General features: G+C 40.7%; 3 protein-coding genes across 4 annotated transcripts in view; 2 read left to right on the top strand and 1 right to left on the bottom strand.

Moving 5' to 3' along the window:
• The first annotated feature begins 30,999 nt into the window (after window positions 1-30,999).
• On the top strand, window positions 31,000-48,444 carry LOC135480498 (beta-hexosaminidase subunit beta-like). 2 transcript variants are annotated; one of them, XM_064760344.1, is made up of 13 exons: window positions 31,000-31,237; window positions 31,459-31,732; window positions 34,294-34,362; window positions 37,689-37,732; window positions 40,067-40,177; window positions 41,013-41,114; window positions 41,849-41,987; window positions 42,725-42,923; window positions 43,818-43,980; window positions 44,873-45,050; window positions 45,384-45,474; window positions 47,350-47,454; window positions 47,958-48,444. In XM_064760344.1, the coding sequence occupies exons 1-13, from the start codon at window positions 31,133-31,135 to the stop codon at window positions 48,124-48,126; spliced, it is 1,749 nt and encodes a 582-aa protein (XP_064616414.1). In that variant the 5' UTR covers window positions 31,000-31,132; the 3' UTR covers window positions 48,127-48,444. The 2 variants fall into 2 exon arrangements, with proteins under 2 accessions (XP_064616414.1, XP_064616416.1); XM_064760346.1 differs by lacking the exon at window positions 40,067-40,177.
• Window positions 48,445-49,785: 1,341 nt separating this feature from the next.
• On the bottom strand, window positions 49,786-57,575 carry LOC135481032 (barH-like 1 homeobox protein). The gene is made up of 4 exons (XM_064760963.1): window positions 57,479-57,575; window positions 54,236-54,602; window positions 51,540-51,597; window positions 49,786-49,830 (listed from the first exon to the last, which is right to left on the bottom strand). Exons 1-4 carry the CDS (start codon window positions 57,573-57,575, stop codon window positions 49,786-49,788), a joined length of 567 nt encoding a protein of 188 aa, XP_064617033.1.
• Window positions 57,576-69,733: 12,158 nt separating this feature from the next.
• The window catches only part of LOC135480576 (cilia- and flagella-associated protein 77-like), a 23,538-nt gene continuing 21,182 nt past the window's right edge, over window positions 69,734-72,089 (top strand). The window contains exons 1-2 of the mRNA XM_064760443.1: window positions 69,734-69,914; window positions 71,094-71,193. Of these exons, the coding sequence (XP_064616513.1) occupies window positions 69,819-69,914; window positions 71,094-71,193 (196 nt within the window). The 5' untranslated portion in view covers window positions 69,734-69,818. The remainder of the gene's footprint in view (window positions 69,915-71,093; window positions 71,194-72,089) is intronic.

The raw sequence follows: 72,089 nt of genomic DNA on the forward strand, positions 1-72,089 counted from the left end.
AATCTGTTTTAATTTTAACAGAATGTCTGGCTATGTGAGTGATGCTAGAAACAATGTACTCTGTTATTATAACACAATATTCTGTCATATCCAAGATAATATCTTGTCAGTCTAACAGAATCTTCATGTTGAAGTAATTGAATATGTGTGTTATATTTACCTGAACAATCTGCTGCAGTAACAAACTATATTCTAGCATCACTCAGACAACAGATATTCTAGCTGTTAAAATTAACAGATTAATTATTTGAGTGTATATATAGGCAGTGCGCTTAGTTGACGAAGTGCAGCATGAGCCGAAATAAAGACAGCATTGTATCAAAATTAGACGAGAATCCTAGGCTTGTGATTGGTCAATCCGTCTTTGATTTCACCGGAAAAACATTCGCCGAAAAGACGAGCAATACAGCCTCGATCATTGGATATTTTTGCGGTATACCCACGGACGCACATGCCGGCCGATAGCAACGCTTGTCAACAATGTACTAGTCATAACTTTTCTTGCCTTCATTTTCAAAAGAGTTCTAAATATTTAGCAGCATATGGGGAAAAAAACTGTTCGTAACATCTTCGCCAGACAATTCAATTGGATACAGTCGCAAATCGGGTAAAAAATAAACATTTCACCTAAAGCAAGCATTTTCTCTCAGCTGAACTAAGGTCTGGAGGCCTTCGTGACCGACGGAGTTAGCACACCAACACGGGGCGATGACCGAGGAGCCTCTCACCAATGCGGTCGCTGTGAGTTCAAGTCCAGCTCATTCTGGCTTACTTTCCGGCTGTAAGCGGGAAGGTCTTCCAGCAACCTGTGGATGGTCGTGGGATTCCCCTGGGTTTTCCCCGGTTTCCTTCCACCATAATGCTCAACAAGAAATATTCTTGAGTACGGCTTCAAACACAAATCAAATAAATCAGCGAAGGCCCCGTCCTTGTCGATCTTCTTGTGATGGTGTGACGCCACACAGCGTCCCAGCGTTCAAGTGTTCAAACAGTTGTCCCTAATTTTCTTCATTGTGATAAACTCGTGCAGGTGAAAGGCAATTTTAGAGATTTTTCATCTTTGAGATAAAATATCATTCCGTTTTTCAATGCAACATGCTGATGTAACATTACTGAATGAGCCATTTAAACCTCACAGGATCAGTTCCTGCGATGAAGTAAGATTTTCCCATAAATCATTTTTAGTTTTCATGCCGCTAAGATCTTCACTAAGTGAAATATTGACTCATAACTTCTGCATGTATTTCAAACATTATATTTATATCTATTTTAGGGCACAACACTCAATCTCCGGCCTCTGAAGGAAGATGAGGCACAGTTTCCTTACTGTTGTGAGAGTTTATACTTGTTTGATTGGTGTTTTACGCCGAACTCAAGAATATTTCACTTATACGACGATGGCCATCATTATGGTGGGAGAATACCAGGCAAAGCACGAGGGAAACCCACGACCATCCGTAGGTTGCTGCAACACCTTCCCACATACGATCGGAGAAGCAGCCAGCATGAACTTGAACTCACAGCGAGCGCATTGGTAAGAAGCTCTTGGCTACCTCGACAACGGAAGAATTTTCCGTAGGAATTTATACCAATCTTTGCAAAAGGTGATGAAATCCTTAACTATCCTGTTAATTTCTAGATGGTCCTATTTTCGATTTTTACATGAAGACCCTCTGTCAGAAGTATAGTATTAAGTGTAGTATATGAACACCTGAGAGTGTCATCTGTGACAGAGGGTTAACATCCTAGTGCAACACAATTACCCAGGAGCTTCTCGCCAACTGAGTTCAAGTCCAGCTCATCCCGGCTTCCTCTCTAGTCGTAAGTGGGAAGGTCTGCCAACAGCATGCGGATGGTCGTCAGCTTTCCCGGTTTCCTCCCATCATAATGCTTGCCGCCCTCGTATAAGTGAAATATTCTTGAACACGGATTGAAAAACCAAGCAAATAACCCAATCAGCCAAATAAATCAACGTAAGCACGTCCTATAACACAATTAATAAACAAATCCCGTCCACATCTGGCCTACATAAATGTAGCCGTGTACAACGGTTTACGTGTTCGCCTGGCGGTTAAGATAACTGTCGTTCACTTGAGGTGAGGGTTTAATACCATCTTTGAGCAAACTGCGCGGCATCCAATATTCTTGTGGCCTGTTAATGTCGAGGGACGGTTGTTGGAAGTATGCACTCTGCGCTTCTCTGCATCCATGTTCTAGTAGAAGCAAAATGGCCTAAAGTTTTAGATACAAAAAAAAAACACAGCGTGGAGGGTTAAACCATAGCATCCACGACAGTTTGCTAGTTGACAAATGATCACACGTAACCGGTGAAATACGTCCTCTGGTCAGTTTACCTCAGTCAGGTTTGTATTCCAACTGTTCATCTTAAATAGTAGCGACAATTGAGTCCATAACCTTATCTCCTTGTACATCATTTTACAATTCGATAATATATTTTGTTATTTTGTCTACGTATATTTTTGTTATATGCCACTTTCCATTTCCAAATATTTGTGTTTTACTTACTTGCGTGTGTGCTTCCGATTCGCAATTATTGGAGATGAAACAAAAGATAATGAGCATATTCCCTCTATTGTGTAGATTTTGTTTGCATATCAAGAAGAGCTCCAAATTGTCGTGAACTAAAATAGTTAAAATATATTAAACAAAAAAGCGTAAGCGTAAGCTCATTTGTGGTGATTGCTAGACAAAGGACTCCACTACTCTGATGAAACTTCAAATACGCGGCATGCCGGATGAATTCCAAGCACAAAGAGGAGTTCCTTAAAATAAAAGAAGGCTAAAATATTAAATAACGCTTTTCAAACAGGCAACCTCTAAACTATGCGTAAAAATACTTTCATCTATTTTTTCAGATTTTTTAAAAGGCATTCAAATACTTGAAAACTATGGTGGGCTTTATGAGCCATACTGATGGTACCTAGGAACTCACCTACTTTTCCTGATGTTCACCAGCAGGAAGGAATTTTTGGGAACATTATTTCGGTAATCTTTCACTGATGGATAAAAAGAGCTATTCCAACAGTCAGTGATTAGAGTTGAAAAAGTCGTCATTGCATCGGAATGTATTCAAAGGGAGATAACTGTCTCGTAACTCGAACACTTGCTGAAATTGGGTTTTTTGTGAGACCAGCCTGCGTCGTTCATGTTTAATGCTTATTAAAGCTCTCTTTTGTAAAGAGTGTTTCGTGAGCGTGTTATAATTCTGTAAAACACACATGTATTTAACTGGACTATTAGAATTAAGTTTTCACAGCGGATAATCGTATTTTTTCTATATTCATATAAATTTTAAGAAAATTGCAAGTGTTCTAAAAATCCTTTCCTTATTCATTTACTTGATTTCTGTTACCGCCATGAACATGAGCCTTTCAGTTCATTGACCCAAATGATTGCTGAAACACGATGAACTGTCCAGATCGCTTCGTAATTTGGAGAAATGTTTAAATCCAGTGTTGGATTCTGTCTTTGGTGCCAAACTCGGTAATAGGTAAAACGTAAATAGGTAGTATCACGATCAGCGTCATCCCAAGTGCCATCGCCGCTATCACCTCTGGCATCATGTCTAGTGCCATTTTCTGGTGTTACGGCTGGCACCACGCAGGAAGTTTTCTGTCAGATGTCACGGTCAGACAGCAGTGTAGATAAGTAAGTATAGGGACCGATGGGGGTCAAGGAGATAACGGCGTTATGGGAACACCACACTGATGTTAACAACGACGGGGAAAACCCCTTTAACAAAACAGAAACGCAGGCCTCTTGCATAAGGGCAAAGAAATATTATTAGAAATTTAAAAAGAAAAATGCACGAGAAATGTTCTCCTTTTTTTCTTTTTGGTTTTTACTTTGAAATGGGAGCCAAATCACGCACGTATCGGGGTTTGAAAGTTACACACTGTAACCTGTGGATGGTCGTGGGTTTTCCCCGGGCGCTGCCCGGTTTCCTCCCATTATAATGATAGACGCCGTCGTATACGTGAAACATACGGCGTAAAACAGCAATCGAATAAATAGACAAATAAATAAATAAATAAATAAATAAATAAAGAAATAAATAAGACTGAGATGAAATTGTGGCAATGAATAATGAATGTTAGTCCTATTTACATAAGTGGATAATCTGAACAAAAAGCATGTGTAATTTCTCATTCTTGTTAAACACCCAGAATGTGATATCCTCATTAGATATCCTCAGGTAACCCGCTAAATAATACAATTACACAAGTGGAAGGTTAAAGGGATATACCCAACGAATTTATTTTCACAATAACTGTTCCTCGAACACAAAATTTCTGCTATGTTAGTCTGTAAACTGGATCAAACAAATATTATGTTAACTAATTCCATTAACAAAAAAAAAACAATAAAGTTGAACCCTCCGCCTATCTTGTCGACCACGAAGCCCTGGCCGGGTGACGTCATGTCAGCAAGACCTGTCGGGATTATGTTTTGAAAAGCCCCGCAAAGTATTGCGGAATCCATGCATTAGGTGTACCCACTTTGTGCTTTTCCAGAAGCCATCGTGTGGCTTAATCTATAATAACCACTACGTGCACACCTCTTAGTGGTTATTATAGACACCCTAAACACCACATAAGTAAAACAGTTTTACACCAGATATTTTGAAAGATAGGCTACTGGCGTTGTATTAGATCCTGGAAAAGTATGTACAGCGTAGGCACTGGGCGATACGATGACCAATTTTTGCTCACACAGTGGCCAACGTAGATGACGCAAACACTCTTCGGTCTGGTTTGTCTGACACGTATTGGACATGCATGGAATCATTGTAGTACCCCTTGGGGAATTTCTCACTGTTGATCTATTTTAAGAACCATGTTGTCCCAAGTCCAAGGTGATGTGTGAAGCGTGTTATAGTATACAATGGCAATTTCATGACAAAAACCGAAGGCAAACGCCAGTTACTCGGCGTGAGCGGATGTTGGACACGCATTTTAGGATATTGCTGTTTAAGTGTTGTACTAAGACAGCTGTTTGCACCTCAAATGTTTGCAATTACCCCGAAAGTTGCTTTCAATTTTAATTCTAACTGGTCTCGCTGTAAGCGCTTAAATCGTAGCATCGTACATGGCCATAGCACCACGATTTAAAGAGTCATGTGAGAGGGGAAAATTACAGTGACGTTTATTGCAAATTATTTGACGGTTATAGCTTCATTGGCCGACAGAAAATAGTATTCTCCCAAATATTATGATAAAACAAACCATTTATGTTGTATAGACCAACAGCCTGAAAATGGTCTATAAAACATTACTTTTTACTGTGTTGCCACGTACTCACAGTTTCTTATCCACTGGGTCTCCTTGGTAACAGACAGCAAATACCATTGTTTTAGAGTCTAAAGATGCGAATGCTGTTCTGTATGTAGCCGAGACAGACAACACAGACGAAGCCGCAGAGGGACTATAATTACAAATGCCAGTTGTGAGAAAAGCCCAAGTATCAGGTCATATATCAAGATAAGCACACTCCGTGTACTGTCATCTGCAAACATTTAGAATACTCCTATCCTGGCTTAACTGGGAGATTACAGAACAAGGCCTATTCAGACATTACCATGACGCCGGAAAGACCTTTAGCAAAGAACAAATCCACGCTCACTCCACAACCTGGTTAGTCGGTACAGTGTCTAGCTTCAAGACGATGAGGGTGATACGTGACAGAACCGATACTACGTGTAGCTCCCAGACTATGAGGGTGATTCTTGACAGAACCTTACTTCAACCTCAAATCTTTGTATAACTAAATAGGAGAAGTGACTAATAACTTCTAACTACCGTTTTTCCACCGCCTATTTACAGCATGTCGCTTATATACCCTGTGAGCTCTCTGGCCCATATACACCATGTCCTCTACAGCCTACATACACTATGTCCTCTTCCGCCTATATACACTGTCCCCTTCACCCTGTATAACTTGTGACCTCTACCGCTTATACACCGTGTCCTCTACAGCCAATTTACGCAGTGTCCTCTACCGTCTATATACACTGTGTCCTCTACAGCATATATAACCTGTGACCTCTATCGCCCATATACACCGTATCCTCTACAGCTTATATGCACTGTGTCCTCTGCCGCCTATATACTCTGCACCCTGTGTCCTCTGCCGCCTATATACACTGTACCCTGTGTCCTCTACAGCCTATATACACTCTATCCTCTACAACCTATATACACTCTATCCTCTACAGCCTGTATACCCAGCGTCCTCTACAACCTATATACTCGGTGTCCTCTACCGCCTATGTACAGCATGTCCTCTACAGCCTATATACATTGTGTCCTCTACCTTGTATGTACCCAGTATCCTCTACATCGTATAAACGCTATGTCCTCTACAGCCTACGATTTATTCATTTATTTAGTTATTTATTTATTTATTTATTTGATTAGTGTTTTACGCGGTACTCAAGAATATTTCACTTATTCGACGGCGGCCAGCGTTATGGTGGGTGGAAACCGGGCAAAGCCCGGAGAAAACCCACCACCATCCGCAGGTTGCTGTCAGACCTTCCCACGTACGGCCGGAGAGGAAGTCAGCAATATACACTGTGTCCGTTACTGTCTCTATACCGCCTATATACACTGTACCCTGTGTCCTCTACTGACCCGTCCTCTCCATACCGCCTATATACACTGTACCCCGTGTCCTCTACTGCCCTGTCCTCTCCATACCGCCTATATACACTGTACCCCGTGTCCTTTACTGCCGTGTCCTCTCTATACCGCCTATATACACTGTACCCCGTGTCCTCTACTGCCGTGTCCTCTCTATACCGCCGATATACACTGTACCCCGTGTCCTTTACTGCCATGTTCTCTCTATACCGCCGATATACACTGTACCCCGTGTCCTTTACTGCCGTGTCCTCTCTATACCGCCTATATACACTGTACCCCGTGTCCTCTACTGACCCGTCCTCTCTATACCACCTATATACACTGTACCGCGTGCCCTCTACTGCCCTGCCCTCTCCATACCGCCTATATACACTGTACCCCGTGTACTTTACTTCCGTGTCCTCTCCATACCGCCTATATACACTGTACCCCGTGTCCTTTACTGCCGTGTCCTCTCTATACCGCCTATATACACTGTACCCCCGTGTCCTCTACTGACCCGTCCTCTCTATACCGCCTATATACACTGTACCCCGTGTCCTCTACTGCCCTGTCCTCTCCATACCGCCTATATACACTGTACCCCGTGTCCTTTACAGCCGTGTCCTCTCTATACCGCCTATATACACTGTACCCCGTGTCCTCTACTGACCCGTCCTCTCTATACCGCCTATATACACTGTACCCCGTGTCCTCTACTGCCGTGTCCTCTCCATACCGCCTATATACACTGTACCCCGTGTCCTTTACTGCCCTGTCCTCTCCATACCGCCTATATACACTGTACCCCGTGTCCTTTACTGCCGTGTCCTCTCTATACCGCCTATATACACTGTACCCCGTGTCCTTTACTGCCGTGTCCTCTCTATACCGCCTATATACACTGTACCCCGTGTCCTGTAATGCCGTGTCCTCTCTATCCCGCCTATATACAGTGTGGCCATGGTGATCCTCCATCACCATGTAATCTAAGGTTCGAATCCAGCTCACAATGCTTCAAGACCGATTTTATGTCGACAGTTTTGCCAGCTGTACTTTTTTTCATCCATCTCAGTGTCGCCGTGTTATCGAAATATGCTTTATTCAGTTACTGATTTTTAATTTTACTTAAGATTAAATTTAAAGAACTTAAATGTTAGATTACACTGCAGCGTAGATGTCATAAGATTTGTTTTCCCCGTTTTCTTGCTCCACACATGTCATTGTAGAAATGAGTACGACATGAAAGGCCAGTGAATTAAAATAAATCAAGAAATCAGTCTTTCTTCAGACATTTGCTTTATGTTGGAATGCTCGTGGCCGCAATCGTCATTTGTTCCAGGCTCGTACGGATTTGCGTTAAAACTTGGTTCTACCATTGTTTTCCCGAATTATTAATTTACAAACATCCGATTTCCCTGCAAATATTAACTTTATTCAGCGCCTTTATGTGCAGTATATATACGTGGAATAATTGAGACAACAAATTTACGGCAGTTACATTGAAACATAGGATTGGTCAATGCTCTCCTTAACGTTGAAAGCCAAGTCGACTGATACACGCTGGGTTATAGAGCCCTTAAACTGTGCCGTAAAATCGATGCGAGTAACAACTAGAAATGACAAACACAGACAGATACCGAAATGTGGCCAATTGCATTTTGATGTGAAACTAATACCGCTGATGTCCTCCTTCAGGAATTCATGTCAACTAATACCTAAAGGGCAAATAACAAGCCCATCCTATCTGACAATCTCTTGTCCATGAACATTCATGAGCCGACCAATTCAATATTTCGACGATATCAGTCTCTTAGCTGTATTGGATAGTACGTGAAAATCGAATTTAGCTGGGACTGATAACTACTTAACAGTCCACAGGCTGTTAGCTAAACGCCAAACTATTATGCAGATTTGCAGAACGGCTCTTGTCCTAACGGTCGGCACAGTCACTGGTAAAACTCTGGAAACATCGTTCTCGCGGAGTCCTCAGCTCGTTCTTCGGTAACTAATTTCTCTTCTGTCATCATATTTTGGCATTGGTTGTATGGCCTGCCGACGGCACACTAATAGAGTTGGCTTTGTTTCTGGTTTATGCTCTCGTTGACGACTATTGTATTCTACCAGCCAGGCGCATTTGTGGACATAAGCATCGGATGACCGAAGTAGTCATGGACTAACTAAAGTGCTGGCTATGGTTTGTAATGAACTATGGAAACATTTCAAAGACATTGCTTGGAAACCACTTTATTTGGATAGACGAGATTGTGTTTATTGCTCTCTTAATTTGATGCGGGGAAAGCGCTGTTGCAAATGGTGGAATGTTTCTTTAAGGTTTATGCCCCTGGTGAGGGCTTGCCATTAAATCGCTACTAACGGTGGACGAAGTTTCTCGTAGCCTGTGTTCTGTTCCTAGCGCTGCGAGTTCTGGAGATAATGAACTTAAAGTGAAGGTCAGCGTGTTTTTCTGTTACGGGTTTTGGCATCCGAAGTCAGTGTCTGTCGTGTGGAATACGAAATATACACTGAAGAGGAATGTTACGATGAAGCGGCTTTATGTTCAGCTCTTGTCGGCGTTTGCCCTACGAGAACTGAAGCTTACCGGGTAAACCTGATTAGCAAGATGTCACTTCGCCTGACACAAAAGAGACAAATGAGTTTTGACTAGGTGGGTGTTCTAACCGTGTAGAATGGACTTTGGTGGCTTCGTTGATGGACAAACGGGTTTTCTGCTTCCCATAGATATTCTCCACTCAGCTGTCACAACTCATTCGATCATTCGCTACAGAGACGCGCACAGATATAACATGGAGTTGGACGATTTATGAACCTTGCCTTATTTTGTGGGGTTTTCTGACCTAAATGTAAATTAGTGTAAAGCACCACAGGATTTTTTGCGAGACTCTTTTCTCCGTAAAGAAAGCATACTGTACTGCTACCGTATCCTTCCTCTAACAATCTTTACTTAAGGCGAAGTGCTTTCCAGAATTCATAATTCCATATTTATTTACTCAACCGAACTGTTGTAGAATCATTGTAATGTAGATGGTGGACATGTAACGTTTCAGAGGCTTTGGATTGATCTAAAGCCGTGTCTTGCTGGAAAGACGTTGGAAACCATTGTGAAATTGTATACATTTGAAACTTAGTGTTTATCGCTAACCCTGCATGAGTGAAACTTTGGACCTGTATGAAATGTTATATGCATGTGAAACGTTTGGACGTTTAAATTCGACAGAAAATCAACCATTATTTGAACAGTAGCAGACATGGATAGCAAGTACTTTTGGGTTTTATTGGCCTGGGTTTTCCTGTATTTGTTGGCCGGCGGGGCGGTATTCCAGAAGCTAGAGGAACAGAACGAGGAAGATGTCCAGTTGGCCGTATCTGACAAAATTGACCGGTTCTTAGGTAAGTACTTGTACAAAGTCTAACGTCCGACATTAGTGTACTTAGCTGTAACTTACATGTTGTGACTGCCGATTATCGATGCTACGCCAGAAGGTTGTCTGGTGGAATAATGCGGCTTTTTGCCATCGGTACATTTTTGTTATAATTTGACTTGTTTACATAATTCTGCCGCATCCGTGTTGCTCCTGGCAGTTCTCAGTGGAAATTCCTCTCACGATTAGATTCAACAAAACACGAGCTGAGGAAAATCTCATCGCGGTCCGTTTCACTGTTAATGTTAGCCAGCTAATCAGTGCTGCTGCTACGGACATGGTATAATTCTGAACATAACAAATATATTGGAGCCTACCTGTAGCAAATTGTAGGGACAGAGTTCTGGTGGTTGTGGTGTAGGTACAATATCACTAGGTAAACTGTATTCTCCAATGTTACTTTGATGTAACTGGATAGTGTGTCTTATCTGGTGTCAGTTTTATGTAACTGGATAGCGTGTCTTATGTGGTGTCAATTTTATGTAACTGGATAGCGTGTCTTATGTGGTGTCAGTTTTATGTAACTGGATAGCGTGTCTTATGTGGTTTAAGATTAATGTAACTGGTATCGGTGTCTTATGTGGTTTCAGATTAATGTAACTGGTGTGGGTGTCTTATCCCGTGTCAACTTTATGTAACTAGTCAAGGTGTCCTATGTAGTGTCAGTTTGATCCAACTAGATGGGGTGTATTTCTGCTGTCAGTTTGATGTAACCGTGTGCGGTGTTTTGTCTAATGCCAGATTCATGTAACAGTGGGGGCGTTTTATCTAATGTCAGTTCGATGGAACAGGGCAGTGTGTTTTATCCGAAGTCAGTTTGATGTACCTGGATAGTGTGTCTCACCTGATGTCGGTTTGACGTAACTGTGTGGGGTGTTTTGTCTGATGTCAGTTTGACGTACCTGGAGGGTGTGTCACATTTGATGTCAGTTTGACGTAACTGTGTGGGGTGTTTTGTCTGATGTCAGATTGATGTAACTGTGTGGGTTTTTTTCTCTGATGTCAATTTGATGTAAGGGTTTGCGGTGCTTTGTCTCATATCAGTTTGATGTACCTGGTTAGTGTGTATTATCTAATGTCGGATAGATGTACTTAAATGGTGTGTTTTATCTGATATCAGTTTGATGTAACCGTGTGCAGCGTTTTGTCTCATATGAGTTTGATGTACCTGTATTGTATTTTATATTTGATGTAAGTTTGATGTACCTGGACGGTGTGTGTTATGTGATGTCAGTTTGATGTACCTGTATGGTGTGTCCCATTCGATGTTTGTTTGATGGACCTGGGTGGTGTGTTTCATCTCATGTCAGTTTGATCGACTTGGATAGTGTCTTTTTTTGTCTCATGTCAGTTTGATGTATGGTGTGTCACATACAATGTCGTTTTGATGAGCTTGAATGGTGTGTTTCTTCAGATGTCAGTTTGATGTACCTGTAAGGTGTGTTTAGTCTGATGTCAGTTTGGTGTACCTGTAAGGTGGGTTTGATCTGATGTCAGTTTGGTGTACCTGGATGGTGTGTTTGATCTGATGTCAGTTTGATGTACCTGGATGGTGTGTCTCATCTGATGTCAGTTTGGTGTACCTGTATTGTGTGTTTGATCTGATGTCAGTTTGGTGTACCTGTAAGGTGTGTTTAGTCTGATGTCAGTTTGGTGTACCTGGATGATGTGTCTCATCTGATGTCAGTTTGGTGTACCTGGATGATGTGTTTGATCTGATTTCAGTTTGATGTACCTGGATGGTGTGTCTCATCTGATGTCAGTTTGATGTACCTGTAAGGTGTGTTTGATCTGATGTCAGTTTGATGTACCTGTATGGTGTGTCTCATCTGATGTCAGTTTGGTGTACCTGTAAGGTGTGTCTCATCTGATGTCAGTTTGATGTACCTGGATGGTGTGTCTCATCTGATGTCAGTTTGGTGTACCTGGATGGTGTGTCTCATCTGATGTCAGTTTGGTGTACCTGTATGGTGTGTTTGATCTGATGTCAGTTTGATGTACCTGGATGGTGTGTCTCATCTGATGTCAGTTTGGTGTACCTGTGAGGTGTGTCTCATCTGATGTCAGTTTGGTGTACCTGTAAGGTGTGTTTAGTCTGATGTCAGTTTGGTGTACCTGGATGGTGTGTCTCATCTGATGTCAGTTTGGTGTACCTGGATGATGTGTTTGATCTGATTTCAGTTTGATGTACCTGGATGGTGTGTCTCATCTGATGTCAGTTTGATGTACCTGTAAGGTGTGTTTGATCTGATGTCAGTTTGATGTACCTGTATGGTGTGTCTCATCTGATGTCAGTTTGGTGTACCTGTAAGGTGTGTCTCATCTGATGTCAGTTTGATGTACCTGGATGGTGTGTCTCATCTGATGTCAGTTTGGTGTACCTGGATGGTGTGTCTCATCTGATGTCAGTTTGGTGTACCTGTATGGTGTGTTTGATCTGATGTCAGTTTGGTGTACCTGTATGGTGTGTCTCATCTGATGTCAGTTTGGTGTACCTGTGAGGTGTGTCTCATCTGATGTCAGTTTGGTGTACCTGTGTGGTGTGTTTGATCTGATGTCAGTTTGATGTACCTGTATGGTGTGTTTGATCTGATGTCAGTTTGATGTACCTGGATGGTGTGTCTCATCTAATGTCAGTTTGGTGTACCTGAATGGTGTGTCTCATCTGATATGAGTTTGGTGTACCTGTGAGGTGTGTCTCATCTGATGTCAGTTTGGTGTACCTGGATGGTGTGTCTCATCTGATGTCAGTTTGGTGTACCTGGATGGTGTGTCTCATCTGATGTCAGTTTGGTGTACCTCTATGGTGTGTCTCATCTGATGTCAGTTTGGTGTACCTGGATGGTGTGTCTCATCTGATGTCAGATTGATGTACCAGGATAGTGTGACTAATCTCATGTTAGTTTGATGTGACTATGTGAAGTGCAGTTTTTGATATAACCTCATGGGGTGTCACGTTTGGTGTCAGTATATTGTAAGTGAGTCCGGTATATTAGTTTGATACACCTGTCCGTCATGTCATGTATGCTGGAATTTTAAGTACTTCTTAACAAGTGATATGTAGGAAATTTTAGTTCATGTTACTGCATTTCTCTAGCCTGATTCTGCTTAAGCTGTTGTGCTTTGGGGAATGTCATCTAGTACTGGTTAAGAATAGATAAAATCAAACCCTGACTGAGGGAAATTGGCAAGAGATTACGAGTGACCATTTGCCAACTACCACATCGTCGTCATTGCTCTGGTTTTACTCTTTATGCAAGTCTTTTATTGTAATGTACATGGTCCGAACAGAACGAAAGTTTGGGACACCAAATTTAGTGTCATTGACTGAGTGGAGTGTCATGTCTGCTGCCGGCTTATACTGTGACCGGAGTGGGTGTTTGGTTTAAGTAGATTGTGTCTATGTCTGTATATTGTACCAGATTGGGTGGTATGTTTGGTGCAGTTGTACTTTGGGTGGGATGTAACGACCATGTCAGTGTACCATGAACAGATGGATGTCATCTAAGGTGTACATAATTATTAATTTATTTACTTATTTATTTATTTATTTATTTGAATGGTGTTTTAAGCCATACTCAAGAATATTTCACTTATACGACATCGGTCAGCATTAAGGTGGGAGAAAACCCAGGATTATCCGCAGGTTTTTGGCAAACCTTCGCGCGTACGGATGTGTAGACACATTGTGCTTGTATTTTCTCTAATAAATAAAAACATTTGCACATTTTTTTCAGGCGACCACCCATCCGTAAACGACTCAGCACTCATAGATTTTTTAAAGATAATAATCAAGAACTGCAACGTAATGGAGAGGATACTGAGGGATGATGTCGACTCGTCTTGGGGATTCCTTCAGTCTTTGTGCTTTTGTGCGTCCGTTCTTACAACAATAGGCAAGTATGTCATGACGTAGCACGTGATGAAGAGGATACTTAGGGATAATGTCGACTCGTTCCGGGGATTCCTCTAGTCTTTGTGCTTCTGTGCTTCCGTTCTAACAACAATAGGTAAGTATGTCATGACGTACAATGTGATGGAGAGGATACTGAGGGATGATGTCGACTTGTCCTGGGGATTCCTCTAGTCTTTGTGCTTTTGTGCGTCCGTTCTTACAACAATAGGTAAGTATGTCATGACGTACAATGTGATGGAGAGGATACTGAGGGATAATGTCGACTCGTCCCGGGGATTCCTCTAGTCTTTGTGCTTCTGTGCTTCCGTTCTAACAACAATAGGTAAGTATGTCATGACGTAAAACGTGATGGAGAGGATCCTGAGGGATGATGTCGACTCTTCCTGGGGATTCCTCCAGTCTTTGTACTTCTGTGCGTCCGTTCCTACAACAATAGGTAAGTATGTCATGACGTACAATGTGATGGAGAGGATACTGAGGGATGATGTCGACTTGTCCTGGGGATTCCTCTAGTCTTTGTGCTTTTCTGCGTCCGTTCCTACAACAATAGGTAAGTATGTCATGACGTAGCACGTGATGGAGAGGATACTGAGGGATAATGTCGACTCGTCCCGGGGATTCCTCTAGTCTTTGTGCTTCTGTGCTTCCGTTCTAACAACAATAGGTAAGTATGTCATGACGTAAAACGTAATGGAGAGGATACTGAGGGATGATGTCGACTCTTCCTGGGGATTCCTCCAGTCTTTGTACTTCTGTGCTTCCGTTCCTACAACAATAGGTAAGTATGTCATGACGTAAAACCTAATGGAGAGGATACTGAGGGATGATGTCGACTCTTCCTGGGGATTTCTCTAGTCTTTGTGCTTCTGTGCGTCCGTTCTTACAACAATAGGTAAGTCTGTCAAGACGTAGAACGTGATGGAGAGGATACTGAGGAATGATGTCGAATCTTCCTGGGGATTCCTTCAGTCTTTGTGCTTCTGTGCGTCCGTTCTTTCAACAATAGGTAATTATGTCATGACGTACAATGTGATGGAGAGGATACTGAGGGATAATGTCGACTCGCCCCGGGGATTCCTCCAGTTTTTGTGCTTCTGTGCGTCCGTTCTTACAACAATAGGTAAGTATGTCATGACGTAAAACGTAATGGAGAGGATACTGAGGGATGATGTGGGCTCGTCTTGTGGATTCCTCCAGCCTTTGTACTTCTGTGCTTCCGTTCTTACAACAATAGGTAAGTATGTCCTGACGAAGAACTTGATGGAGAGGATACTGAGGGATGCTGTCGACTCGTCTTGGGGATTACTCCAGCCTTTGTACTTCTGTGCTTCCGTTCTTACAACAATAGGTAAGTATGTCATGACGTAGAACGTGATGGAGAGGATACTGAGGGACGATGTCGACTCGTCTTGGGGATTCTTCAAGCCTGCGTGCTTCTGTGCTTCCGTTTTTACAACAATAGGTAAGTATGTCATGACGTAGAACCTTTCTGATGAGGATGAGGGTGGAGAATCCTCCAGTCCCTCTGCTTCTGTGCCTTCGTTCTACATGAGTGATTCAATGTTGTGTGACGTAGACTACATGTAGACAATAAGGCTCAATCTAACATAGTCTATAATATTAATGCATATTGTTTAGTGTAATTGTACCCTGCTCATGTCACTGTATATTGTTCAGTGTAATTGTACAGTGCTCGCTGCTACTGTATATTGTGCCTTTACTGTTCATTGTTACTGTCTGTTGTTCAGTGTACTTGTATCGTGCTCACTCTTACAGTATATTGTACATTGTAATTGTACAGTACTCTCTGTTACTGGATATTGCGCCTTTATACTTCAGTGTTATTGTACTTTACGCAGTATTGCTATTCATTTTGCAGTGTTAAACTATATTGTTCACTGCTACTCTTTGCTATCCAGTGCTGTTGTGTATTGTATACCCTCTGTTTGGTCTTTGGCTGTTTGATTAGAAAGTTTACTGTGTGTGTGGAAAAGCAGAAAAAATCTACGGATCGTTTCACTGTCCCTCAGTAGTCAGTAGGAATTAATTAATTAAGTGTGAGTGTAACGCGATTGAATCCGGTGTAATATTTGGTGTCATGTATTAGTCTAGGGCAATTTCTAGTGTCATGTCTGGTGTTATACATGATGCCATGTCTATTGTCATAAGAGGTGTCCATCTTGAATTATGTCTAGCGTCACGTTTGATATCTTGTATGGTGTCTTTAGCGAACCAGCTTTGTAAATGTGACGGAAGCTACACTGCATTTCTAGTCGAAGTTGCGACATAAAATTCATATGTTTAAGACATTTTGTGTAGTATTGGGAGGGGGTGGGGGGCTCGGTGGCTCAGTTGGTCAGCGCAGCATAATGACCCAGGAGCCTCTCACCATTGCGGTCGTTGTGAGGTTCAAGTCCAGTTCACGCTGGCTTCCTTTTCGGCCGTACGTGGGAAGGTCTGCTGATGGTCGTTGGTTTCCCCCTAGCTGTGCCCGGATTCCATCCACCATAGCGCTGGTCGCCGTCGTATATGTGAAATATTATTGAATATGGCGTAAAACACAATCAAATAAATAAATAATAATAAATTGTGTAGCATTGGAGGTGCAGCCTGTTAACAGAAAACACAAAATACAATAAAGGCTTCTGTCTACCAATTTTGTTTTGCATTTACATTGTTTTGATGCATCAAAGTAACCTTATTTTTATGTATAAAAAGCATTCATATTGACGCAAGTGTTAGTTTCTATGAACATCGGGTTGTGGGGATTTATAGCCGTGCACCCCATCACTGACTTCTCTCTAATTGAGCAAAAACAAGGAAATATTTGAGGTCTGACAATCTACATTAACGTCACAAAAACTTCATAGCTTTATTGGACACGCGGTAATAGCGTGTAAAACTGTTATTGATGTGGATGCTATTCGATTACATTTTTGAAGGCTAGAGCGTTTAATAGACAATTCGTCGTACTAAGGATTAAACAGATCACCTGATCATATCAAAGTTTGCTGGCCTGAGGCATTTAGGTGCAGAAGCGTTTTTTTTTTTTTTACTGCGTACATTTTTCAAATATTACGCCTGGCGATCGTCAATGGTTTTTCGGGGACCTGGCGATCGTCGATGGTTTTTCGGGGACATGGCGATCGTGGATGGTTTTTCCGGGGCTTGGCGATCGTGGATGCTTTGTCGGGGACCTGGCGATCGTCGATGCATTGCTCAGGATACCCCATTTCCCTCTATTCGTAACCCTGACCGTCACTGGAAGAAGGCAATAAAACAATCCTCTGACCCTATCCGCTATGGAAACTATGGAATAAAAACTTCTACACAACGACCGCCATCTTCTGAATCATTGAGCCTCTCGTTGACTTGGCGCTATATTGCAGTGTAACAGCGATCCACTGACTGCTAACCAATGAGGTCACAGATTTGAATTCAGCAGAAAGTTAGCGGGATCTGTTCGGTTTAACAATGGGTAGGGCTTTGCTAGGCTCGGTTTCTTCACCAATCAGGTAGCCCGCAGTGTCGTTAAATAAGTAATGCAAAGTATCATGTGTTCGACGTCAAAAAACATTCATGCAAATAAATGAACAAAATTTCCACAGCAATGTTTTCAATTTCTGCTTAAGGGTACGGCCATCGGGCTCCTGGGACGAGCATGGGAAGGATTGTTTGTGTTTTTTACGCTCTCTTTGGAATTCCTCTCATGGTTCTACTGCTAGACGAACTTTCCAAGAAACTCCAAGGTATATATTTAGTGATGGAGGCGGTAAAGTTGTGCAGAGGACGTCCGCGAGCCAATCGTCTGCTCAGCTGTTTCCTGGTTATCTCCCTTGGAGTACTTCTCATGTTTATTGTGCCGGCGACTGTATTTTCCCGGGCGGAGGGCTGGTCGTTTGTGGAGGGAGTTTACTTCTGCTTTATCACTCTGAGTACGATCGGATTTGGAGACTATCTAGTAGGTAAGAATATCACCATGGCTAACGCCTGGTTTGCCAGAATCTCGTTGGAGGTACGGGATCATAGATTAACATTTTCTGTGTTTGTTTGTTTGTTTGTTTGTTTGTTTGTTTTTCACAATGACTAATATTGATCATAGCCTAGCTATATTTAGTCATATATCTCTGCATTTGATTCTTGTTTTTCTCTATTTAACTTCGTCTTACGGACAATATGAAGGCCAAGCACATAACACAGTACCACATATATCCCTTCTTCTGGTACTTGACAAACCTACTGATGTAAATCCTCAGGCCAGCTTGTAAAATCTGGATTTCTACACCTCAATGGTCCATAAACACGCTTTAACCTATTAAAGTTGTCTGGTTTGGATGGAAAGAAATACCAACATGGTTACAGCAATCCATAGTTGATTCTCGAAATAACGGCCTTTTCACCGTAGGGAGAAAACAATGACCATGATAATCCAGAAAGACCATGGGGTCAAATGCTGACTCAGTTGGCATCAGCCTGGGAGAGTTCATTCACCGAGCATAATAATAAAATGTTCACAACGTATCACATACGTCACAACATGGGTGACTAGTCAAGTCAAGCTTCCGGTTGTAGCCATTTATTTCCATGGACAAGTGCTTAGACAGTCTTTGTGTTTAGTTTTGTTAGTATCTAGTGTGTTTATTAAACACAAATGTATCGTCTGTTACGGCACAGTAGACACTGCTTGCAATGGAAACTAAAACAGGGTGGTACTTGTAGGAATACGGACGCCTGGGAAGCTCACAGCCTGGTGGATTGAGGTCTATAAGATAGGCATGTTCGTCTGGATGTTGTTTGGACTGGCCTACCTCGCTTTGATTATCAAATCACTTATGCTCTTCATTGATGACTGCATCCATCCTGGTTTTATGGCCACGCGTGTGGATATGGAGGTAAATCACAGTTGTCCACTATGAGATAGTGTACCATAACAACAGCAATACGCTCTAATTTACGGCAAATTCGTCAGAATATTCGTCTAACTACATTCAGTCGCATCTACACGGTGCCATTTTACACATATATAAATATGTTTTTTAACTGGACCTACAAAAAATGAAATGAAACTAGTCTTCAGCAAGGTTTTGATTTCACACAGAACATTTTCAATCTGAACGTGGGATATTTGTAAATCTACCAATATCGGCGTGTGGGCTAGCAGCACCAGCTCTCATACTTGGTAAAGCGTGCCTGTATTATCTTAACCCAGTACTTGACACAGTCGATTGCAGTGGAACAGTACAATGGGTACCAACCACACTCCTCAAGGTTGTCATTCGGGATAATTTGCCCAGTTCTAAGCCACCGTTTACAGGCCATGTACTGGACCTGCTCTAGTTGTTCGCATCTTTGGAACCCTCACATCTCTACATAAGTATAGGTTTCACTTTGGCATCAAACAGCTTTAAAAAGCTACTCAAGGGCATATCACCAATGTACCACATAGTAGGCCTACGAAGTATTTCTGTCAATACACGCTTGGCAGAATCAACAAGAATGGAAGTTGGAGACTAAGTTTAGAAGTAAAAGTTAATAGTAAATATTTGTAATAACTCATTACCTCCAGAGTGTCGTGTTTTAGTACTCATTTTTCGGAAGCACATAACCTACCACCCCTTCTAAATACAACAACTTGTGTTTTAGAAATATTGACACTGAGATCCCATGTTTTACAATAGTCAGGGAGAATACACAACCGGTTCTGGAGGCAAATCGGTGATCTCAGTCGGTTTTTATACAATGACAATTTACGCCTCTGTGGTTCAGCGGGTTAGAACGCTAGCGCGGCGTAATGACCCAGGAGCCCCTCACTAATGCGGTCGCTGTGAGTTCAAGTCCAGTTCATGCTGGCTTCCTCTCCGGCCATACGTGGGAAGGTTTTCAGCAAACTGCGGATGGTCGTGGGTTTCCCTCCGGTTTCCTCACACCATAATGCTGGTCACCGTCGCATAAGTAAAATATTCCTGAGTACGGCGCAAAACACCAATCAAATAAATAAATAAATACAGAGTATAAATATATATATAATATATATAATAAATAAATAAATAAATGAGAATAATAAAGGGTTTAACACACATCCTTGTCTTACTCCCACTGGGCATAAAAAATCGTTTTGTAAATTCTGCCCCTCTTCGTGCACATGTTTTCACCTCATTGTAAATTGTTCCCCACTGCGTACACATATTTTCACCTCTTTGTAAATTCTGCCCCACTGGGTACACATGTTTTCACCTCATTGCAAATTCCTCTGAGTCAATTCCCCAATTCTCCGTTCAATCCATAGCTAGAGGTAAGGAAAGGGAGCTTATTTACATTGACAGAATCAAACACTTTCTTATAGTCGACAAAAGCTACATACATACATACAAGTTGCCCCATGCGTTTACATAGAGGTTTCTATATGCATGCATATAGTACGAAAATGTTGTCGGTTGTGCTATAACCTGTACTAAACCCTGCTTGAGATTCCGATATCAAATGTGAATTATCTGACCGGGTTGTCAACCGCTTGTTAATAATGCTTGTAAATATTCTACCTAATATGCTTAGTAGGGCTATCCCCATGTAGTTCCCGGGATCAGTTTTGTCGCCGGTTTTAAATAAAGGGACAAGTATAGCAACTTCCCATTCTTCAGGGAATTGACCATTTTGAAAAACATGATTGAACAACTTTATTATGTAGTCGTTTACTACTGTTGGTGCATTTTTGGTAGTATTCTCATAGCAGATTATCTATGCCATGTGCTTTATTTGGTTTTAAGTTATGGATGACCTGGTTTAATTCCTCTTCTGGTATAGGGGCATCAAATAGAGCCTTTGTATAATTATCGTGTACATAGTTGAAATTTGCGTCTGCTCCACTCAACCAGCCCTCAGCTGTGCTTGATGGCGATCGGAAAAAGTTGGTAAAGCAATCGTACCAACAGTCGATTGATGTGACCCTGGTTGTTTTTTTTACTCCGTGTATTTTTGATTACACTCCAAAACGTGTTAGAGTCAGTATTTAGCAGCAATTCAGTCAGGTAATTCTGATAAGACTGTTGTTTGGAACGAGGTAATTCCTTGTCCTGTTTGCGTATATTACTGTACGCAGAGTAGTTATTGTCGCTTCTGTTTCTTCTGTACACTTTCAAAACATATCTAGATTTGCTTTTTAGTGCTCTAAAATCTTTGCCCCACCAACTATTTTTCGAAACGATTTTCACTCTCTGCTGCACTGCCAATAGCCATCCCTATTCGCCTCTTGACCTGCCACAGAGTTCAGTTTCTCCTGAAATTCGTCTTGGCTGGTTGCCTCCCATTTATAACGTACGGGAGCTTTAATGGTGACCTTATGAAGATTCTGGTCTGATCTTCATGTCGATTCTAATAGACAGGTGCTTGGATTCAGCCCTATTATCTACTTCAACCTGACTTACACACGTGCGTACATTCTGGGATATAACACATTAGTCATTCACACTGGTCCCGTTGTAGCATAAATATATGAAGGTGTCAATAGGATCACCAGAATAATCACCATTTAGAATTTCTTAGGTTTAAATTTTGCACAATCCAAGAAATGTTTTCCCGAATAAATTAATAGTTGTCTCCTGTGATGCCCTGTGACAGTCTGATGCATCCTCTAAAATAATGTATTTTAACCTAAAAGCGTTTGTACGGTGCACTGGTTGTCTGTTAACTTTTCCGGCGCTGAAGTCACCCAAAAGTAGGATGGCTGGTTCAGAATCTATGTCATTCAAAATATTTGATTGGCGTTTTACACTCAATAACGTTTGTCTCCTAAAAGTTATCATGGCAGCTTGCGCCTTGAGGTGAGACATACACTGAACCCGACGAGGAAAAAAAATACACAGAGAGTGCCTGAAAAGCGGCCTTTCTTGCAGGTGCGTGTCGCAGGCACGCTGTGCACATCATAGTCTGTTAAATAGCTACCTCACTCCTCATCAGATTTAGTGCACCACGTCTCAGAAAAACATAGTATGTGATGTCTTGAAATGTAAGTGATAACGTCAGGTTAGCGAATTCTGTCAGTAGCCCTTCATTGTTCCAAAATATACACTGCCAGTCTGTTCTAACGTGGTTCCTCGACGACAACAAGCTTTCCTCCCCATGTAGCACCCGGGACTTGCCCTCCTTCTTTAAACCCCAAGGTTTATCCATCTGTCGGTGTGTCGGATCAGTAGAGACTCCAATATTTCTTTCCTTCGACTAGGGCTTCCATTTTGTCATCCCAGGGGAGAAACTTGCAAATCAAAGGTCTGTTTTTACTGCTTGGATTTTCTACCTAGTCTGTGCGCCCGAATTGTCACGCTCAGTGCAGGCTTTGTCAGAAAGCTCATCATTGAGGGTATCTACGATTAACCTCTTATACACAGTAGATAGATTGTCACGACGCGAGTAGGCTTCGAGTTTGTCCAACTCGTCTCGGAATTCATCTAGACCATCACTTTCCTCTAGTGAGGCTCCCTTTTCGCTTAAATGGTCCACATCGAGGCGATGAAATTCCTGTGTGTTTTTTTTGACGTACCACAAGCTCTCTTTGACTTCAGACAGTGATACGGACATTGATCTTACTTCGCGTTTCAATTCCGCCGTGTCCCTGGTGATATCTTCTCTAAGTTTCCGAATTTTCATCTAACACAGTTTTCTGGAAATCACTTGACGAGTTTACGAGGGTCCCGGATTAGCCTCAACATCCCCACGCGAGGTGAGGCCTAGACAGGCATAGAGCATGGGTGGATTGTCAACAGGTGGACAAGTGGTTACGTAACAGTCTGGACACAGGTGTATGTTATGCTGACAAAACTTACACCAAGACAACCAAGTGGCGAAAAGTTAGGACCTACAAAAGATCACCACCTCAGCCTATGCACATGCGCACTATCCATGCCTTATATGTGCCCTTAACATGAACATGTTTTGATAATTTCTGTTGTGTTACCTTAAATAGATATACTCCACATCTACAATGACCATACAGGGGAGGGTCTGCCTGCAACCTGCGGATGGTGGTGGGTTTTCCTCAGGGCTCTGCCCGGTTTCCTCCCATCATAATGCTGGCCGCCGTCGTATAAGTGAAATATTCTTGAGTACGGCGTTAAAACACCAATCAAATAAATAAATAAATACGATGGGCTTTTAATAGCTACGTGTGATGGAATTGTTTAATGCTGAACTTGTGCTATTGTATCATCTAAATTGGTCTTTTATCTTCTGCAGAGAGAAATCGAGGAATTGGAGGCCACAATCAAAGTGAAGAGACAGAATTTACAAGAAAGTCAGGCCGATTTGACGCTGCTGAGAAACGGATCAAACGGAGAAAAGATTCCCCTCTGTACCCCTTGTTTTCTGCTAGAGCGCCAACGTAGAATGTCAGAGTTGAAAACAACCAATCAGAATGCACCTTCTTTGACAGAAGGCAGACAGTCAGAAGAAGTGCATTGGGAGAGACGTCGACCAGCAGAAGTTATTGGCAATGGGAGAATGTGGACAGCCATGTTAAATGAGCAAACACGACTGCAATGTTTGTAAACAATGTGAGCTTCTATAACTTTTCTTAGAGTACTAAATATAAAGATCACTTTAGGGCTTACGTGTACAATTCAAGAGTTTGCTGATAACAGACTAAGAATCAAATCATTATATAAGTACAGTACAACATCTTGTTGCGGATGTTCAATAGCGTACCCTTCATCTTATGTTTTGTGAGAACTTGTTACGCAATGTCACTCTTCGCAGAGAGGACTTAAGGTTTCTACGATTGCGTAATGGCCGTGAAAAGAGATAAATCTTGTCCTTCGTGACGTTTAGTCATGCTTAATGACACATTGTTCGGTTTGTCGTGACACATTGTTCGGTTTGTTCGTGACACATTGTTCGGTTTGTCGTGAAACATTGTCTCGTAGGAAAGGGAAGTTGCTGTTACTGTCGTAATATGAAACCTTTTCACGCGCAACATTGTAAATTGTGACACATTCTACCCGTACATTAACACACACTCTTCCGTACCCGGTGGTTACAGAATGTGGTATATTATGACACATTGCTTTGGTACAGTCTGACAAATTCACCTGTACGTTGTACTACATTATGCTGTACTGTAGAATACTGTGGTGTATTGTAACACGCTGTGTACATTATGACACATTCCTCTGTACATCGTGACATATTGTGACACAGATTGAGGTGCATTGTGACACGCTGTGCACGTTATGAAACAGTTCTCCGTTATATTGTGACTTATGATGACAAGGTCTGGCGAGTATTTGTAACACGCTATGTACGTTATTACACATTTCTCTGAACATTGTGACACATTATGACACAGTCTGTGGTGTATTGTTAAGCGCTGTGCACGTTATGACACATTTCTTTGTAAACTGTGGCATGGCGACACAGTCTGGGTGCATTGTGTCACGCTGGTTACATCTGCACATTGTGACATATTGTGACACAGTCTGAGGTGTACTGTGACACGGTATTAATGATATGACACATTCCTCTGTACATTGTGACATATTCTGCTGTGTATTGTGAACAGCCTGTGTTGTATTGTGACGCGTATTGTTGGGGATTCTGCCACATTTAAGCAACAAGGTATTCTTCTATACATTATCACGTACGTGGGAAGGTATGCTAGCTACCTGCGGATGGTTGTGGGTTTTTTCCCCGGACTGTGCCTGGTTTCTACCAGCAAAGGCTGGTCGTTGTTGTATAAGTGAAATATTCTTGAGTACGGCGTAAAACACGAATCAAATAAATAAAAAAATAAACATTTTCACTCATCCCACTGTACATTTTTGTACATTGTGCTGTATAACTTGATAAATTCTGCTCCACACTTCTCCCCTTACAATGTGACACTATTTCCTTCACCTTATGACACAATCTGTTGTGCATTGTAACACATTCTGCGATACAGTCCGACGCATTATGCTGTATCGTGTGACAAATTTGCTTAAGTCTGACGTACATTGTGGCACATTATACGTTGTAATATGTTACCGTCGGCTCCTGCGCTGTGACACTAATTGATAAGTTCGTTGTGACACAGTCCAATGTTCTTTCCGGCATAGGTCAATTTGTAAAAGGAACTACATTTTGGCTCACTATATATTGTGAGAGATACCGACGTACATTTTGCAACTTCTGTTGTGTATTGTGACACATTCCGCTGTGTATTGTTACACATTCTGTTGCACATTGTGACTGATTTGGGTCTACATTTTTTGACACATGCTGTTGTACATATTGGAACAGTTTTTTTGTAATTTTTTCTTCTTCACAATTTTTCTTCTTCACAATTTGAGACGTTGTGCTGAACATTTACATGTATTTTTTGACATTCTGCTGTGCATTGTGACACATTCCGCTGTGCATTGTGACACACTCCACTGTCCATTGTGACACATTCCACATTGTACTGTACATTATCACACACTCTTCCGTACCCGGTGGTACAGAATGTGGTATATTATGACATATTCCTTTGTACAGCCTGACAAATTCACCTGTACGTTATACTACATTCTGCAACCTGCGGATGGTCGTGGGTTTCCCCGAGCTGTGCCCGGTTTCCACCCACCATAATGCTGGCCGCCGTCGTATAAGTGAAATATTCTTGAGTAAGGCGTAAAAAACCAATCAAATAAATAAATAAATACTACATTCTGCTGTACTGTAGAATACTGTGGTGTATTGTGACACGCTATGTACATTATGATACATTCCTCTGTACATCGTGACATATTGTGACACAGATTGAGGTGCATTGTGACACGCTGTGCACGTTCTGACACACTTCTCTGTACATTGTGACTTATGGTGACACAGTCTGGGTATATTGTGACACGCTATGTACGTAATTACACATTTCTCTGTACATTGTGACACATTATGACACATTCTGGGGTGTATTGCTAAGCGCTGTGCACGTTATGACACATTTCTTTGTAGCCTGTGACATTGTGACACAGTCTGGGGTGTGTTGTGTCACGCTGGGTAGATTAGGAAACGTTTTTCTGTACATTGTGACATACTGTGACACAGTCTGAGGTGTATTGTGACACGCTGTTAACGATATGACATATTCTGTTGTAGATTATGACATATTCCGCTGTACATTGTGACACATTCCGCTGTACATTGTCACACATTTTTTTGTACAGTGTGACACATTTTTGTTGTACACAGTGACACATTCCGCTGTACACTGTGACATATTCCGTTGTACATTGTAGCACAAAGTGCTGTCCATTTTGACACATTCTGCTGCACATTGTGACACATTTTACTGTGCAGTGTGACACATTCCGCTGTACATTGTGGCACATTGTGCTGTCCATCCTGACACATTCCGCTGCACACTGTGACACAGTTTATTGTGCAGTGTGACACATCGTTTTCGTGTTTATTTTGAAATTTTATGCTGAATAGCTCAATGCCGTCTGAGATACAGTGTGACACGTTCTGTGGTAAGGTGTAACACACTGTGCTGTTTTCTGTGGTAAACTTTTTTGCTGAATATTGTAACACATTCTACAGCATTTTGCTGTACATTATACGGTACAGTGTGACACATTCTTGCACACACTGTGACATAATCTGTTGTGTAATGTGAAATACTGTGCTTTGTGACAATGTGGCACATCTCATATTTGATCCCCTTTTTCACGCAGCTCATTCGTAATTTGCTCGAATACGAACAGTAGCTCATGATAGGCCTTGGGTTTAATGCAGGCCTTGGGTGGGGAATTAACCCATTTTGCTTAGCACACAGGCGTACTGACAATAATCATACGACATACCTCATGAAGTAGCGAGCTTCGGGAGCGGTAGATCCAGGGTCAGTCCTGGGTCGGGTCACATCTAAAACCTTAAAAGAGGAAGTTGTAACTTCCTCGCTTGGCCTTCAGCACGTAGGAGATAGTGCAACGACTGGTTGACCCGCATCAGTAAAATAGCTTGGGCGGGGCGGCTTACTTGCCTTCGGTAAGGCGTCTCAGTGAAGCAGCACTAGATAAAAGAGCGCTGGAAATCCGTCCTGCAACAAGGAGACACATTACATGCACTCCAAGGATTCCTTCATCGTCATATGACTGAAAAATTGTTAAGTACGACGTTAAACCCCGGGCACTCACTCACTCACTCATGTAGTCGCTTACGCAATCTAGTAATTGGTAAGCTCTCTGGTCGTTCACAAACATGATGTGCAAGTTTCTACGTCAATGAGCCTCTTCGTTGTAAATGTCGTGAGAGCTGACAAGTCTTTGATTGCTTGATGAGAAAAATATACACGTGCTAAGGAAGTTTTACAAAAACGTTTGAACGGCGCTCAAAAGGACATGTCACAATTTGTTTAATTTGACATCATGTTACACATTTAGATGGGTTCTTTTGGTCAAGATTTTTAACGTTTTAAAAAATCTTTTAACCAAATATTTATATTGTTCACTCCTGTCTCCACGTTTTCTACATCATCATTCATTCACATCACTTGGGATTGCCGTGACGCAAGGCGAAATAGAAACAGAAATTGGCTGTTATAAATCGTGTAGGAGATTCCATCTTATTTCGCTAAGTGCGCAGCATTAAAGCTTTAGACAGAAAGTCAGCTATAATGGTGTGATTTTCATGTTCGAGGCTATTAATATTTCAGGCCAGCTACAGCAAAGATATTGATTGTCTCAGTTAATAATGAAAGAGATTAATATGTTTCCATTACCCACTGTCCTAATCGCTTAAAATGTGCGCGGATCTGCAAATAAAGAAAAAAGCGTTATTGATTCTGGTTCTGAAAATATCAAACGTAAACCGTTAAATGGATATTTTTTGGTAACATTTTAAAAATAACCATATAATCAACCCCCGTCGGTATTACAAATCTGTGTCGTTAATTTGTCTCTGTACAGTATGTGTGTGTTTGTGTGTTGCGTTATAATTGTAAAAAAAATGTTAAATGAGGCATTATGGGTAAAATACAACCACAATTTATTTTCTGTCATCTACTTTTTACATTCTCCAAAGTGGAATATTTTAATTTTCCTCCACAGGTCACGTCAGTTCATGGCGTCAAAGTATACTCACCTGCGTTATTCATTATATTAAAGCCATATGTCATTGGTATTCGGCATACAAGTGGTTTAATGAATAGTCGATAGTTGAGTTTATACTGGGCTTATGGACTTTACTGTAATAGCCCATCTCAAATAAATTGTAATTCATGGAATGGAAAAAAAACAGAGCTGGGTTGATGATATTTATGAAGCTTCATTCTGACCCATGCTATACGGTACCAATATGCGTCCTTACCACAAAGGTTTGTCTTAGACTATGTTGATTGTAACTGCAATACCTACATATTTTTACAGCGTATGTTGCTTAGTAGTTTCAGTTAATAGAGCCTATATTTATTTATGTATTTATTTATTTGATTGATGTTTTACGCTGTACTCAAGAATATTTCCCTTATACGACGGCCGCCGGCTATATAATGGGTGGAAAACGGGCAGAGCGCGCGGGAAACCCACGACCGCAGCGCAGAGCCTGCAATTGTGGAACAGGGATCTGGGCCGTATAAAACAACTTGATTTCTAAGTCTTAAGTTGTTTCTAACTGCTATGGTTACATAAGTATAGGTCGTTAGCATGTCTTTGGTTAGTAGGTATAATCAGTTAGCCTGCAGCACAGTTATGGAACAGGGATCTGGTTCGTGTAAAACAAAGCTGTCGTAGTCTGAGTTAATTGTAACTACAGTGGTTACACAAGCATACATGTGTGTCGTTAATGGTAGTTACGATCAATTAGCCTGCAATACAATTCTGGACTGGCCATGCAATGCCCTTTTAGGTTTTAATTCTCTAGTTATAGATATGTCCAAAAGATTTGTACAAAGGATGTAAAATAAATTTAAATAAATCATGCATTTGTAAAATGTTACATACATGTGCATTTCTCTTGTAACAAATCTGTTTGTCATATGCTCAAAGCATTTGTGCTTGTGACCAAACATTCTCAGCTTTTGTTTAGATAAAGCGCAACGTTTAGACACGTGTTCAAATGTTCATACAAATGTGTAAAAGAGTTATTAATGAGAGTATTAGAGAATTAAAGAATACGTAGCGAAATCGGTTGTCATAAACATGTCTGAATTATCCCAATAAAGTGAAGGTTTCCTCACAAATATTTGCAAAGAAAGGGGATCGTTAACTGCTTACTAAACACTAAAGCCTACAGCATGGAAAATGTAGTAGATGGGGTCCTGGAAGTCCTAGATGAGGGACGACAGTGTGATAGTTTGCATGCAATCCGGGAAATCCAGCTTCTTATCAGTTTATCTCAGTTAAGGTTCTTTTCCAACTCTTCCTGTAAATGCTAATCCTCGTCATCACATGACTGAAAAAGCGCACGACGTAAAACCCCATGCGTACATATATATTTAAATGCTTAATGAGTAGAAACTTATATACGCCACTAGCGTCATGTATTAAGCAGAGCTGGGCAACAAACCATGCAACCATGCAGCGATGTTAATTGCATTTGTTAGGCTTTATTGGTTTAGAATTGTTTAAAATACTGTGTTGTCACTACATTTAATATGTATTACACGAAAACAATTCAAGGGGACCAGGCCATGTAGACCCCCAAGTCCACCAGCAGAATCCTGATTTATCCAGGTGAACATATTAAGAAACAGTGCCATAGGTCATTCTCACGAGACCCATTTGCAAACAGTTTCTACTCCATCTTAAACAAAGCCCCTTGAGAGATTGAAACTGTCGTTCATTCCTGAGAGACTAGGTTTAGTTGGCATACATAGATAGCGCATTCTCTGCTAGCTATCGACCTGTGTGACATGACAGTCAAAGAGTTTGAAATATCTTTCAAAAAACGACTGGCGTGGTTTTTATTGTAATGATTACAACGGTTATTTGATTAATGGATAAACAGCAAAACACACTACATTACTTTATGTACAGCTGTTAGAATTTATCCAGGGATTTTAATAAATGATTCATTACTTTATCGAAAGGGATCAAACACTTCTACATGTACCGTAAATTACCTAAAATTTCGCCCATCATTATGTTTCACACTTTTCCTAGATCTAAGAGCTCAATTGATCTTGGAAAGATGATGTGGGGTTAATTTGTGTGTTGCCGGATTAAAAATAACATTTAATGACTTTTTTTCCCATATTTGACCCTAACCTGCACTGTTTTTTTTTGGATGAAGGTTTATATTAACTAGCGTAAATGTGCTAGTTTTTACCCAATCAGATGGCTGAAAACAAAAAGGCTATCGCAAAATGTCAAGTCATAAAAACACACTTCAAAAGAATACTGTTTCCTTGTCGGCTTTTATTAAAACAGCTGGGTGGAGACCGTGGAATTGCTGCTACTTCAGAGGTCAGATGCCAAGGGTGATCCGTTCTCAGCACGATCGCTTAAACTCCCCTTATATGATACGACAGAGGAGGGGAGGGGATAACCTTACTGGTGTGTTATTCTAATTCCCGTTAAGTTCATCAGATAAAAACTACCAGACTTGACGTACTGCATGCAGCTCAGAAGGGAAAAGAAGAGATGGCCACGGACACAAAGCTCGAAATCCTAGTTCCAATCCAACACTCGTTTGGTCGTCCGTGCCTTTAAGCAAAGAGCTTTGTAAAGAAATTGGTGAAGGGTAATGGTTTATTCCATCCGTAAACCTGAGCATCTTTATGTATCTGGAGAGATACCAGGTACGGCGTTATACCTCAATTAATCTATTAAATATATAAATGTATTAATTGATTTGATTACCTGTTGCCAGTCATGTGGTTGATTCGTCAGGGGGGAGATTTCAGTCTTAGTTTTTTATGATTTATTTATTAAGGATATCAGCATCTGCGTGAGTAAACAAAGATAACCCTGAAATGTCAAGAGATTGCTTGTGGTAGAGTTCGCCTGCGTGCTGGGCGCACTGCGCCTGCGCATGCCACCTCTTGGCTTGGTGCCTTAGCTGTGTTTGTCGTTAACGAAACACTTTATCAAAACTACTTCGGCCGACACTCTCTCTGCATATATCACCCTGTGTTATACGCCCGCGTGGAAGTAGAAGGCTAAGAAGAAGAACGCAGGATAATGGCCGTTAAAATAACCTGGCTCATCTGGATCACCATTCTTGTGTCCTGTGAGCTTTACGTTGAAGCCGATATAACATATATCTCGGCTCGCATTCCCCTTCAGGTCAGTGTGTTCTGTTTTTTCTTTGGTCTCAATCGTAAATGCACAGTGACCGAGGAGGATAAAAAGCTACATCTACCATTCAAAATTATATTCAAATTAATACCTTAATTTTAATCATTTATCAAAGTTTTATAATCTGGAACTGGAAATTACGTTTTCTTTGGAGGCCTTTACCTGAAACAAAGTGTGCATTATTCATTTTTTCATCACACGAATGGCAGGGTCAACGTTGGCCACCAGGATCACCATGGCCTCTACCGTTACAGTGGAGACACAGCCCCCTACTTCTTACAATAAACCCTTCCAACTTTCCCATGGTAACGGACTTGGAGAGCTGTGACGTCATCGACAAAGCGTTGCATCGATACCGAGGCTTGTTGTTCCAGAATCCCAATGTCACCGAGGACAAGAACCTGCCAGTTTTACCTAAACTTCGTGTTCATATTTCAAGTCGAGTTTGTGGACTTTATCCCAAACAAGACACAGACGAGCAGTGTAAGTTATATTCTCAAAACTTAGTTGCAATGCTTTATATCACTTACTGCTAGAGTGTCCTTGGGTATAAGAGAATGTATTTCAGTGTATTTTAAACTCCATACTCAAGAACTGTTCGTTTATTAAATGGTGATCTGTTTTATTTAGTGTCGAGAAGCGGTGTCCACTATGTTATATTTTGCAATTTACTGACAAGCTTTTTCACGTGAAGTGAAAAAATATGCAGGTTTTTTGAAGTTATCAACGAACACAAAGAGAACTCCCCCACCCCTTACCCCACCCACACCCCCGCGGAGTCAGAGTCAGTGCGTCCGCTGGGAAAGGCCGTGATTGGACCATGGTCTGAGATTCATTTCATTAGATGAATACAAAATTCTTGTCTTAACGAGAATTTTCGTTGACATTACAGGGAGATAAAGATGTGGTTAGTGGTCATTTTCGTTAGTGCGGGTTCAGTGCGGGTTTAGAGTAAAAGACTACACCATAGAGGATTATAAAACAAACGGCAATGGACGCTTGTGCCGTATACTTGTGAGAAAGTTAGTCAGTAAATTGCCAATGTTACGCCGTTTACCTCCGTCATTCCGGTTTTATCAAAACTGACCGCTATCGTATAAGTTAAAGTTTTCAGTGTGACTTTAAACAACAATCAATCAGTCAATCAGTTTTCAAAATAATTGGACTGACGCTACCCGATAACAATCAATCGCACATAGAAAATGAGGCATCTTAATCCCGCATCCTTTGACTACAGGCATCACTCGTGTATGCAAAAAAAAGCACGTGTGTCTACACGTAAAATCTTCTCATCTGTCATCTGATATCAGAATCCTAGAAGCGATAAACCTTTGAATACAATGCTGACAGAAATGGCTTCCCTCATGGGATCTGGCTGTATCCACTTTAATCATACAGCCTCAAAGCGCTCTCTATTACAATAAAGTACTTAACGGCCTTGTCGATCGGTGCGTCTCAAGTACCTCCATTTGCATTAAAAATCTTTATATCGCCTATTAGGGCCTCGAGACTAAAATCTGATTTGTATCAGTGCAGCTTGACTATCCATACGTTTTGCCTGGTATCATGGAAAAACGATGACTGTTTTCGTTTTGCATGTAAATTAGCCATCATTATTTTCCGTGTATGGTTTTTTTTGGCTATACCGTGCTTGAAGCCGTGTTAATGGATGGGTCAGAAATCAGCCCAGATATTATCGATTCCAAATGTCCTGTTTCCGTTGACGAATGATATGTTAGATTTGATTACTTGAAATGAGAATCCAAAGTTGCTCGTTTCAGCTGACCTTCACGCCAAAACAATCCCTGAATATTTTGTCAACAAACCTCGCTTTTCTTCCAATAGATGGCCGCAAAAAATCATTTCTATCATCTCTCAACGCGACAATTAAGAGATATCTTGGAGTTTTAAGTGGTCATATCAATGCACAGTAGATGTTACAGGCTCTAACAGCACAGCAAAGCTCTTATCACGTGTTTTAATATCCCATGTTTCAAATACAGCCTACTTAATGACATACAGTATACCATATTCTCTAAACTTTGACATGTTCTAAGGTACCAACTGTTTTTTCTTTAGCCCTTTGCGCTTGACATATGCAATAGATCTAAGGTTGTGGGGCTGTGGGTTCGTATCTCCAGATAGAGATAAAGATGGGTTCCAGAATTTGCCCTGGCGCCCGATATGTTTACGGTAAAAGTCCGACGTCAGACCTCTCCCATCGATGATGTACCACTTACTGTCTCATTGCTGTTTTAGTACATGCCGCCTCCTAGCTGTTGTTTTGTATGTGACTTCATTGCTGTTATTGTTTAGGCTGCCTCAATACTGTGGTTGCTTCATTACTGCTTTTTGGGATGCTGCCTCATTGCTGTTGACGCGAATGTTGCTTCATTACTCTTGTTGCGTACACTGTCTCATTGCTGTTGTTTTGTACGCCGCCTCATTAATGTTGACGCGCATGTTACCTATACTGCCGTTGCCTACACCGCCTCATGGTAATTGATACCTCAGTACTGTCGTTGCGCATGCTGCCTCATTGTTGTTGTTTCGTGCGCCGCCTCACTGGTGTTGTTTTGTGCGCCGCCTCATTGCTGTTGTTTCGTACTCGGCCTCTCTGCTGTTGTTTCGTATGTCGCCTCATTGCTGTGGTAACGTACACCGCCTCATTGCTGTTGTAGCGTAACCTGCCTCATTGCTGTTTTTCCAAAGTTGCATTATTGTTGTTGTTGCGTATATTGCCTCACTGTTATTGTTGCGTATGTTGCCTCATTGCTGTTCTTTTGTACGCCGCCTTAACGCTGTTGTTTTGTACGCCAGCTCATTGCTGTTGTTTCGTACGCCGCCTCATTGTTGTTGTAGCGTAACCTGCCTCATAGCTATTGTGTGTATGCGTTCTGAACTGCCAAATTCAAAGTCGACATCTTGTCAAACTACATGTAACTTATAGATATCGATAACGGTTTCTGGTGTCTGAGTCATGTTCCAAGAACCTTTATGCTTACAACAAGTCAAGTGTTTCTTCACATTTCTTTTTGTTACAGATGAACTGGATATTCACAGCGAAAATGGCGTGACGGTAACCGCACGTGAGGTGTGGGGGGCTCTCAGAGGTGAGGGAACCTTAAGGTTTTATGTGCATATATTGCAAACCTTTACAGCGCTCGAATTTTGGGTAGTAAAAGGCAAACACGCACAAACCCAAAATTCGTAACCATTGTATTGTATTATATTATTTATATCTTCGCTGTATACTCATGGTTATGTCATTTACGTAATGACTGTTAGATTTATGGGTAGGGACTGTGGACAGAACCTGAAGAGATCATCCCATCTCACCGTTACACAGCAAAGCCTTCACTTCGCTCACCGGGTGATACTGTTCGCTTAACGGCCCGTACTTTTTGTGCCCTGACACCATGCTTCTTAACCTCACAGTTTCCCCCGCTCGCCGCACATAACCATTTGCCAACCGCATGGTAGCATTTGATTGCAAAGAAAGATTTCGCACAGTACAGTTGTTTAAAAGTCTTAAAACTTGTGGTATTGCGGTCACATATGTCTGCTTCATGGGACTATGTGGGTCACAACCGCATATCACTGTCTCTAGTGCAGTTCTGTCAACTTTATTTCATTTATTTACTTATCTGATTGGTGTTTTACACCGTATTCAAGAATATTTCACTTATACTAAGGCGACCAGCATTATGGTGGGAGGACACCGGGCACAGTCCAGGGGAAACCCACGATCATCCGCATGTTGCTGGCAGACCTTCCTATTCTGTAAGGTCCATGGCCTCACTACAGTATGGTTGTGTGATGCAGGCCTGAATATTTCACACAGTATTGAACAGGGTTCGTCGTTTTAATATTAGGGGGCTAATTATTTATGTGTGTGTACTTAGCAATCGTGTCGTCCGTATACATACATGTAGAGGATTAAAGTGTATCAGACGAGCTTTAGAAGATAAAATATTCCTGAGTATTGCGTAAAGCACTAATGAATGAAATAAATAAATACATAATTATATTTTATTATAATTTTATTTTACTGTTATATAGAATTGCAAGGTACACAGATCTCTACTTCCACATGAATGATAGATAAGCCAAACAAACGAAGAGGAAAAAAGGAGAGAAAACAGTTTTGTGAATAAAATAATATTCTATGCAATAACCCGAGATGAATAAGTTGGACAGATCATCTATCATATCTAAGACGATTTTGAATCAATAACGTCATGAGGTCTAAAATCATAGCAAAAAACAGTCGTATGTGGAGTGATGCATGCATATGAAAGTCATTCTCTGCAGCACATGTCAAGTAAAAAACAAACAAATATGTTCAACATACAATATGGGATTAGATTTCCGGTGGCCAGATATTGAAATATCATCTGTATTTCCTACACAATGTAGTTTGACTTTTACTTTTTAGATTTTAAGGCATGACAAGTTTTACAAAATGTGTGTTTTAGTTGATCGTAGGCCTTTCAATGAGCAATTTCCTGCACCTCTTTGGTGCACGTTGTATACATACAATTTTTAAAAAAAAGCCTTCTGAACTTTTGTACCGCAATATTTCAACTGCAGCCTCGAACTTTCTGTCCCGTCACGATATTGTGTGTTACGATGTAAAACAATGGTTATGTACACAGGATGGTTCGTGTGTATCTGACAAAAATGGTCGCGTGACAACAGAGAAACAGACGCGGCGAGTACAGATTTCAATTTAATACGGCAGGCTACAACAATGGGGAAAACATGCTCACGTATATTAAAACGGCACGTGCAAAACAGCTTATTGGCCTGGTAAACATGTTTTTATGTAAGTATTTTACATAAAACATTGCCAAGAAGGGGATAGGATAATCGTACTACAATAGAATATAGAATGACACCTGGTTGATATGGCAAACAGACTTTAGGAAGTTTTGTGCACACATTTAGTGATATATGTCTGTACGACTGAAGCTGCGTATACAGCTCTTTCTCGATCATTCTATCCCGTTGTACTAAAGAAGGCAAATGACCCATGATCTCATATCATTGTCATATGCGTTCATCTCGCGCGACCCCTGGCGGCTTACAATGAATACAAATGAATCAATGGAGCCTCAGACTATAAATCAGCTCAACTCATGCTTTTAAGGCAGGAGGTTTGCCAGGTACTTGTCAAAGGGACGGTTGTTTTCTTTGTGCTCTGTCTGAGTTCATTTCCCTATAAAACCTGGCTACCGCCGTAAGAGTGTAAAGAAATTTAGTTCGATGCTCAGTCACAATCAAATAAGTAAATCATAAATAAATGCTGAATTATTCCTAAGTAAGCAAAACTATATATGCAATCATGACATTTATTTATTTATATCCCCCCGGGCTCTGCCCTGTTTCCCTCCCACTGTAATGCTGGCCGCCGTCGTACAAGTGAAATATTCTTGAGTACGGCGTAAAACAACAATCAAATAAATAAATTTATTTATTGGGGCCTCTGTGGCTCTGCTGGTTAGCGCGCTAGCTCAGCGTCGAATAACTGAAACATTCTTGAGTACGACGTAACACACCAATCAAATAAATAAATAAATTTTTTTTTTCATGGTGTGTTACGCCGTACTCTAAAACCTGGGAAACCCACGGCCATTCCCAGGTTGCTGTCAGACCTTCCTACGAACAAATGGAGAGGAAGACGGCATGAGCTGGGAACGCTTACATAAGGAGATTGTAGCATGATCGATTGTAGATCGTACAAATGAGTTTACGATTGATTGTAAACATAAGTTGCACCGCTTGCACAAAGGAATTGTAAGGCGATTGTAAATGTTTGAAGTTACAGTCGTGATCGTAGGCCCGATTTGGCTCGTGTGACGTGTTTAAATCGACAATGTACCAGTCAGTAACTTTTCTTGCCTTCATTTTCAAAAGAGTTCTACACCATAATGATTCAGCAACTGACGACAACATGTGAACAAAATGCTCCTAACATCGTTTTGCGACAATTTCATTTTGCACATCTTTACGAACCGAGTGGAAAATTATCTAACTACCAGTTTACCTAAGGCAAGTATTTATTATTAACGTTAATTTTGGGGCGATTGTGAATATTTACACCAGGCTACAATCGAGAACTCACCGATTAACAATCAACTTAACTTTCAATTCGTTTGTGCAAGCGGCCTCTGGACTTGAACTCTCATCGATCGGGTTGGTAAAACGGTCTTGGTTGTTGTGCTGCCCTAACACTATAAGCACTTGGCCGTGGTGACCCCTCCCCCCCCTTTCCCCCTTGTTCACACACACGCTAACAATATTTAATGATTCAGCATCCAGGCTGATATGTACATGTAAATATTCCCTATAAAAAGGTGAGTCATTGGAGGGTTATAAGCAGCAGGTATTCGCGCCAAATTGTAAATAACGTAACAAGCTTTGCTTTGCTTTTCAGGGTTGGAAACGTTTAGCCAGTTAGTGTACACAAGCAACAACGTGGTAAGATTTTAGCACTACAACTTTATACCATCACAAGCAACAATGTGGCAACACTTAAGCACTACAGCCTTATACCATCACCCAGCATAGTGACACAGGAACTTCTCACCAATGCAGTCGCTCTGTCTAGCTCATGCTGACTTCCTCTCCGGCCGTACGTGGGAATGTCTGTCAGCAACCTGCGGATGATCATGGGTTTCCCCAGGCTGTTCCCGGTTTCCTCCCATCATAGTGCTGGCCGCCGCCATGTAAGTGAAATATTCTTCAGTACGGCGTAAAACACCAATCAAATAAAATAAATAAATATACCGTCGCAAACAACGATGTGGTAAGGTCTTAGCACTACAGTTTTATACCATCATAAGCATAATGTGGTAAGATTTTAGCGCTATAACTTCACACCATCACAAGGATCAATGTGGTAAGATTTCAACACTACAATTTTATACTATTCTTTAAGTATGCGAAGGCAGCAATACATGAATGTTCTATTCTACAATAGGTCGGTCGCATTACATCAGTGTCCTATAGTGGCAAAGTAGTCTTTTCGGAGTCATATTCATTGTGTTATCTCTGATAGATAACAGCTAGGATTTGACACTTTGCCAAGCCTCGGTGTAAAGTACGGGCCCCTGGCAATTATACTGCACGGCTGTTTTATCAAGCACACTCCTTCTCCAGAGTGCAAAAGAGAGCAATTGGCAACACTTTACGTATAAAACAGGTCGGCCCAAGCGGTGTAAACTTTTGTTGGTATATATTACACATCACAGTTTGCGTGTAGTTGTGATCGTAACGTCAGGCGACAGTTCTAAAACACTTCAGTGTCACAGGAAGTGATGTGTTTTCGCACAGCTTGAAATCTGCTTCTTTTGGGGGGTTTTCTCATTCATCCGTCACATCTGCAGTCAGATTTGGTATCCCTTTTAATGATAGTCATTCGACTTGATAGTGTTTTTCTGTGGTGGAAACAAAAGAAAAAAAATGAAAGTCAACCAATGTCTCATTACCCTGTTTACGCCGGTGTAGGAGTAAAATAGAACAGCCCTTCTATCCGATCGCATTATACATGGATGAGCCGGTCTTCGTGATATTTAGCTAGACAAAACATGTACGCATGGTGCTAATCTATTATATCACTCAGTTTGCTGCCCAGATCCGACGAGTAAGCAAAAGTCTTCCAACCGGAAAAAATTTCTACCCTAACTACCCGTATATGAAAGAACAATTTTCAGGGCAATTTATGCACATAAATGATTTGACTTTCGAGACAAAACCACATTTGTTGAATTGGCCATTTTCAGGGCTTTACAAAAAGTATAACTTTACCCATCTACACAGAATAATGCCTTCAGAATATACCTGAATAAACTCCTTGCAAGCAGGCGAAAAGGTTGAGGAATTACAGTAGCTCAGAAAGGATTTATGCAAATTTAACGCTTTAGACATGCCAGTCACATGCACTGGTTACTGAAGACACATAAATACACCTATCCGGCCGTACGTGGGAAAGTCTGCCGGCAACCGGCGCACGGTCGTGGGTTTCCCCCGGGTTCTGCCAGGTTTCCTCCTACCATAATGCTGGCGGCCGACGTATACTTGAAATATTCTTGAGTACAGCGTAAAATACCGATCAAATAAATACATATGTATGGGGTATATCACGTCTACTACTGTATGCCAACAGCGATATATATTTCTTTATGTACTTTCTTGATTGGTGATTACATTTATACCACGGCAGCCAGAATTATGGTGGGTGGGAGCCGGACAAAGCCTGGGGAAACCCCACGACCAGTTGCAGGTTGCTGCAGACCTTCAAACGCACAGCAGCTATGGGTGGGTGTGTCTGTTTCGCTGTTTGAAGAAAGAGTTGAAATTACTTGCTTGTATTTTCAGATTTTACCTGCTATCGGTCGTATATGCGAATAACTTGTTTATGTTGTTGTTGTTTTTGGTCTTTACTGTGCATCATTAAGGACACTGCAATTTGTTAATAATTCGTGTAGATATGCATCACTTATGGAAAGGTGGACGGATATTTTTGCCTATTGGATCAAGGCAACAAACATAGCCATATCTGTATACACGAACGGCTGACTTGTTCAAATGAAGATAGGTTAACCCTCTGAGAGCAGAGGCGACGAGATGTCTGTCAGGGTTTTTACTTGGCCAATATTTCCCCACACAAACTAAACCCATATCTTCAATAAACACATGGCCTCGGTAACAATCCGATTCTCGTTTTTCACCATGTTTTATGCTCCATTTCAGAATTTGTATGGCAGTCTATCCGGCTTTCAATCTGTGCTTTTTTTTGTTTGGTTCTATCAGTATCGAGTAAATGATACGAGAATCCGAGATTGGCCGCGATTCAACTACCGCGGCTTGCTGGTGGACACAGCGAGGCATTACATCCGGGTGCCTGTGATCTTAACGGTTCTGGTAAGGATTTATCTCCCTTTGATTGCTTGTGCGCACAAAAGCGATCCCCAAACACAGGATAACGCAACGCAGATCGCTGCAAATGCTGTGTTTTGCGGAATTTTGGTACAAAAGATCAAGAAAAAGGACATCATGCAGAAAGATGTAATAGTCTATTTTTATTAGAGTTTTTCGCTCTTATCAAAAATATTACATTTAAACGATGACCCTCATCGTTGCCGCAGCTATTCGCCAGGTATATGTGATAAACCTCCTGATTGAAAATTCACTGTTGAGCCAGACAGGGCTGGATTCGAACAAGCGACCTATTTCACCATGGGCCTGTCGTCTGCGGCATTTGAAGTATGACAAATACCTTATTTCATATCATCCATCCAACAACGCGCGTGATGAAAGTATTCAGAAACAAGCCATAACGCCGTTGTGTATAAGCATGGCATCAGTATTGTTCACATAAAACCTGAACAGGATAGTTTACTTGGTTATCTTTGAAACAATCACTTTAAAAATTTCTGTGGTTTTCAAATTTCAGTGTTTAAATTCAAATTTATCAGGATAATCCTGAATGGGCATTCAATCGCTAGGACAAACGAGGTGTGGTTTAACACTTAGCCTTGAAGAAGCAGTATGTGTATTCTCTCGCTATCACTGAATGTGGCATAAGTGGAAGTTGCCAGTGGGAAAGTTAGTTAACAAAGCTTGGTTATTTAATCCGAACACTCTGAATTTCCCCACACAAACAGTGACAACCATTGTGAAAAAAAAATTGTTAAACATTGTTAAATCAAACATACAGATAAATAATCCTGCCTGTATGTTGTTTGTTTGCTTACAGGAAGCCATGTCTTACAACAAGCTGAACGTCTTCCACTGGCATATAGTGGATGACCAATCTTTTCCCTACGTCAGCAAGAAGTTCCCGGAGCTCTCCAATAAGGTTTTGTTGACAGCTGCTTACTTCATCGCTGATATCTCGCTTGAAATCCCTTTTTCCTTTACGGTAGTTTTAATCTGTAATCTTACTGTTAATAATTTGTAATATAAAAGCGGAAAGAGAGTATAAACAAGTTTAAATTATTGGCTGACCTTGCCTTATATAATAAACAACAGTTAAAAAGTCAATGCCTCTATCTCACTTTTTAGAAAATACTTTTTGTTAATGTGATATAAGTTTTTCTCATTCAGTCATCGCCTGTCCAATTTCTTACAACCGTACAGTTCATCACTTTAGTTTTGTGGCGTATTGATAATTAGCGCTGTCGTCTGACTGACCACTGTTCGACGTTCCAGAAATCACCCAGAAACAAAATGGATGGGAATTGCGTAATAGGATTTTTTTCCAATAGTGAGGCGGTCAATCATTATGTTCTAAACTGTGGGAATCTAAACTTGGTTAATGCGAGCATTCCAGGCTACCAACATAACGTTCGCATTTCTCTTAATGGCTTGATCCTCTACAGGAAAAAAACGTAGATCCTTTAGCAGTGTAGCTTGCTAATTCAGAGAAAACATGTTTTGGGAAAGCCACCGATTTTTTTTCACGAGGCTAGGTCCATGCGGCTTCTAGAATGAAAGCTCCGTAGTTGGTTTAGCAGTTTGTGAACAGGATATATCGCTCACTACGCACTAATTATAATTATTTTCTGCAGATTAAGACTTGCTATCTTATAGGGTGCGTACAGTCCCCACCATGTGTACACGCAAGCCGATGTTGCCAAAGTCATTGAGTTCGCCAGATTACGGGGTATTCGGGTGATTCCGGAATTTGACACGCCGGGTCACACACAGTCCTGGGGGAAGGCATATCCGGGTAAGATTGTTTTGTGAGGAATATTTATTTATTCACTTGATGGCGGAGGCACTCATGAATATTAATTTTTATAGCGGGTTTGTATATTATAAGGCAAACTCGCGATCAACTGTCAAGCCTAACGACAACGCTTCAGTAGTCTAATAGTTAGAGCATCCGAATCGAAGTCGGGAGACACCGGGATCAAATCCGGGTCTGGTCATACCAAAGACTTTAAAAATGGTACTTGATGCTGCCTCGCTTGGCGCTAATCGCTGAGACGTCAGAGCAAGAAAGCATGAATGGTTGGCCCGGTGTTTTTATAATGTGGCTGGCTGGGGTGTCATGTCTGGTGTCTTCGGGATGATACTTCAGTGTCGACAGCAATTTGACCGCATGGATTCGCCCTGCCGCAAGAAGACACATTATATGCACACACACTTAGTGACTCCTCGTCGTATTAGGCCTTTGGGTGAAAAAGTGTTAAGCACGACTTTAAACCCCAAGTATAGATACATATACATTCAAACCTAACGTTTTTGATTAAAAATCACGTGGTGAAGCGAGATTTCGCATTGCAAGAACTTTACACGACGGACCGTAAAGTTTTGAAGGTGGGGAGAACTTCTTGACTGTTTTCTGGTGAAATACATCTCGTCGTTATGTCGATCGGTCTGCTACAAAGGAACACCGCCGTGATATGAAGGATTCGAGTTGATTGACTCTTTGTTTTTCTGTTTTGTTTCTTCTGCTAACAGAGTTACTCACGCCGTGTTGGGTTGACAATCAACCCTTTCGTGACTTGTACGGGCTCGAAGGTCACGCAAGGTCAGAAAACATGGACCCCACCAAAAATCAAACCTTCGAGTTCATGAGGGATTTCTTCAGCGAAATCATCGAAGTGTTTAAGGATGAGTATATTGACCTGGGGATGGATGAGGCACACTATTACTGCTGGTAACATAAATATGTCATAATTCATTTCCTTCATGCTCTGTCTGGTTTCTTCCCACCATAATGCTGACCGCCTTCGTATAAATAAATTGTCTTTAGGATGACCTTAAACACCAATCAAACAAATCAGTAAATAACGGCAGTACGATCTTGGTAAAACTCCTGGTTTGATATCACATGTTTGCATAAACCATTCAGTAAGGCGCTGAAACGGAATCAGATATGAAGTAACTAAGTAAAGGAAGTGACATGACCAAGATTATGGATTTAAACAGTCGGTCAATCCATATGCAAATCAAAACCAAAAAATTCTCTGGCATGATCACGATGGTAACTTTTAGCGTGCATGTATGTATGGTTGGGGTTTAACTTCCTACTTAGCAATTTTTCATTCATGTGACCACGAGGAGTCATTAGATGTGTGTACATATAGTGTATCTTCTTGTGGCATCGCCAGTCCAGGCCACCAAAGTGCTGTCGCTATTGAAATAGCATGCTGGAGACACCAGACATGACTCCCTGTCACATTTACTGATACCAGGCCAACCATTCCTGTTTCCTTGCGCTATCCTCTCAGTTTTCAGCGCCAAGCGAGACAGCAGCAAGTATTATTTTTAATGTCTTTGGTATGACTCGACCCGCGTTTGATCCCAGGGCCTTCCGACTTCGAAGCGGATACTATAACTATTAGACCAATAACATTCAGTAATTGGAAGTGTGAATTCAACAGCTGATCTTTTTGTTTCACATCACAATGTCCATTTTGCTTTGTCTCAGAATGTGCGTTTTGCTTTGTCTCAGAATGTCCATATTGCTTTACTTCAACATCTCCATATCAGCACAGGTACATCGCTGTAATGTTATAACTGAATTCCGCCCCTGTTTCTGCCTTGACAGGCAATCCAGTCCGAACATCTCCCAGTTTATGGCAGATAGAGGTTATGAGCCTGACGAATATTACAAACTGGAGGAGTACTACGACACCAAGGTCATCAATATCGTCCGTTCTCTTGGTGCTAAGGTGTTCATTTACCAAGATCCCATTGAACACGGAGCTAAGGTTGGCATTAACATCTCTATTGATACAAAAGACAACAAGATAGAGAGTAAATTCTGAGTAGCTACGACAGTGTGACGGCGGGCAAATGATCACACGTTAAATCCTACGTTGCCGGTTTTATTCTAACTGTTGAATGTTAATATAAACGTAAAACACATTTCTGTTTAGTCCTGAGATTTCGCTTCACACAAAGAAAGGCAGTGGAGGAAGCGGCCATTACATCCCGGCCGATTCCACAAATTTCCTTTCTGACTTAAGTCCAAATTTAAAATCTCATTCTGCGCGTTGTTTCTGGTACTTGATGTTGTAAGTTTGACATTAGTCTACAGATAACATTCATGAGGAGGTGAAACTTTTTGGGTCCTAAAATCACATCTAAAATCGTATTTCTGATTGTGACTGAAGTCAGAATTGGCCCTCTGGAATCGAGCACTGACTCTAGCGAGGATTATCTAAAGCAATCTGTCTCGTATTATTTGTGTAAACGTCCAGATATCGCGACATGGCTCAATCGACAATGCAAACGTTTGTTTAAAGCGATTTTGAATCCCTCACCTAGCCACCTTTCGGGAAATGTTCTTGAGTTCAGCGTTGAAGGCTAATCACTTTAAAATATCAATCACTTTGAAACATTGTGCAAAGGTGCCAACTGTAAAAGTGGTAACTCTGCTAAGATGGTTAGCGTACCCGCGCGGCGTAATGATGGAGGAGCCTCTTATCAGTGCGATCGCTGTGAATTGAAGTCCAGCTCAAGCTGGCTTCCGGTCCCGCCGTACTTGGGCAGGTCTTAAATCAACCTGCGGATGGTCGAGGGTTTCCCCGGGTTCTGCCGACTAATCAAACGAAAAATAAATACAGAAATAATCTCCATAAATCTGTGATGTCTCTCCAGGTTGACAAAAACACAATCGTGAGGGTGTGGAAAGGCAAGGGCCAGTGGCAAGACTACGCATACACAATCACCGATCTGGGCTATAACGTCACTATCACATCTTGCTACTATCTGAATTACATCAGTTACGGGGAAGATTGGCGGAAATACTACCTGTGTGATCCTCAGCAATTTAATGGTATAACCCACTTAGCCCCATCTTAGGTATAAAAGCCCAATCCCACCCATCAACCCCTAGGTATGCACAATTACACATCACACATGTGGAAGCACAACAGTAACTTTCCAAATGGATTACACACCGATTTCTTTCATTCATAAAACTGACTGCCATAATATTAATATGTGAAAAATCTTTAATTATTCCCTTAAGCAGCAATCAAAGGTAAATAAAAATAAATTCAATATAATTCCCAAATGAAAGAGAATGTCTAGTTGTCGATGATACTAAATTTTTTTTGTTTGTTTTGTTTTGATTTTTTTATCATTTAATTTGTATCTCATCAATCAGGCACACAAAAACAGAAAGACCGTATTCTCGGGGGAGAAGCCAGTATTTGGACAGAATATGTGGACGAAACGAACCTTCTTAGTCGTCTCTGGTAAACACATTGTGAATGTCCCACTGAATCCGTAATGAAAATATTCACCGTCGTCTCATTAGAAATGATGTTAACTGACGGCCAAAAGAAACTTTACAAAGAGTTGAAATAAAAAAACAGGATGACTGATTTAATATATTGAAAAGACCAATGACGTTAGATATTTAAAATCTTGAGTAAGAATGGACAACGCCGCCCTCAAATCATTTTACAAGTGAACAAACAGAGCAAGGGTAGTAAAAGTGGCCACCCCTTGCTTCTATGCATTGAAAAACTCTCCGACGCATAGAAAAAGTCAGTCGTCTGATGAGATGACGTGGGATTCGTTGCCATTCAGATTGGGAGCGAACGCCAGTTCTTGTCGGTTGGCTGCAAGGTTTGGCCGTCTTACTCGACGACCCATGATATGCCAAAGGTGTTCTATGGGGGACATATCTGGGGGACGTGCAGGCAACGGCAAGACGTTGACGTCGGTGACGTCCAGGAAGTTCTGCACAACTCGAGCTGTAAGGGGCCTGGAGTTGTCATGCTGATACAGTACGTCACGTGGCAGGACGAAGAATTTCATCCACGTAACTTTGAGCTGTTACGTTCCCAAGGATAATGACGAGTGGTGTCCGTTCCTCTCCACAAATCCCACCCCACACCACGCTGCCGCCACAAAACGGTACCGCCTCCTGGACGCAGCCGTTCGTTCGCCTCTTCGACGGTAAACTCGCTGTCTGCCATCGGCTCGGAACAAGCAGAAGCGGCTTTCACCCGTGAAAACAACACGTTGCCAATGATGTCCCTGCCAACACCGTACAATTGGAGCCCATCGCAACCTCTGGCGACGATGTTCGGCTGTCAACAATTGCCCACTGAATAGTCGATAGGCCCTAATTCCTTGAGTCATGAGTCTCCTGGACACAGCCTGCCGACTGACCGGGTGACCTGAGGCATTGATTGACATTGACGTCACTGCCAAGAAACGGTTCCCCAGGACTAAGGTGTGCAGGTACCCGTCTTCTCTGGGCGTAGTTACCCAAGGCCTGTCTGTTCTTGGCCTGTCCTATGTCTGCCCTGTCTATCTGTAACGTTGCATCAAGTTTGACACAGTTACACGAGAGTAGCCGAAGATCCTTGCAATGTGGGCATGAGTGGCTCCCATGGATACTATACCCAGGGCCCTCTCGCGTTATTCTGGAGTCAATCGAGGCATTACTTTGGTGGTTTCTAGTCAGTGTGCAAGTCCAGCACACACTTATACACTTATTACATGTGCAGCTGCAGCCATCCATGGGTCACGCGATTTTTCAACTTTCTTCGTTGCCTCAAAACAAGTTCGTGTGGGCCTATATGACGCTTGTCGCACATGGCTTCGTACGATGTTTTCCTACAATAAATTGGTATTAATTTTCTGAAAAGGCTGGTTAAATTTAACTCACGGGGTCGTAAAGTCTTTTTTTGGCCGTCAGTTTATATTCATGTACCCATTCTATACGTAATCAATCCTGATATACTTTCGTACTATACAGTTAGCTTGAATAAAGTCATACATGGAGCTATTACAAGATCAGAGAGCTCACTGGGCTCTAAGCAATGGGTTGTCTTTTCCAAGCGATAATACTTGGTACTTCCGACTGGTGTAACTTTATTACCGCTTTAGATACAGCTTCCTGGTAATACAACAGTTCTAAAAACGTCGACATGGCCGCCTATTGCATTTTAGAGCATATGCAGATTTAGAGCTAGTATTTTGAGGGAAAAAGATTACTAGTTTAAAGTGTTAGGTACATGTATGTTGTTAACTTTTAAAACTTGATTTCAATTCTGCTATTAAGTCATAATCAGAACTTGTGTAGAGTATGTGTAATGTTATGTATACGCACTCAGGCCTCGTGGCTCGGCTGTTGCGGAAAGGCTGTGGAGTGACGCGGACGTCAACGACACTGATAGTGCTGCATTCCGATTGGACGAACATAGATGTAGAATGAGAAGGTGGGTTTAAAATGACGTCGTGAAAATATCTAACAGTAGTCCATTGTTTTAGCTGTGCGATGATTTTGGAACTCTCGCTCTTTTCGTACATAAGTCAATTATCCAGTATACGGCGTAAAACACCAATCAGACCAAAAAAACAAATATAACTTTAAATCCTGAATACAGTTACATACACGACCCTTAGTGTCCATATGTAAATATATATGAACTGCGTTAAAACAGATGTGAAAAATCCATTATGAAGTTGTTGAGCTGAGTATACAGAAAACTACATTTATGTACATTGATTCTGCAAAATCAGGTTTAAATAACGACATTGTAACTATAGAATAAATATAAAGATCATGTCTAAGCTAAAAGCTTTAGTTCACAAATGAACCCAAGTAATCGTAAATGAAAGTTTCCTTTACCTGATATATTAACCGTGAAACTTACAATTCGTCGTAGTTTCTTAACAATGTCATAAAGGTCCTTTAACTCTTGATTTTCACTTCTTGTAGACGAGGAATCCCTGCCCAGCCTGTACTTCCAGGTAATTGTGGTGACCTTGACCTTAAACCCGTGGCGGACGTTATCATGACAACCCCGTGCAAGACTTCATCAGCAAAGACATCAACAACTTCCGTCTGTGTATGGCTAATTGGATTTTTAATGTATGCTGTCTTCTAGCAAAGACTGTCAGTATATTTATGAGTTTTTTAATCTAATATTTTTGAGGAGCAATACTATGTAACACATATCGCCATACCTAATAATTCCCATTTGATCAACCGTCAACCGTCAACCGTCAACCGTCTGGATGTGTTGGATTGATCTGAATATTGTCCCATAGCAGAAAATAAACGTCAAAATATGTAAAACTTTTCCTTTGCTGGTAACCGATATATTTTAAGACAGGGAGGGTGGAGGATGGACAGCGGTCTAGGTCAGTTGGAGAAACCATTTGAGCTTCCCAAAACTTACAAAATACGAACATGGTGAGGTGTAAGAAACATATTTCAACACATAACAATGCCCTCATGGGAGAGTATGTGACCCCCTCACGTGAGGGTATGTGACCCCCTCATGGGAGAGTATGTGACCCCCTCATGGAAGAGTATGTGACCCCCTCACGTGAGGGTATGTGACCCCCTCATGTGAGGGTACGTGACCCCCTCATGTGAGGGTACGTGACCCCCTCATGTGAGGTATGTGACCGCCTCATGTGGGGGTATACATGTGATCCCCTCATGTGAGAGTATGTGACCCCCTCACGTGAGGGTATGTGACCCCCTCATGTGAGGGTACGTGACCCCCTCATGTGAGGGTACGTGACCCCCTCATGTGAGGTACGTGACCGCCTCATGTGAGGGTATGTGACCCCCTCATGTGAGGTACGTGACCCCCTCATGTGAGGTATGTGATCCCTTCATATGAGAGTACGTAACCCCCTCACGTGAGGGTATGTGACCCCCTCATGTGAGGTACGTGACCCCCTCATGTGAGGTATGTGATCCCTTCATATGAGAGTATGTGACCCCCTCACGTGAGGGTATGTGACCCCCTCATGTGAGGTACGTGACCCCCTCATGTGAGGTATGTGATCCCTTCATATGAGAATACGTGACCGCCTCATGTGGGGGTATACATGTGATCCCCTCATGTGGGAGTATGTGACCGCCTTATGTGCACACGTACTTTCTATAACCAATCCAACTTATTATAATGTTTTGAAGATCTTCAGAAAAGAATTGAAGCTTTACAAATCATTATTTTTATTTCATATAGTTTATTTAATATTTTTTCTTGGTGTTTTACATCGTACATAAGAATATTTCACTCAGGTGGGACGAAGGTGGGGCTCTGGGTGGAAGAAACCGAGAAATGTAAGGAGAATCCCGAACAGGTTCTGGCAGAAACTGAGCGGAACCGAACAGGCGCCTCGGACTCCTGCCAAACACAGGAGGAAACCGAAAAGGACCCGCACGAAACCAAGCAGGACACAGAGACATGAAACGGAGAAAAGTTCGAATGAAAACGACCAAGTCTCTGAGGAAAGCGAATATGTACCGCCGGACACCGGCCAAATAATAGATGAAACCAAACAGAATACGGAGAAAACCGATAGGGCCTGAGAGAAACTGACCAGGGCCTAACTAATCTGACCAGGGATTGGAGGAAACCGACAAGAGCCTGAAGGAAGTCGACCAAGGCTTGAAGGAAACCGATCAGAGCCTGAAGGAAACGACCAGGGCCTACAGTAAACCAAGCGAAGCCTTGAGAAACCACAACGTCTCGTTAGCCGGGCGCACCCGCAGCTGGATACGAACACGTGATATCATAAGTTAACTACTTGTCAATCTCAAGGTTTAGCCACTGAGGACCAAATCCTCGCTGAATGAAGAAATCAAAACTAAATGTAACAGACACACCAATAGCACATATGTTTATATACGGAAGAACATATTATGTACAAACATGAATATTTTCTGTTCATAATAAAGTTATGTGCAAAAGATTCACCACTTCATCCTACACATAATCACCAGGATATCAATTTCCCGTAATGCATATAAATGAGAATTAAGAAATAAAACGTACATGTTAGTTTGCCATGCTCAGATCTCCAAGATAATATACAGCAGACAGGAATGGTAAACTGTTTGAGAACGAGGGGCCGCAAGCCTGACGAAAATTGACCAGGTTTCATGAGCGGATGGAAACTGACAATTCACACACCGGGGTTAAACGATTACAATAGCAAAGACAATTAATAACAGTGCATATATTCTATGGATTAGGATTTAAACACGCACAAATATGCAGTGGATGCGACATCCTGCAAAGGTTATGTCATCGTGCACTCGAATTCTCGTTTGTTATGAGGATGGCCCGTGTTATGAAAATCGGATGTCTAACATTTCACCCACCGACCGAAAGACGGACATACCTACTAAAACAGCTACATGCTTGTAACGGCTAGAAAAAAACCCATCAAAACGTGTTCTCAGAAAAAGAAGATTTTTGAAGACAACAGAAGCTTATAGCTGATGATTACGTTTCCTAACGTGTAATTGTCTGTACATTTTAGTCATTTTTATACACACAGTGACAAAATGGTATCAAAATTATTTTGAGAATATATGTTTACTGACAATATAGTTGACATTATGTACCTGTTCCCCAAAACAGTACTGATAACAGTGCCTTATTGTCATGAAAATATCATGAGAAAACCAAGATCAAAATCTTCTTTTATTTAATCATGCGGGATACTCAACAAATATTCCACTTTTATACAACGGCGGCCAGCTTTGCGACAGGAAGAAACCAGGCAAGACCCCTGTTGGAGCCCACGATCCTCTACAGGTTGGTGGAAGACCTTTCCAGATACGACAGGAGAGAACATATTCAGCCCATATATGTCTTTACCAGATTTGTAACTGATCTGCTCTTTGATGAGCGATATTTCACTAACTAACCCATTCGAATTTTGGATATTTGAAACCAAACATCCACTGTGTCTTTTCTGTAAGGGGTCGCTTCGGTAAAGGTAATATTCAAATTTAAATGTAAAAGTATATACTGGACAATAGTGAAATATATTAATCAGTTATATTAAATCTCGATTGTATCACTAATACCAACAGTCTACTGTGTATAAACTATGTGGAGTAAGGGTAGTGTTTTAACATCCATGAAATGTTCTATTTTCTAACAAGAATTCGTGGACAAGTGGTAGAAAGGTTTATTTCAAATTTCAAACTGATTACAATTGATTACCGCTAATTAGCATTTCAAAGAAAAGTCGGTTCGTCCGAATTTTTGGACATTCGTTGAATTTTGTGCGCCGAATAAATGTTTTTCATTAAAGTATAAACAAAACTCTAAATGACACTAGTGAAATCCATTCAAAGAGAACAGCTTGAGAAGGACAGTGGGAGATTTCGGAAGTATAATCGTGGAAGGAGAGAGGCGGAAGACGATGATGTCAGCGGAGTGAAGGAGGAGGTCGCCATGTTGTTTGTCAAACAGCGCGAGCAACAGTGCCCGGATTCTGTGGCCAGTCTTTTTGCTCCTGGGCAGTCTTTCTCGTCACATACGTGATTTCTGAGTTGCTCGGCCCTCATGGCGGCTGTCGTCTGCCGCTTCCATTTTGTCCTATGAAGGGAAAAGGGTTGAAAATATAATTTTAAAGTTTATAGACGAATAAGGCGACTGACCTAAGATTACATCCACGACCTAGTTACAGTTCTTCCTAATTCTCATTGAGGGTTCAGCTGATCTTAGAAAGGTGTTTTGTGGTTTGTTTGGAAGATAGCACGATATTTTTTGGATAAAAAGAAACTTTGAATACCAATAGTAATAATTTATGACATTTTCTGGCCTCTACAAATGCAACTTCTAAAGAAATTTAGGTTATTTAGTGCATTTACCTTTTGCATTTAGTACATTTTTACCTTAGTCTCATTACCTTTTTTCAGTTTTGCTTTGAATTTGCCATTTTTCACAGAACAACTTGGTGTCAACTTGACAATAGATATAGTAACCTGCACACCTGACTCTGAACCGATGCAGACAGTTTATAGGTAAAGAGAGTTCTAACCACGTACAAAAACAGTAATATAAGCACTTCAACAAGTCTAGTATTCTGAAATGGCAAACTAAGATTTTTGCAAAAGGATGCCTTTATGTCAAGGAATTATTTTGATGCAGTAAATTCAATCAATGGCTCATATTATTTTCTGGAAGACCTAAAAAAAAGTCATCGAGTAATTTATTAGGCATTTTCAAATGGTTCTAGAACGTATGAACATGTATGTTATGTGTAGTTCTGGCTATGCGGTCAAAGCTCTTATGTGTTTCACATTCAAGCCACCCTGTAGGCGTAGACCCTGGCTAATGTGGCCTGTTAAGGAACAATTCGCCTTGACGGGCAACTATTAACTTTCAATATCGGCGTTGAGGTTTGCGACATTCCCCTAAAGCGAGGGACGGGCTAGTCATTGTCTGGACAGGAAAATCCGCATATGGTGAGATTGTCCCGTAAACTGTAGCCGTGAGCTTGTATTCACGTTATTATAGAGAGATTATATGGCCATAACGTTCATCCGTAACCTACGGCCATGGTTGCCTCGTTGTATACATGAGGCCTCCGTGGTCTGTAGTGGCCTGTTTCCTAGAGTAGCCCAGAATCTAACCAATGTGATTGCTGTGAGCTGAAGTTCATGGAGCTCATGTTGGCTTCCTTTCCAGTCGTACGTCGGGAGGCCTGTCCTTTGGATGGTCGGAAGTTCCCCAGATTTCTATACGGTTCTCTTTGCATGCTTTAAATATTCTTGAGTACGGCGTAAAACAACAATCAAAATAAATAGTCTCTCACTGCTTACGCCTTGGTGCTTTGTGCTGATTATTGGCCGTGGTGCTATTTAGAACAGGAAACGCGATGGTCATTATCTCTATAATTTAACTGCGTGACCAATATCTGAGAAAATTAACACTAATTTACCTAAGTCATGCGTCCTGGGTGTTATTTTCTTTCTTTTTTACTTTGAGACGATCAAAGCTCCTTGTCAGTTCGTCAGCTATCAGATATTTTCGCATATAACATATATTCCAAAACGCAAACTTATGACGTATTATTCGTGCAAAGCAAAGAAACAGCGGTTAATTACATACTCCTTACAGCGCATGCACCGCTCTCTACGTTCAGTTTACATCCCTGCCATCACTAACAAAGTGGACAAAGAAATACTGAACAACACCGAGGTCACGGAGGTCACGGTGATGCAGTAACTGAAGTCAGAACCCACAAAACTCTCAGCCTTTGTTCTCACAATACTTATAAACATGCATTCTCTTAATCTAAAGTTTGCACAACATGCTTCTAATCAACACGTGAGGGAATTTTATTACTAAATGCTCATTAAACAGTTTCGTGGAAGGACATCAGTAGTGAGGCTAAGCCGAAACAAGCCAACGGGTGCCATATAACCTCCAAAGTTCAAGGGTATCTAATGGTGGAAGTGATGTAAAGCGAAGGGTATGAAGAGTGGCACATGCGCTATAAGGAGTATGTGGACGTCAATTTAGCTGAGCCCCCAATTGCGCAAGGAGAGGTATACCCGTTATATAAACGAGATAGACCACCTGTTTCTAGTGCGCAAGACCAGAATGTCTTTGTTGCGGAGAATACAAACCCACGTGGCTATGTTAAGGCATTGTGTCAGTCGGCAGCTACACACAGTTCAGCATATGTTGTGCGTTCGATGATAATCTAGCTTAACTCAGTCTTCCATTCAGGTCGAAATAACCATGCGCTTTTGTTTAGCCCATTTGATAAGACCTGGAGTTCTGCGTATGTGTACTCGTGCACCACTCTAACCATATTTAGATCAGCCAATCAAAAGATCAGAAATCAGGCTAATATTCTCAGCTAACTGGTCAGGGCTCATTTTGGATTACATGTACAGCAACTTGGCCGAGTAGTTAGCGCGTTACCGCAGCACAGTGACTCAGGAGCCTCCCAACACTGCGGTATTTGTGAGTGCATGTTCAGCTTTTGCTGGCTCCCTTTCTGGTCGAACATAAGGTCTGCCAGCAACATGCGGATGGTCGTGTGCCCCCCCCCCCCCCCATCTCTCCCCCTCCCCCTGGGCTCTGCCCGGTTTCCTCACACTATAATGCTGACCGCCGTCGTATAAGTGAAATACTCTAAAATACGGTGTGAGACAGATTCAGACACATAAACAAGTAAATGTGTAGCAACATATGGCTGCGTAGACTGACTGGCCCTCACCTTCTGTTCTGATACCACGTCTTCACCTGAGTCTCCGTCAGATGAAGAGTTTCAGCCACTTCCGCTCTGTCAGCAACGCTCAGGTATTTCTGACATCTGAACTTTCTTTCCAAAAACTGCAGTTGCGCATGCGTGAAAGCCGTTCTGCGTCGTCTTGGTTTCTTCTGACCGGTTCCTCTTGGCGGTGGAAGACGACAAACGGGCTGTTCCACGCATGCGTCCTTAACTTCTTCCTGGATCATGAGGGGCGCTGACTGGTCGTTTCTACCCAGTTCATCATCTGATATGACGTCACATTCAACCACACTTATGCCTTCGTCATCAGATTCTGTGTTCTGCTCATCGGAGCTACCGCTGCTGATAATTTCTGTTGACAGGGAGAATAACGAATCAAGTAACTCGACACACTTGATTATGCGGAGCAAACATTAAAATTACATAAAGATCAGATGAAAGAGTTCGATCAGTCAGTGTTAAATGTGATCTTCAATATATCTCCTTCGATTAAGAAAATATTAAAGATTATATCTGCAAATAAGTTCTCACGCTCTTTCATCATATTTAAATACTTATTGGTAGTATACACTAATATTCAATGTTTTACTTTTGAGGAAAATATTATGAAAGGGTGCTGTTCTGGCTAACTGGGAAGTGTTTATACTTCTGATCATCAATATCTGTCAGTACTACTTTTGAATTTCTACATTTTATTTATTTATTTATTTATTTATTTATTTATTTATTTATTTGTTTGTTTGTTTGTTTGTTTGTTTGTTTGTTTGTTTGTTTGTTTGTTTGTTTGTTTGTTTGTTTGTTTATTTACTTATATCATTGGTGTTTTACGGCGTACCCAAGAATATTTCACTTATACGACTGCGGCAAGCAATAAGATGGCAGGAAACCGGGCAGAGCCCCGGGAAACTCACGACCATCCGCAGGTTGGGGGCAGACATTCCCACGCGCGACCGCAGAGAACTCCAGCGGGATCTACATTTCATAAATAACGATATGTACATGTATGCCTTTAAACAGTCGTGGCAATGTAAACCATGCTTGTAAATCGCATATAATTTGTTAAGCAAAGGAATGTTGATTGTAATGTACTGTTATGTTCCATGCACATCTTTGGTTATGCTTTATATCCCGCAGTTATCAACAGCCATATACAGAGAGGTTTATACCTGAAATATTAACAGCTAAATTAGGTTATATTCATTTAGATAATTATTTATTGATTTAAGCGATTGAAGATTTACGCCATATTTCACGTACACGATTGTGGGAGGAACGTACGTACATTATGGTGGGAGGAACACACGTACACGATTGTGGGAGGAACACACGTACATTACGGTGGGAGGAAAATCAGGTTATAAACCCATCCTGTATTACAACGCCACATTTCACGTACACGATTGTGGGAGGAACACACGTACATTATGGTGGGAGGAAAATCAGGTTATAAACCCGTCCTGTATTACAACGCCACATTTCACGTACACGATTGTGGGAGGAACAAACGTACATTATGGTGGGAGGAAAATCAGGCGTTACATCTTTCTGTTTAACCAGTCTAGTAGTGCTGGTTTAGGTAAAATTATTCATGGCTTTATACGCGATCCGCTGTCTCTCAGTATAACATTATCTTTACTTTGGTACCTTTTGACATTTTCTCATCCTTTCTGTCTAATGCCTTATCCATGATTTCTTCCCTGAGCAGTTGCTAATTTTATAATTTGGATAAATTAGTCAGAAGTCCAGTGTTAAATTTCATTTTTGTTTAATGCAGATTCCGTAAATAACAGTTCTTTGATAGTTGATTGATCGGACAGAAACTGAGAAAATACAACGGAGACCTATATCTGAGAATATATCTTTACTTGTATAATTCGTGTTAAAGGCCTGGACAAAGTCGCCAGAGGTCAGATGATGTCAGTGGTCAGATGTGGTAAATATGACCATCACTGTACAAGATAAAGAGTCTTAAGTAAAGGCGTTAAACATCTATCACTAGGGAAGTTCCGAGTTCAAATTTTTTTATCACTTTGAAATTGAAAAGACCCACTGTATCATATGACTTGTCAAAAGTGTTACACAATTATTCTTTTTTCACATTTACTGCTATATACGAGTCTCAAAAGAAGTTTCACCAAAACATCTTTAGAGGAGACGAAAGGATGAAAAAAATGGCATAATCAACGTTTGTGAACTTACAAAGTTCCTGAAGGAAAGAGGTGTCATTTGTGGCTCGGAAACACAGTGAGACAGGTGAACGGTAAATTAATGTCAAGAAATGTTACCTAGCATTTTGGACAAGTCACATGGTATGGTAGGGCTGTTTTTACCTTAGCGACAGAGTTCGATTTGGAACTAACATCAGTTAACAATTCTACGAGAGCACTTAGGGTTTTCTTGAACTGCAGAGTAATCCAAGTCGGTTTCAATCTCACTAGGCATTAGCTCAAATGCAATATGTACAGGTCAAACCCACTGAAAAGTCAGTTAAAGCAATTTAACGACAACAGTCTGATCAATGCTGTCTTGTTTTTTCTGACATTTCCTCATATGAACTTGCCCCTAAACACTACAGTGCGAATGGATTAAGTAAACCAAACTACCAGACAAATGTTTTAGTGTCTCTTATAGCTCTTTATGTTCACAAAATATTCGCAAATTATTTAAATGTGCATTATAGTGAAATTATCGCGGGCTGTATGCATCACATTGACACTGATTTATTGATTACTACTACGTCTCGAACGTAAGCCCAACTTGAAATCATATGTCATGAAAACACTGTAATTATATAAATACGAAAGAACTATATACATTCAATTCCTACATTTAATCTTGCTTATTTTCTTTACTTTTCAAAACATTGGTCAGGTTTTTTAGCTGCTCAAATAATTTTGCATATAAATTCTCAGTATTTTTCTTTTTTTCTTAAATTTTACATTTTTTTGTTCAAATATTGTAATTCTGCAAATATTGTAAATCAGTTGTTTTGTATTTACTCCATCTTAAAGAAATGAAATTCTAACAGCAAGTTGCACGGTGTATGCCACCAAGCTTTCTTTACATTATCCGACATGTTTTATGAAAACACCAACAATGAAAATGTCTAGCAAGAATCGAATGTCAGTCCACACAATATATAAATGTATTTGGCACAGTTTATACAAATGTACGATACAAATGCATAGAAATGTATAGAAAACAAGTCTACAGAATCTGCTGTCTTACCGTCATGGTCTTCACTGGTAGTCTGCACTTTCTCCACTTCCAGTAGATCTCGGATTAGAAATGACCGTTTACCAATTTTCGTCGGTTTTTCCTCCATAGCAATTTCTTGTGGTTATGAAATATTCTATTTCAAGTCTTTGCTATCTAATTCATTAAATAGAATACTAAAAAAAAATATTTTTCCTCTTCTGGAAGCCATTTTCGTTTTGAAATTCCATAGATGACTGCCGGGAAAATGAAAGTTCACCTACGAGATTTGTCAAGTTTCAGTTTATCTTAAAACAAAAATTCTAATTTTTCGGAAAGAAACACAAAATGCTGAAGAGTCAGATTTTAACATGTCCTTGCTCAAAACTCTTTCCAAATATTCAGACTTACGAGAGTGAATGCTTTTATATAAACACCATTCTCTAGTCTGCTCATCTTCTGACGTCCTGCTATCTGATTGGATGAAACCCTTGTGGGAGCTAACGAAATTCCAGGATTTAATTTGCCTCGGGCTAGATCATCCGGGCTATTACAATATGTCTGCACAAAGGAAACCGCAGACGAATATGAAGAAAACTGTGCATTAGATGGGAGCAATGGAGTGGAACGTTTTCTAATAGCTCCAGCAGATGACAGATGTCACATCAGTGGCGTCTATTTATGTAACAAAAGTCATGGGACTGATTCCTTTTGCCGTCTTAAAGAGGGAGTTGCGTCAACAGAACGCCCAAACTGTTTAAAACCGAACAGTGAGCGTAAATGAGATCTCATTATTGCTCCCCATTTCCATGTGAAATTAAAACTAAAGATAACAGTTATTCTTGTTCATGGGAAGATCAGAGACCTCTGTAAGGTCGCTATGTGCATATTCACTAAATATGTAAATTAAAATGTTGTCCTTGAAACTGATACTAAACGTTATATCAGGTCATTTGTAGCAGCGATATATTGGAAATGTCCAATAAGGAAAATTATAGAAATTCATTAGCATGGAATTGTATGTATATAACTTTATTCACATAAGGAGTTACACTTTATTAACACACTTTATCAAAGTACTTCTGCTTTTCTTCGCTTTTATTTAGGTTTTATATTACCGATGATCTACCGCGGTGGTATATAGTACAGTGGTTGAAATGGCAGGGGCTCCATTCAGAAGATTAATATCCATCATACCACACAGCAGCATTTTGCTAAATTAAGAAAAAAAATGCCTACAGATAACAGGACGGAATTAAGGCTTGAGAACTCTGACAATTTTTCCACAACATAATACATTGTAATTCTTTTGGGGGAAGGTGTGTTGGTGATAATAGGATAACCCGACGTACAACATACAAACTGAAATACCGTTTTCCTTTTAATATCTAGTTATTTTTCCTCAGAGCCAAGTTATGAGATGTGAAGAATTTGACGCGTCTTGGGTAAAATTTCAAGTTTACGTAATTTTCATGCATGTATATAAAGAAAATACCATACCATGTGTGGTTCGTTTTAATGTAGTATCGATATTGTATTCTCTATATATTTGGAGAAACTTTAAAGGTACCATACATGCACCAAGGGTTAGGCTTTGGATTAGAAGTTTAGCTTAGGAACCACTTTTTTTAACTCTTGTAGATTTCCCCGCTGCCACTACTTGTGGCCAACTAGGCAGGCTAACCTATACAAATGACATACTTGTACATCACACGTAAGAAAATTCATGGTGCGTGGTGTGGGGATTTCCAGTTTCCTTCACCCATAAAACTGACGGCCATTGTGTAAGATAAAGGAGTTAAATAAAAATCAGATAAACACCGAAATGTATTTAGGACGTATTCTGCCAAAAAGTGGGCCTATTAAGTGATTCCTTATAAAGCATAATCGAGGTTCAAATCCACAAAACAAAAATATCATTTCGAAATGCAAAACAGGGTGTTACACTGAATGATGGATAATGGCTATTTCATTAGATGTCTTGCATTATATATTGCATACTTTCATATATCATTATCAATAAATTATTTCAAATAAAATGTTTAATCAAAGCAGAATCGGAATATCAAAATAAAGGTAACAATAAAGCTGATACAGTGTATCATTTGGTTCATTTATTGAGCTTTTTTGTATGTTTCGTGCTTTTAGAGCATAAGCCCCCTGAAAATCGATGTAGGTATCGCTAAATAGACCACTTCAAACTATGTGCAAATATACTTCCATTTGTTATTTGTTATTTTTGTGAAGAGAGGTAAAGGCGTTCAAACATCTGAATTATAAGGTCGGCTTTATGGACCATATTATCAGAGATTAGGAACTCTGACGTCACAGGAACTCTAACCACGAAACTGAATGTTCGCATAATTCACATACCAATGAGTAAAAGATTACTGATAAAAGTTTCCCCAAAATTCCTTCCTTCCGGTGAAAATCAGGAGAAAAAAAGTGATGTGACGTCAGAGTTCCTGGATACCCTCAGTATGGCTCATGAAGCTCACCATAGTATTCAAATATTTGAATATCTTTCAACATTCTTTTTCAACAAAAGATATGAAAAAAATAAATGACGGTGTTTTAACTCATAATTTTCAGTTGTCTGTATGATGAACCTTACTTCACATTTTAGCTTTCTTTTACTTTAAGAATTCTTAGAATTCTAGGCTGGGACTTCTGGACGAAAATGCGTTTGTAGATTTGCTGCTATGCAAAATGAGCATAATTTAAAATCTTGCAATTCATTGTAGTTATTTAAGAAAAATGTAAAACAATACATTCTGGAGCTGCTAACCTCTCTTAATACTCTGTGGTGTTGGTTGCGGTATTATCAGTGGTATTTTAAAAGTTATTATTCCCGTTGTAAAGCTGTATTTTGTATATCTTGCTGTAAATTATTTATCGTTCTCTTTTATTTCCGCACTCAAGCAATAACTATTTTTCACCACTCTGTTTTCTAATCATTAAATTAATTTTATATATAGCGGGAAAAACAAACCCGTCGCGGTTTTGTTCACACCGTTTCTTGCAATGCTGTGAAACTTCCAAGATGTGATGTCAAAACAAAATTAGTGATATAAAATTCTCGGCACCTCCAATTTTACAGAAATTTGACGTATTTACCAACTTGCTTATCATTCTGAACACAGTCCGAAGGCCAGCAATCGCTGGTATAAGTGTAGACAATTTGATGTACAAGCGCAGAAGCTCTTCATTACAAATATCTGGTATTCATTTTGGATTCAAATGTCCGGTATGGGCACTTCCTTGAATGCATTGCTGAATTCCTGTTGAAATATTGTATCATTAGAACGGATTTATAGTTTGTTTCTCGCTCGCTCAGCTTCTACTACCACATATTAACAAGATTCAAATCAGAAATAGGCACCCCAAGGTGATGATAATTCCAATTTTCCGCTCGAGTTAAACCCGACGCCCTTTAACGACGGCTTATTGCCGGATAATACTCGAGAATTATACGTGGACTGCCCCGAGCCAAACTAAGATGGCGGAACTCCTTACAGCCTCCCGTTTTGCCACCTCACATCTCCCCCGGTTATTGCTTAAGGTCAAAACATGGAAGCCAGACTGGAGTTATGATCATTTCCAATTACACAAATTAATTCGATCATCTTCAAGGAATATCCGAAGAATTTCTAAAATATTCTGAGTCGGACAGGAATACCTTTCTCGTCAGTTGTATGTGCAAATGATGAAGTTTTTACACCAGTAACTTCACACACAAATTAGCATTGATGCAGACTATATTCTGACATTATGAAACTGTATGTGGATGAAATGTGACCAAACTTAAACAAATCGCCTACTGTCATGACACCACTCAAGTTTTAAGTGAAGCCATACACAAAAACGTCTACAGTCATGATGTCATCCAAGTTTTTAGTGAAGCCATACAAACACAGCGTCTACAGTCATGATGTCATCCACGTTTTAAGTGAAGCCATACAAACACAGCGTCTACAGTCATGATGCCATCCAAGTTTTAAGTGAAACCATACAAAGAAAACGTCCACAGTCATAAAGCCATCCAAGTTTTAAGTGAAGCCATACAAACAAAACGTCCACAGTCATGAAGCCATCCATGTTTTAAGTGAAGCCATACAAACAAAGCGTCTACAGTCATGATGCCATCCAAGTTTTAAGTGAAGCCATACAAACAAAACGTCCACAGTCATGAAGCCATCCATGTTTTAAGTGAAGCCATACAAACAAAGCGTCTACAGTCATGATGCCATCCAAGTTTTAAGTGAAGCCATACAAACAAAACGTCCACAGTCATGAAGCCATCCATGTTTTAAGTGAAGCCCTACAAACACAGCGTCTACAGTCATGATGCCATCCAAGTTTTAAGTGAAGCCATACAAGTGATTGAACTTCAAATATCGCATCTTTTACATACGAGCGTGAATGTATAGTTAGTATGATGTCAGTCGTGTGGTCAGTTATATAGCATCATACAAGAAGCAGATATTATACTATGGTACACTCCAATAGTATATACATGTATGTACATTGACAGGATTAAGAATTTTATGAGAGCGCTGCGAAACTTTATAGGCGACGTAAAAGTATCCAGAATAATAAATGTGTGAGTGAAATGCATTTGTTTGACACGTTACCAAAACATATCCATTTACGTACCGAAAACGATCAAAACTTAGTAAAGTTGTCCATAACTGGGTTAGCTTAGTTAGCTGTCCAACAATCGAAAACTACAATGACTTAGTAAACTCTCTAACTACCGAAAAGAACCAAAACTTAGCCATCTGTTTAACTTTGGAAAAGCAACCAAAACTTTTATTTCTGACTGCCGAAATGTCTTACGGGTTCTAGACCCGTGAACGGAATGAAAGGAAGAAAACATGATACGACTCATCCAATATCACACTTTTTATTTCTGCTCTGGAGTTAAGAGCATAACGTTGATTCAAGAGAGTCTCATCCATGCTGCGAGTCCAGCATGATGCTCGTGAGTTTCCATCACCATATAGGGTTGACCTGTTACTCTGATTCTGTCTAGTACCGTTCTTCGTCTCTGTGTGGTTATCTACTGAACATGAAAACGGGAAATTTCTTTTCCAGTAGAAGTTGATGCATCTCCTGTCAGTGAAGCGGGCTGTGACCAGGGTCTCGGGGGTGGGGTTCATGGGTTGGGTGTTGTATGGTTGTCCGTAGGCTTGCTATTTTCCTTCGGCCTTTGTATGAGTTTCTACAATATATGCAAATTTTCTTAAATATACAGCGTATAGTATGCCAAATTATTAAATTCACCCAAATATGAAACAAAAGACATGGAGGCAAAAACCTGCATATTTTTTACCATTATTATTTTTATCGAGGAGCGTAAGGTGAAGACTCCGCTGTCCACGATTTATTCTGCTGGGTTTATAATATAGCAATCTCTGTCAATTCTTCCATATAGAGACTAATAACACCACATTTGATGCGTTAAAAGTTTGACCTCTCTTCGAAGGCCATGGAATAACAGTGTTTCGCAGTTCACTTGCTTACATTATAGGCAATAATTCGTTGGATGATCAAGGAAGACCTAGACATTTTGATCTCCACGAAAAACTGGTTATGATATTATGTGACGGGCTTATAGGCCGTTATTTGGCCCTCTAACCCAAAAGTGCGGGTTATCGTACTCCCAAACAGGCAGAAACTCATGCGCGAGCCAAGAAAATTATTTCGGCTAATCGCATTAGCCGGCAGAGAACGTAGCTGGCTATCGAAAACTGCGTCAACGCTGCGGCCTTGTTTGGAGTTTAACATCACAAGACGGTGGACCTACTAAGGAATGGCAAAATGAATTAAATGGAGTGTAAATAATGATTAGGCCAACTTCTGATGGCTGCTAACTCGTCGTTTGCTCTCCAGCCTAAAGAGCCACTTTCCCAAAACAGCCAGAGGGCGAAACCGTTGGCGAGCTCTGGTGGCCAATTTTACACCAAGTGTTCTCCGAAAAAGATGAAATAGATTATCGGCAAATTTATTCATAATTTCCCAATTTTTATGGCCGGCGTGAGTGTAGTAGAGAAGAGCCTGTACACCCTACAGGTACATTAAAGCACAGACCGCTTGCTAACATTTCGTCGGTCGACCGAGATATGGGCTTACAATTGAATTATTTTTTGCAAAATGATCTTCCCGTTTTGAAGGACAAGTGGTTCAGACGGGTACTAAGCTCCGGAGGACAGCAGTGAAACACAGATTACAATTTTGGTTTGAAATTTATGGCTATGTCGAAAAAAAATCTTTCAACATGTTTTAGTAATTTTTTGTATACAGCCAGTTTTTAAGAGTGATATAGCAATCAATTGTGCGACAATTCTGGACAAGAAAACTTCCTGTATACACTATGGTTTAAAATAGCAAGTTAACGATGTAAAAATATAGAAAAAATTATGTATTCATAGATAACCGTTTAAATGTCATATAGATGTTCAGAGAGTTTACACGTTTACAGTAGTGCCCCGTTTTATGCAGAATGGGTGCAGGAAACTGGTGTGGCCCTTTGCATTGTTGTTTATTTTTTTCATGTTATCGTTCATTGATTATAATAACAGCGCAGAATTTTGAGTAATTCAAGACCATGCAGTGGGGTGTCTAATAAATAGCAAATAACATCACTTCATTTTGTTTAATTAATTCAGCCAAAGCCATTGCACTGGGGCGGTATGCGTGTGAGTGTGTTCTCTTTATATTTATAACTATATATTTATTTGTTTGATTGATGTCTAACGCCGTACTCAAGAATATTTCACTTACACGACGGCGGCCATCATTATGGTGGGAGGAAACCGGGCACAGCCCGGGGGAAACCTACACTTCCATGAATTTATTTATTTATTTGAATACTGTGTTACGCCGTACTCAAGAATATTTCACTTATACGGCGGCAGCCAGCATTATGGTGGGAGGAAACCGGGCAGAGCCCGGGGAAAACCCACGACCATCCGCAGGCTGCTGGCTGACCTTCCCACTTACGGCCGGAGAGGCACTTCCATGAACAGTTATAGAAGAAACCCTTACTAAGATAAGTAAGCTGACATGAGTCCGTTCTTCACAGGTTACGTGTGTCCACTTTTCAACCATAGCACCATCCTCCCTAGTCTGGTTTTACTTCCTGCAATTGCTGTAAGACTTTTACATAGAGTGGGTTAAACCACTGACATTTGGCAAGTTTCTGAGGAACTGTCACATCCCATTAGTGGTATTCAATGATCTCTAGACTACGATAACGGCCTCACGATCGTGGTCGTATAATTGAGGCAAAACAACGCTGAGACAAGCAGAACATATTGTGTCTGGTTAAGACATACTCCGGTCAGGGTGATATTCGTCTGTGGTTTGTCAACTTATAAACCTGTTTTCATTTTATAATAAAACATTTTCATTTCCAGCTGTTGTTTGTCAATTACGCATTTTAAAAATGCTAGAGCATATACTTTATCCATTTATTTACTTTTTTATTTAGTTGTTGTTAACCGCCCTTCTAAGGAATTATGACGGAGGTAAGTTTTATGGAAACTGCATTGCCCGGTGTTAACCAAGACAAAGTATAGTCATCAACGACTATGTGTTATTGTATTAATGTTATATGCCATGTTAAGCCATGGCTTGCTTGCCTTCGGTAAGTCGTCTCAGTGAAGCAGCGCTAGATAAAAGAGCCGTGGAAATCCGTCCTTCAACAAGGGGGAACATTACACGTGCATGCACTCTAAGGACTTCTCGTCGCCATATGACCGAAAAATTGTTAAATACTGCGTTAAACCCTAAGAACTCACTCACTCAAAGCTGTACCGAAGTTGTTTTTTTCTAATATCTGATGGCGATCAGATTTATGGGTAACAAAAACTGGAGTTCCCAAAGTAAACCGTCACTCTCAGGGACTTAACGCCACACCCAGTCGAAAACTGTCACACCTGGATTCGAGCTCGCTACCTCACTGGCCGGGGGCCGGCCGGCTACGCGGAGAATAAGCATTAGACGAATGTATTATATCGAGGTCTCCCTTTAATGGTGTGATGTAGGCCTATTCATTTACTTGATACTTGTCTAACATCTTACTTAAGAATGATTGATATTGACAAATTTTCCCACATGTGACATGCGGATATGCACTCTGCATTGGTGTAAGACAAGTGGTGTTCAACGAACTTAATGGTTTGAAATCTAGCTGATAAAATGTCTATACCACACATAAAGATCGAAGACAAACGGGCTTCCCTTTGGAACCAGTAGTGGCGTCAATGTTGAGGCGACATATGTTTTTAATCCTGTGAGGTAGCGCAAGTGTGAAACAGGACCTTGAGCCACTGTTACGTCAAAAATGGACTGTAGCGTAAGTTACATTGTATCAGTTTCTATCACAACGTAATTCAATCTTTGATATGACGTTATCATGATGAACTGGGGAAAGGAATGTTTGACGTCAATAAAATGACGTCAGAGTCCTGTTGCCTTGTTGGCGTTTGAAAGGTCCTCATTCTTTTGCTTCATATTTTTTCTTTCTGACACTTTACGTTCTATCTCAACAGATGGCTATGGCGTCACAACAAAATCAAGAACGACGCCACAGGCGAATCATGTACTAACGTTTCGTCCCAATACATATTTGACGCATCCCTCAACGGCCTACGGCACAACGTGCCATCATGCGGAATAAAAATAAAAGTGGGATCCACATTGCTACACTCCTTACTCAGACCTAAGTAGGGATTCTTTAAACACAAATCTTACTCTCAGTGCATTATCAGCATTTGTTTCCTCTACCGATGAGGATTTTAAAAAGACATATCGTGCACCAAATTATACTGTGTGTAAATATGTAATTACATCTCAAGGGCAAAAATTTATACTGGTGAACCAAGATGCACATTTTATGAAGATTAAAACATGCACGGACGGTTATGGTTTACTGCCACTTTTGCAATATTACAGACAGTGACAAGAGTATGCTGAGGCCAGAAAGCAGTAAATATGAATACTTTTAGAACGTTAGCACATACTAAACGCTGTTTCATTCGCATGAAGTTTTGTTCACGACCAGCCAAACAAGCCTTGGTCAGTGAAGTCACAGGCTCGAATCCAGCACTCGCCGAATCAGGAGCCTACAATAAGGCGCGTTGGTTTCCTCCAGACACCGTGACGTCCTTTACATCAAACTAGCCGTTGTCACATAAATAAAGATTTCTTAGGTATGGCCTTAGAGACCGGTGAATTCAATGCCTTAATCATGACAACAGTATGTGTAACTTTTAGCATAATTGGAACCTTTAGTTTAAGCTGTGGGATGAATATGTTGTAATTTGGTATTGAGGCGTCGTATCAAGCGCAGTACGCTATATAAATAGTTATTTATTTCATTGGTTTTTGCATCGTACTCAAAATATATTTCACTTATACGACGGCGGTCAGCATTAAAGAGAGAGGAAACCGAGGAAATCCATGACCATTCGCAGGTTGTTGCCAGGCCTTCCTATATACGACTGGAGATGAAGGCTGCATGAGCAGGAGCTGAACTCACAGCGATCGCAGTGAAGTTCGATGGGTCTCCTGGGTCATTGTGCTGTCCTAGCACCCTAACCACGTGGATTTAGGTATATAAATATGATGTTTACAGTGGGACCCGTCTGGTATATAAAGAGATTGGTCAATGTATTGTTCAAAGCCTCGATTAGCCCGTAACAATCATGTCTCGATTAACCCTTCGCAATAATGTACACAAAGAAACAAACAAACTGATGGAAGCCGGCCTACACAGTTTAAAGGCTATATAGACATGCACTCGCTGCGGTGTACCTTCACACCTTTAACTCCCCAGTAACCGCTTTGGCTTCTTTTTACTGATGCCGTTCTGCACAGTAACCCCGACCACCTCTCGACAACACGCCGTTATAACGACACGCTTCGTTTAACCTCGACAGCAGATTACTATCCGTGTTCAAGAGTCCCGTCAAGCTTTTGGATCGAATTTGTCAACAATTATATCTTAATTTCGGAGGAAAAAGAAATAATAACTGATGTGGCATGCTTGGTTAAACACATCTGTAAGCTGGTGTAGGCCTATAGCGCAGACGTCATGACCGTACTGCTATCTCCACAAATACATAAAGCAAGCGCCGTAGTTTAATAGCCAGCTAGATGTAAAGTCTACCTTATACACGACGTAGAGTTTATATACATAGATCAAAGAGAACTGATTTGAATATAGCTCATAATTTTGACTCTGGCTTCACCTGCAAGGTGAAACGTTACCTGAATATATTTGTAACGACAAATCGACCCATGCAGATTCCTCAGACTACTCGATCCTTTGTCTTTTCTGAGGCGAATGTCACTGTTCATTTATTTGCAAATTATTATTTATTATTTCTGATCTATTTATCTTCATTCATTTTTATTTATTATTTATATTCATGTAATTGTCTTTATCCATTTGTTTGCTTGCATTTAACGTCATATCGAATACATTTTCAACTTGGTATGACAACACTACAGTTTATGTTATTAATAAAGTTTTTTGTCGTTACCTGAAAAATTCTGGAATATATGGCGTTAAACAAGATTTAAAAATCAATAAACAGACAAAATTTGTTTGCTGAAGATTATCTCTCAGGTCAGGATTAAGGCTGGCAGAAGTGCCTTGAGTAAACCCTCAAGCCTCGCAGATATCTCACATCACACATGATTAATCTACTTCTAACTATTAAGGCATTGATACAAGCCCGTGGTTTCACTGGTCACGGGCCGATCACCTGCAGAAAGATGAAAGCCTTGGCATATCGCGCCAACCACATCCCTCTTATTGTTTTCGAGATTTATTAATTTACTCATTCATTTCAATGGTGTTTTATGCTGTACTCAAGAATATTTCAAGAATATACGACGGCGGACAGCATCATTTTGGGAGGAATCCGGTCTGAGCCCGGGGAAAACCCCACGACCACCCGCATGTTGTTGACAGATTTTCCCACATGTGGCTGCTGAGGAAGCCAGCATGAGCTGAACAACTCGCCCATAGAGAGAACCGAACCGGGACCTGACTGTGACAGGGATTGGCAGATTTACCCCCCTGAGCCACCGTCGGGGCGCTTGTGTGTGATGGGGGGTTTGGGGTTGGGGGGGGGGGGGTATTGAAGACAATGTAGTATACTTAACATTTCCTGTATAGCCATTCGTGAATTTTGTGCGTGTTCAGTCTTGATGGGCTTGTATCTGTCCATACAAAAAAAAATCATTGGAAATGGCCGCTTCCTACACACGTACAAACATAACATGTGCAAGTGATGCACATTGTATATGCTACCTTGTATATCTTTTAACATTAAAGAATAGCAGTCGATATAGTCTAGAAAACGCCATGAACCTGTGACAATAATTATCTTACACAACCGAAGGAGTATTTACATAAACATGTATAATGTAGAGTAGAAGAGATTTTCTAGCTGCCCTATATCACCACCATTCCCTCCAACTCCGCAATGTTGCTATGCAGAAAAACGGAAGAAAGCAGGTTACCTTAAGTAAATAATATGCATTTGTATAGGCCTGTGTATTAACAGGAGAAAATCTTTTATACTGACATGTAACATTTCCGGCTACTTGGTCGGATGTATCTATAGTGACCGTAACTTATTAGTGCCTATAAGCGCACAGGTCATGGCCGAGTAGCTAGAAATGGTTGTCCGCAGTGGCTTATTAGTACCGTACAATTTAATTAGAATTTTTGGTACATATATGGTTTGCCGATATCTTAACTGTTCGTCAGAACAGGCAGTAAATTCTCTTTTTTTATGAATCGTGTTTTACGGAATACAACAAATCAAATTGTTTGTTCTTCTTTTTCTTTTTAACGTGGTTGAGATAAATTCCATTAAATTCCAGTTAGTTAAATTATTTCCACTTCAGAGGAATTTAATCCGCTTTAAGGCAAATTCTGTGTCCAACAGGATTGTTTCTGGAAGTGGTCTGGCAAATTTTGATTGAGTATCAGTACATCTTTACTGACAAACTATTTGATAAGCTGTCGTACAACGAGCACACGTAGAAAATTTTATCGCACTACTAATATATCATATTTGTCCCTAAGGTAAGGGATTAACATCAAAATCATTGTTTGTAAAGCGCAAAATCTGGTCTCCCCGTTATAAACCTTTGTGGCTGAAATGATCCAGCGGACCTGCAGAAGTTACCTCCCTTGTCTTGCCAGATGGCCTACGTAACCAAGTGTTGCCAAGGGGATCATGCGGCCATTGTTATAAACAATATACACTGAAAGATCTGCATAGCATGGTTCAGAGATCGCCATAAAGCACACAGTCGTATCGCACGCTCCATTAGAACCTCCAAGATGTCTGCTGATTACCTAAGCCCGTTCACCCACACCAAAACTGGCGATCTTGGTGTACAGAGGGAGACAATGTTGGGAAATGAACTTCTGCTGAACGTAAGTAAATTTGATCACAACAACAACAGCAGTAGCATGTGTACAGTATGTTTTGTTTTGGCTCGTTTTGCTGTGCGTGTCTTAACGTCATTGAGGACATATCTTGGGTGGTTTCAGTATTATTACTGTCAGTACTACAGCACTGACAAAGAAACGGTAATCCAGAGATAGGCTGTATACTTTATGTCATGTAATCGCAGTTTTATGTGAGGAGTGTTGTTTTACCCTCAGGATCTAGCTATGCAGTTGTCTCCAAACCTAAAGCTGGCCATTCCTTACATTTAAAACATTTCCTTGTAATGTGTACGTCCCTTGTCAAATAAATAAATGCACATGTATATCCCAAAAGTGAAACATAACACTGAACAGAGGCCTGTGACTATAAATTATATACATATGTTATGTAAGGTGAAGCCCTGAGATACTAGTGATTCACCCTGCTTGGCTTGCCGATGAACACTGCACCAACGTAACATGTCTTCACCGCTATAAGTTTTGAAGCAAGTTCACATGTAACTGACAGCTATATGAAGCTCGCAATACATTAAAATTCACTCAGTAATAAAACCAATGGTTTTGTAGACAGTTCTGAAAATTAGCATTTTGAAATTGTGACAAATGAATTTGAATTTATACCAGTACTTAGGTAAAGTTGAAACCATGTAAGCAGGGAAGCACAGATCTCTGTGTTGGTTAGCGCACTAGCTCAGCATAATGACCCAGAAGCCTCTCACCAATGCGGTCGCTGTGAGTTCAAGTCCAGCTCATGCTGGCTTCCTCTCTGGCTGTAAGTGGGAAGGTCTGTCAGCAACCTGCGGATGGTTGTGGGTTTCCCCTGGGCTTGCCTGGTTTCCTCCCATCATAATACTGGCCACCATCGTATAAGTGAAATATTCTTGAGTACGGTGTAAAACACTAAATAAAACTCTATATTGCTACTATTTTGAAAACTTTTATATACCTGTATAGATAATGTCATCAGTGATATTTATACATGGTGGGCCATAAAATAAAGGGTTTCTCCCGGGGCTCTGCCTCCCACCATAATGCTGGCTGCTGTTGTATAAGTGATCTATATATATATATATATGAATAAATGTCTGTGTGTGATTTATTTGTTATTATTATTATATACTGTATTTGTATTTTAATTATTACTATATGCCCATGTTTTTCTAGCCGGAGCTTGGACGCCCAAGAAGGCGGGGTTATAACTTCCCGGGTGATTCCTCCACGTTTGGACGTCCAAATATTGTCTGTGATGGTGGAGCACCAGAAGGTAAGGTCAAGCTAGGTCATGTTCATTTATGCTAGCGCACAATAGGTATTCACCTGTTCTGAGGTTAATTCATCTGAGTTATCCACCACAGAGGTGGCTCACAATAGAGGTGGCTCACAACAGGTATTTAAACATCTGCCTTCAGTGAAAATTCCTTCTAAACAGTACAGACAGATTCATGTACATCTCATAGCAAGTTTAAAAATGTAACTTGCCATGTAATTGTTTGCTAATATATCTTTCCATATAACCTGCTGTGCATTTACATAAAGGCATCTTTGAGACTTTATATCAAGAATTCCTTTGTATACCAATTTGATATCTTACTGTGTGATATCACATGTGTTGTTACATTGTTCATGTGTGTAATTACAAGATTGAGTAAATTGACTTTTGACCTGCACTAAATTTCATATTATGCACAACAACAAAAAATGCTGGTGTAAACAATGAATACAATGAGTACATGAACGCCTAATCTCGACCTACACCAACCTGTCTTCCATCATAATATTTGTCATTGTAGCTTAAAAGCAAAATGCCCTGAAAATGCAGCAAACTGTCTGTCATTATGACATAAACAATATCATCAATGCCCTTGTTCAAAGTCAGACTAAAGATAGCACCGTTTCTCAATTTAGTTCCATTCTATACACCTTTTCGTGATGAAATGTTACCCTTTTATTACCTGCTTCTGTTTGCATATGAATTTTGGACATGTAGTTATATAATTTTATGCTCTAAAACTTTTAAAGAATGTTATTCCCAGCAGTATTTTTTTTTTTTAATCAGTCTTCCAATGGTGAAGAAATTAAAATAGAAAATTACACTGGAAAGCTTAGGTAACGCACCATAAATATTAATATTTCAGCTTTATAACATCGAAGAAGTATCTT

The sequence above is a fragment of the Liolophura sinensis genome, chromosome 13, assembly GCF_032854445.1.
Source record: "Liolophura sinensis isolate JHLJ2023 chromosome 13, CUHK_Ljap_v2, whole genome shotgun sequence".
In the NCBI taxonomy this organism is placed as follows: domain Eukaryota; kingdom Metazoa; phylum Mollusca; class Polyplacophora; order Chitonida; family Chitonidae; genus Liolophura; species Liolophura sinensis.

Bases quoted from the DNA above. Each gene is read 5' to 3' on its own strand.
- LOC135481032 (XM_064760963.1), bottom strand. From the start codon at position 57,575: ATGGAGGAAAAACCGACGAAAATTGGTAAACGGTCATTTCTAATCCGA. The intron at 54,603-57,478 runs GTAAGACAGCAG...CCCTGTCAACAG, and splicing joins TACCAGTGAAGACCATGACG to AAATTATCAGCAGCGGTAGC. The intron at 49,831-51,539 runs GTATGTGACGAG...TTCTTCATTCAG, and splicing joins CCGAGCAACTCAGAAATCAC to CGAGGATTTGGTCCTCAGTG.
- LOC135480498 (XM_064760344.1), top strand. From the start codon at position 31,133: ATGGCCGTTAAAATAACCTGGCTCATCTGGATCACCATTCTTGTGTCC. The intron at 41,115-41,848 runs GTTTTGTTGACA...GCTATCTTATAG, and splicing joins TCCCGGAGCTCTCCAATAAG to GGTGCGTACAGTCCCCACCA. The intron at 43,981-44,872 runs GTTGGCATTAAC...ATGTCTCTCCAG, and splicing joins CCATTGAACACGGAGCTAAG to GTTGACAAAAACACAATCGT.